The 72089-nt window shown below is 38.3% G+C and overlaps 1 protein-coding gene and 1 long non-coding RNA gene across 2 annotated transcripts in view; both read left to right on the forward strand.

Annotated features, from left to right (window-relative positions):
* The first annotated feature begins 3772 nt into the window (after window positions 1-3772).
* LOC149065005 (uncharacterized) lies at window positions 3773-44811 on the forward strand. The gene is made up of 5 exons (XR_016195749.1): window positions 3773-4016; window positions 18222-18304; window positions 18976-19062; window positions 19175-19258; window positions 36729-44811. It is a non-coding gene; the product is annotated as an uncharacterized LOC149065005 (long non-coding RNA).
* A 10153-nt stretch (window positions 44812-54964) lies between these two features.
* LOC149065006 (uncharacterized) overlaps window positions 54965-72089 on the forward strand; it is a gene marked incomplete at its 3' end in the record, with an annotated part of 46601 nt that continues 29476 nt past the window's right edge. Inside the window, exons 1-7 of the mRNA XM_089254645.1 lie at window positions 54965-55151; window positions 69033-69115; window positions 69259-69345; window positions 69854-69937; window positions 70080-70196; window positions 71893-71938; window positions 72070-72089. The exon at window positions 72070-72089 is cut by the window's right edge and continues 51 nt beyond it. Of these exons, the coding sequence (XP_089110771.1) occupies window positions 55076-55151; window positions 69033-69115; window positions 69259-69345; window positions 69854-69937; window positions 70080-70196; window positions 71893-71938; window positions 72070-72089 (513 nt within the window). The remainder of the gene's footprint in view (window positions 55152-69032; window positions 69116-69258; window positions 69346-69853; window positions 69938-70079; window positions 70197-71892; window positions 71939-72069) is intronic.

The following is a 72089-nucleotide window of genomic DNA, read 5'->3' on the forward strand; positions in this document are numbered from 1 at the left end:
GATTTGCCGCCTTTTCTTCCAACATGCACTGCAGAATCTTTGCCATCGCTTCCTCGGGCGCATTCTCGCTAAGGAACGCTTTTTCTAGGCTAGTAAAAAATAGCTCCAGCCTTTGGACTCTGAGGGGACTTTTACTGTCAACATCTTCACTACTCTCAGGAACTCATCTTGGGCCTTAATACGCCCATTTCTCCGTCTCGTTCGGATTGCTCTGATTAGCTGAGTCGATACGCAACTTCTCCATTGCTAACCGCTCCTTGCTTTCCAACCTAATCCGACGTTCCATCTGCTCAATCCCCCCTCTGGATTTTTCCCTCTCTATTCTTTCAGTTTTTATCTAAAGACCACTACACACGCTCAGTTATGCCTAACTACACAGGTTAACCCTACAATGCAGGATTTTTTATTTTGAGCTGATAATTTTCTCCATAATTAATTAAGCCTATGGAAAGCTCGAAAAAATATTCTAAAAAAATTATTTCGAATTGTACTCCTTATACAGGGTCTCAAAGAGGACGTACAGATGGCGTAAAGTCGCATATGAAATAAATGTATTGAAGAGTATTATTACTTTCCAAATATATACAGTCGTATCCCGTTTTAACGAATACCGTTATAGCGAAAATCTCGTTTTAACGAACACTTTTCTAATCCCCCAAATAAGTTTGCATAGGAACAATGCTATGTAATCTGGAATTCCTTTATAACGAAGTGATTCTTCCGGTCTCTTGGCGTTCGTTATAACGGGATTCGACTGTATATATACATAACTACCTTCTTTGTGATTCAAACTATAGAAAGAAAAAGAAAATTGGGTTGCAAACTTCAACGTAAAAAAAAAGAAAGAAATGAAAATAAGTCATTTCGACCCTACAGTGCATAATTTTCTTTTCTTTACATTTCTTTTTTTCAATTGTAGAGTTTCACTGCCATTCATGAATAGCTTTCGAAAGCAAATATGAATAATGAATGTTTCAAACACATGAAGTTGCCAATTGGCAACGGAAAAAGAAACATGTTTAAAGTAGCTGTTGCCAGTTGGCAACAGTATGCACTGTAGGGTTAAACGGCGCTGGTTCGGTGCATCCACACCATTCAGTTATACCTGTGCAGATGAAGTTTCTGGAACCGGTTCTAGGTGATCTGTGGGGATATTTTCATTGTTCGATCGCTTTCTTCGCGGTCTTTCGATCAGTTGGGATTTTCTCATACGAATGCTTTAAAGTTCAAAATTTTCTAACATGATTTCCAAACATGATGCTTTGGGTGTAGTTGGATTGGTTACGGCAGTATTATTCATTCAAAAAAAAAGAAAAGGAAGGACAACGTGGTGCAAAGATTGGTTAAGGAAAATGCAACAACATCGCACGTTAAATTATTACAGGAATCGAGACCAAGAGATTGGCATAATTTTCTCAGAATGGATGAAGATGCCTACTCAAAGCTGCCTCGATTGCTCTCTTACTCGTCCTTTTTAATGTGTATTGTTGGAGGTGCATTCTCCGGATTCCGACAATAATCCCGATAATGAGTAACTTCTTTAAAATACTAAAATATTTTAAACAAGTTACTTTGAAATCGTTATTTTTAAAGTGACCTTAAAAAAGATATAATAATAATAAATATTAAATAAAATATAGTTATATTTAAAATATAATTAATATAATAAAATGTAATTAAATATAATGAATTTATATTTTAGAAGTTACTTAAATTGTAATAAGTAACTTCTTTTAAAATGGAAAAAGCTTTGTAAATATTCGCATCCGAGATTAACAGCACGTATATTCAAGAACATATAAGGGTTTTCTATAAAAATAATAATAATGTGTCATATCAGATATGTCGTAAGATTGTATGACATATCTTAAACTGGAATAAAAATTGAAAACTGAAAAAAAAAAGCCAATTATCATCGTATAATTTTTGCTTATAACATGCCGAGTTCTCAACCAATTTTTACGCAATTTGCACAAAACATGACGCTATACATGAGCCATAACTGCACAAAAATTTAAAATGTGACAAATCATTATTCAATGAGATACGAGTGTTTTTGATTATTAATTGAGCATGCGCAAATAATATAAATTAAATTTTTCATAATTTGATTGCCAGGTATATATAGTTCACCTTATATAAAAATTCTAACTGAATGCCATGAAAATTCAGAAAGATATACGTAATATTGTGAGCTGTAATTTTGAAACTTGCTGAGAGTAACTATAACACCAAACATGGCCCCCGCTCTGTCCCTTGCGGGATATAAGCGGATTACCTTGCGGCTGGGACATGCTGGAAGAACTCTCCTGACACACATCCAGGCCCGGCGAACATCCCCCGACTCGCAAGCCACCGGGTCCGTCCCGCCGGGACCCCACTCCATCCCAAGCAGCCACACTCCGAGAAGCCTCCGGAAACCTCCGATGGTCAAGAAGGAGCACAGGTGGACCGCCCGCCAGATCTCCGACCCAGCAAAAACATTCCGCCGGCCCTCGACTCCACTAGTCCACGAAAGAACACCCCCGTCCGCCACTCATCGCCCAAAGGAACAACAGAACAGAACCAAACGTCCGTCCCCCTCCGTCAGCCCGCACCCGTCCATGCCACCACCGCAATCCGTCTCCACCAATCCATCCGCAGATGGACCCGTGGGATCTCAGTTGCCAATCACTCGCTTCAGCTCCTTTGCCACCTGAAAGAAAACATACATACATGGCACGCTGAGAGTAACTGAATAATATGGGATTTCTAACAAATTGGTGTTTCGATTAATTTGTTATTTAATTCTTCCGAGAGTAAACCCACAACATTAAACGAGCGAACAGTAAAATTTAAAAAAAGTGATAATTATTATCCTACGTGACTGTTGATGATTAAGTTGGAATTTGCAGCCATTTTAGAGATCTAGGAAAAACTAATTAGGTAACTCAAACTTTTTTTCCAGTGAATTTCGACTAAGAATTAACCAAGTTATATGTATATTTTCCCTGACGAGCTTCAGATGACCATCGATAGATGACACCTTTATTTCCAACGAAACTCGTTAATGGAAGTGAGTTGCGGTACAGCGATACGGCTGGAGTTGATGTGTAGTGAAGTAGTCCAAAGAAATTACGAATTCGAATACTAGGATGAGAGTTACTAGTCACTGTCATATTCAATATTTTCACGTGGAAATCACAAGCGTCAGTCCATTATTCATACTGAGCAGTTGAAAGGATGTGTGTGTGCATTGTGGGATATCTTTCATGATATACTATTTCTGAGATTACACAGACTATTACTAACACTAATCGGCATAGCAGAAATCATTATATTCCCTGTAAAATGTGATCATTTTTCCATGAAGTCACCACCATTGCCGTGAAGCTGGAATTTTGTATGTATTGTTTTTGTTACGTGTCAATTCAAGTCTATTTATAACCAAATCAATATTTATTTAGCCAAGGCAAATGAAGACGCAGTGCAACCCGGGAGATAAAAGCTCGTAACTAACAATGATTGCACCATCCCATTCGATCACACACGCACACACGTATAAAAAGAGAATCGAAGGAAAAGTCAGAAAATCAAATAAAATAAACGAGTAACATCGCACACACAACGAGCCTAACCAAATAACATCGTTAAATCAAGCATTCGAGTGTCTTTCACGTAGTTAAAAAACAGTCTAAGATTTCAAAACAAACACTCGTATGTATGGGTAATGTCAGCTACTTAAACAAATTGCAAAAGAAATGTCGATTTCGGGTTGGCAAGCAATCTTATACGAGATGAGATCGACGGAGGCTCTCGTCCTCACTTGGTAATAAACTTTCCTTCCGCCCACTATGGCGGTCCGGTCGAACGAAACTTGGTAATGAAAATAGAAATTTCAGGAAACTGATTACCTGACTCTTCCATCAAGGCATATATTACTCAAGACCACAAATTTCATGAGCCTTGCATGGAAATTAAGCATACAGTCACAGTTGCAACTTTGAAAATCTAACAAGAAACGACAAACGTATCAGGTAAGCCTCATCTTTCAAGAAATTTTTCCTACTAACGTAAGACCTAATGAATAGTAAAATATAACTTTCTCCTATTCGAAGGTGAAACCCTTAAAAATGTCATATTTTATGTATTCGAATGTAACTCGGAACCATATTCGCGTCTATCTCATGCGCGTAAGCGGAAAAATATGGATACAGCACTAGGAACAAATCTGTTGGAAAATAAGTAAATAATGCAGGGGGGAAATTAACATACATCTGTGCGCCATCTATACGTCATTTTAAGAACTTTACTAAATGTTACTACAGTGAGACCGCGATATACGGAACTCCGATTCAACGAATTTCTGGATTTTTTTCCTGAAATTCTGATGAAAAATCCCCATTTAAAAATTTCGCTTACAACCTTTTGGCCTTGTCCGTCCTAACCTACCCAGCACGTTAGAAAAAGGAAGACCGTGACCGTGAACAAGTGATACAGAGCGAGAGATCAAATAATATTTAAATTTTAGATCTACATCTCCTTCATCATGGGTTTTCACTACTAAAGTGAAAAATTTTAATAAGACCTTATGTTATATTCTTATTAAATTTTACCCATCTAAACCCTCCCACCCTTTCTTTCCCCCCCCCCAGATACATTGGCTTAAAGCAGAACGTTTCTGAGAGCTTTTTGAGCCTCAAGGGCCTAAGTAAATGCTTATGTATATATAAGAGAGTGTGTACAGTAGATACCATTTTTTACCCAAACCCCTACGAGTTCTCTTTTGCTTTTACATGTATAGTATATTGCAGAAAGATACATTATATGTGGGGGAGGGGGAATCATTAACAAGAGTATAGAAAGAAAGGAGGGAAATAAAAACTGCTCCAGTTGATAGGGTTACAATAAAGCTTCGCGATGGTGAAAAGAGAGGAAAGAAATCACAGCGAACTCTGGATCGAATTGATTCAGCTCTTAGAGATAAAAGGCCTCTGCACTGTTTGCCATAAACGTCATTCAGACTACCTAGCAAGTTTGCCACATTTTGAAACACAGCATCCTGTTTCGTTTCTTTTTATTATGGCGTACAATCTTCCTGATTGGCTCATAAATACCGCATAGGGATTGGATGTGGGGCATATAAATCGCCAATTCTGAGCCCGATCATTTCTTTCCCTCACAACGATGATACTCCGACAGACCAGACACGACCCAGGCTCTGTCCCTCCCGGAATATAAGCCTTTTACCCGTGCGGAACAACGATGATACTGGCACGAGAAGGGAATTTTTTTCCCCTGAATAATCAGAGGGGAAATGGACTACTTACTGAGCATGGATTGGTAGGACACATTGGGATTTTCATAACTACGGAATGCGAGATATCTTTCGCCCAGTGCTGCCCTCAAGGCTATAGCAACGGCTTACAAAAGACCTGGTAAAATGAAAAATTTTCGTAACTCCAGACCAGACCAGAATTGAACTTTGAGCCGATTCCCAGCCCGCGAGGGCCAACTGCCGGCATAAAAACTGGCCAAGAAGACCTGTGAAGAAGAAAATGTGTACATGTTTGTAGATAGATATGTGTTTGCATGAATGTGTAGTGTATGTAAAAAGAACTGGTCAAATTGGTTAAAAGTCATGATCTGGCAAAGTTAAAGTTAAAAATCATGAAGCAGACAAATGTCCTCACAGTTCACAGAAGCAGGTCACACAATCTGCAGCTAGCAACATCTATTCGAAGTGGAATGGGTGAAAAACATCACATGGGAGTCGGGACGCAGAAAACCCCAGCAATAACATCAAAAATGCAATACAGGTAATAAAGTTCTGTTTCAACTCAGTGCATCAGAAATTAATGGGGATTTACTATTGATAAATTTTATGTAAGCAAAACAATCCAAAGTTCAAAAAGAATATTCTCGCTCTTTTTTTTTTACACCTTTTTCAAATGTACATCATATGCCGGTCAAGTTCAATATGCAAGTTCAATTGGGAAATATATGTGTATATACAAAATTCAATAATGAGAAGATACAAATGGAATAGATGCAAATAAATGTCAAAAGTGGATAGATACATACTATGCAAGTAATGCGAGTATATACAATTGAATGAGAGCATTTATGTATTAAAATAGTATGTATACAATGAGATTTGTAGAAGAAAACATCTTTACAAACTCTCCCATGTAAGGCGCCCAATTTGTTTGGGCCTCCTATATTTCCTTAAGCAGTCAGCATCATAGTCAACAATTTCCCTCAGATGTTCGAATTGGGAACTAAACATTCGCTCGAATTGATCATTGTTTAATTTCTTAATGTATGTGAATATGTGATGTATGTCCAAGTCTTGTCTGATGTTAATTCCACGAACAAACCAAGGGGCTCCAACAAATCTTCTGAGTATTTTGTTCTGCATAGTCTGTAGTTTTTTGATATTCGTTTTACAAGCATGCGCCCAAGCTGGCGAAGCATAGAGTAGAGTAGGTCTTATTATGGATTTAAAAAGAATAATTTTGTTCTTTAATGAATTTCATTTCTCGATGCGATTGAGCATACCCATAATTCTATTAGATTTGTTTATTACATGATCAATGTGTGAAGAGAAAGATAGATTTTTGTTGAGGATACAGCTCAAGTATTTTATTTGTCTAACAGGGTTTAAAGATTGTGTACCAATTTGAAGTCGTCTGTCCGGTATTTTACGACGTCTAGTGAACCATAAAAATTTGCATTTGTCACTATTCAGTTGGATGGCAGATTGATCACACCAATATTCTATTTCATCCATGGTTTCTTGTAAATTGTTGAAGGCCCGTTTTCGTAACTCGGTAATAAAATTAAGAAACCATAAATTATTACCCTACGTAAATATTGATGATTAAGTTGCGATTTGCAGTCATTTTTTAAATTAAATAAAAATTAATTAAATAATTGGAAATTTTTATCAGTGATTTTGGACTTCAAATTAACCGAGTTCTACTACAATCTTTCTAACTAGCTTGAGACGATTGTCGATAGATGGCGTCTTCATTCCCTATGAAACTCATTAATGGCAGTAAATTGCGGTATAGCTAGGGTGATCATATCCGAAGACTGACAAAGGAGAACGTCTGCGCACCCATTCTTAGTGACGTCATTTATCTCAATTTCCTCAATAGATGGCATCACTATTCCGGCCAATAAAACCGGCCAAAACACAATAATTTTTCGTAACTCTATAAAAAGAACGAATAAAAAAAAGCAGAAACAGAAAACATACTGGGAATTAAAAAAATAATTCCGGAAACCTGAAAAGGAGGACAAAAAGGCGAACTTTTCGAAACGTAGAAGGACGCTTGAAATGACATCAAAAACTAGAAAGGTTGGTAACAATAGGTATAGCGATATGGCCTGAGTTGGTGTGTGGTGAAGTAGTCCATGAAATCGCGAATTGAAATACTAAATGATGGAGGAGAGTGGTGAGAAAGTCACTGTCATATTCAATATTTGCATGTGGAAATCATAAACGTCTGTTCAATATTCCTACTGAGACTTAAAAGGATACGTGCACTGTGGAGGACTTTTCGTGATACATTATTTCTCAGATATTATAAAGATTATTATATTAACGTTTTAATCGGCGCAGAAGAAATCATTAAACTCCCTGTTAAATGTGCTATATTTTTTTAAATGAAAAGCCTTCAAACGAACCTGGAGTTTTGTGTGGATGAAATATTTCGTCCGTGATCGTAAAGGGGTTAAAAGAATGAAAACCCTCGATATACAGTAAAACTTCTCTCCTGAAGACACCGGTAGGACGAAAAAACTTGACCGTAAAAGAGGGGTGACCGTTAACCAGGGGTATGAAATGTATACTTTTGTTATATAAGGGGAAATTATTATTTAGCCATAAATGAGGGTTGACCGCATCTGAGAGGTGCCCGTTAAGAGGGGTTAATTTTTTTCACAAAAGTGTCGAATTTTTTTTCCTTATTTCTCTTCACCCGAAACCACAATCCGAAGGTTATTGCATCACATTAATCACATCATCATCATCAACAACCATTTTCAATCCATTGCTGGATGAAGGTCTCCTCTAAATTTTTCCATATTATTCTGCCTGATGCTTTAGCCATCCAGTTGACTCCACCCACTTTTAGGATCTCGTCGATCCATCTTGTGTGGGGACACCCTCTCGGACGTTTAACACCACGGGGCTACCAACCCAGAATACTTGTGGTCCATCTGTTGTCTTGTCTTCTTGCAATGTGTCCAGCCCATTTACATTTTGAACATTAAATTCTTTTCATGATATCATATACTTTCGTGTGGCTACTCATCCAAGTGATTCGTTTTCTGTCTCTTCTTGGGATGCCTAACATACATCTTCCCATGTAGTCCTTTGTATCGTCTTGATTGTGAGTGTCCATGTTTCAACTCCATAAGTCAGTGCTGGGTGCACACATACTGGTTAAACACTTTTCTTTTCAGGCATGATGGCATGTGGCTCTTCAGAATTACACAGTTTTGGCCAAAAGTTCTCCACCCAATCCTGATCCTTCTGTTTATTGCATTAATGATTCCGTTGTCCACGTTAATTTCTTGTCCCAGGTATATATACATAGCTTTCTACTTCTTCTACGTGTATTATTAGTTGAAATCAATTATCACATCAATATGTGTTATTCATTAGTTCCTTTGGAGGTGGCTGGTAACTCCCGGGGATAAAAGGAATACATCGAACCGCATTTATTTTCTGAAATTTGCACCATCTTAGAAATGGTGTTCGATGACCTTTAAATTGTCATCATAACTATTCTCTTACACCAACCATGGTTTCGATGCACTGCTGCATTTAACTGGCAGAGCGATGATGGAGGGGGTTATGAGCTGTTATAGTCTCATCTACGAAACCCCGATATGCGATTGAAAGTCAAGGGCTCAATTCGAAGATTTGACTTCCCAGAATTTGACCTTCAGCTATTCTTCGGAGACAAACAAAAAATAAGAGGGAAGCAGAAATCTGTCCCTTTTTGAGTAAAGGAGGCAATAAAGCCATTTAGAGAGTGTGCGGGAAGTTTTCATAGGCCAATCGGTGTACACCAATAGCTTTCTTTCTTTCTTTCAATCCGAGCACAACTCAGGTCTATCGATACGGGCAATTTACTACCTAGGCAGTTGGGCCGGAAGTATAAGTGCGTGTACCTAACAGTCTGAGTGCGCATCTAGTGTTGTGTCTGATTTTGCAGTGCTGCCATCTATATTTCAGAAGTGTAGCGTAATGATTGAATATTTGTAGCGTTTGTAGGCCTGCTGCTCTCGGTGGCGAGACTTTTTAACGGGGATATCGGCTCGCATTCGCGTCCCGAAGTTGGGAACCACAGAAAACCAACTTCAGCCGACCACCACCGTGGAATAAAACGTTGCGCTGTGCTGTCCGCATGTTTAGATTTCAGCGAAGAAATAAAGTGACTTTTCATAAGTTGTACCCCAAAGTAAGTAGCTTTTAAAATTTGCCGTTTCGAGTAGAGTTTACGTCCCTGATCAAATAGACCCCGATTTAACGATTTCCTATATTCAACAAATAAAATTGTCGTTTTCTTCCGATTCGTTAGATCAGGGTTCGACTGTACATTATCAAGAGATGGTTGAGCAGGTCACTAGGACCATCATCCAAAAGCGATGGGACCAGTTTAAGAATTAATAGATCAATTGGATACGAGAGATTATTAAAGTGATGCCATCTATTAGAAGCGTGTGGAATCAGTGTCATTCTGTAACAGATTGTTGTTTGGTTTGTCGCTCGATATAGTAAGCTTTAATTAAGTCTCAGTCACAGAAAATATGCAGTAAATCATGTCATCGCCACGCTGTCACTGAAATGGGACTCTTTCTAGAGAGATTTTAATGGCCTTTGGTTAGATTTTAATTAGATTTCCTGATTTTTAGATTAGATTCTTGATTTAGATTTTAATTTATCTTTGGAATTATGGAGACATTTTCCTCTTTATTCACTGTTCAGAGTTTGATGCGGTGAATTTTCAATAGGACGATTCGTGACCTCACGTGGTATTAAATACAAACACTAATACCCTCTGCACCCTTAAAGTGTACAAAACTTTTAGGCCTTCCTATGCCGATCTAAATCCATTTGTGGGAAATGATTTAGCAACTGCTAAATCTTGATCTAACAACTGCTTTACCGCACACCAACTCCGGTCACATATCGTCATACGTAGGATGACCATATTTACTCGAGAAAAATATGGGATGTTGGGCTTCGAAATACGGGGAAATACGGGACATTGCCATTATCGCCAAAAATGATGCCAAAAGTAAGCAAAGTCGCCAACTGAAGCTAAAATAACAGAAAAGTCCCTAATCGTGGAAAATGAAGCGCTAAGGCATATTGCAGTGAATTAAAAAAAATTATATACGTATGACATAAATATGTGTGTGCATGAGATGGATATTCTCATTTGTATACTCGTGGTTATCGTTATGCAATTTCTGAGTTGGGAAGATAATTTTAATCGTTTGTATGAAGAATAAAATGGGGGGGGGGGAAAGTCAAGTTGACTGTATAAAATACGTGAAAAACCGGGGCATTTTTGCAAAAAAGTCAGGCCAGTAAACAGAAGTCCCAGGAAATACGGGACGCATGGCCACCAGGCAATTTCTAACCAGTGGAGGTGGGTAGGAAATGAAGGGCCATCTATCGGTGGTCTCCCCAGGTAGGTAGGTAAACAACTCATGTTCTTGCCCGGATTCGAGCACATGGACAGAACCTTCGTAGTGGAAGACGAGCATCTTACTATTACCACCACTCAGACGCGCATGCTCCCAACAACTAGTAACTGACTGATCATCAACAGCTTCATTCGCTGAACTTTAATAACGAAAAATCAAAACGTAATTAACTATTTAGGCAAATGATCGGAACCTGCTTCTTAAAATGCCCAAATATGAAGCAACCGTTATTGCCACTGATGGTAGTTACACAAAATTGTGCCTTCTTTTCGTTCCAGTTTAACTGTCCAAACAGAATTTCCATCGCACTGGAAGATATAAAACTCCATGGATATTATGGGTAATTGGATGCACTGTACGTGCATTCTCTGCGGTTATGCATTAGAGTTTGCATAGTTACCCTCAAAATGCGTCTTTTTTCCAATTTCTAAGATTATTTGCATTTCGTTACGGAGACGCTCAGTGTAACCCAATTTGCTTTATATGCTCACGTGAGTCCGAGTTGGCGTTTTCTCTTGTATTTCAGCGGCGATATTGAAATAACTCATGCTCATGCCAAGGACACTCATTAAAAAAATATTCATGAGGTGTGTAATTATCTGTGATCTAGCAGATGATGGTTGTTGATTATTATGCAGCGGAGAATTTTTTTGAAGAGCAAGAACTGCCACTACGAAAATAGGAATTCAAAGTTCATTTTAAAAGATGATTGTGTGTGTGTACGACTGATAAACTGATTTGATGTTTAACACTTCGTTATACAAATAATTTCCTAAATGAAGGTAGCTAAACAGCAATAATAGGGCCGGCCGAATTTTTCTATACTGCATGTCATGAAATCAATCATAGATTCTCGAGAGAACTCAACTTTTGTTTCTTTCACTACAGATGGCAGCACATTACAATAATTTCAGTTTACACGGATATACATAACCCATAGATGGCGCCAAAATTCATTTAATGCACCCTGGAACCAGCTTTGCCCTGAACTCACACCAACTTTAGTAGAAGCTTCCATAACCACACTGATTTACAGCACAACAACTCCGGGGTCATGTATCGCCAGGCCCGTCATTTAGGGGGGGGGGGGCGCCCCCGGATTTTGAGAATACACTAAAAATGGTATATATATATATATACACAAATATAAATTAGATATTATGAAAAGGCGAAAAAATTAGAACGAATTGAAAAATATGGATCAGTGAGGAGGGGACGGAGTGCGTGAAATTTGGAAGGCAGATTCATGTGTCTCCAGTGGTGTAGATGGTAGCATGCTTGCCCGGTATGCAAGAGGGCCTGGGTTCGAGTCCCGGCGGAGACGTGATGACTTTTCTTTCCGAGCTCACCTCAGCATAATATCCGGGGAATATCTGTTTCCTTGATATATGCTCATGTTGCTAAAGCAACACCAATCATTTCAATGGCATTCTTCGGGCTCCCAGTTCGGGCGATGGAAGATTTACTAAAAACGGGACATTTTTGTTGGATGTGTGATGTATGGTCTTCATACATATCCAAGTTTTATTGATGAAAGAGGGCAAATCTGGAGATGAAGCCAAAAACTACAGGCCAATAGCCCTTCTCCCGCATTTATCCAAACTTTTTGAAAAATCGATAGCGACAAGAGTTACAAACATAATAGAAAGATTAAATCTTGGGAGAATCGAACAATTTGGTTTCAAGTCAAATCATGGCACTTGCCATCAACTTCTAAGAGTCATTGAACATATACAGAAAGCCAAAATGAAAAAAGAATACACACTAGCAGTCACATTTGATTACAGTAAGGCCTTTGACTGTATCTGGAGAGAAGGCTTATTACATAAAATGATTACAAGGGGCTTTCCTCCAAAAATTAAATTTCTGGAGTCGTATTTCAGAGACAGGACATTTCAAGTTAAAATAGGCGAACATATTTCAAGAATTGGATTTATTACAGCAGGCATAATTACAGCTTGGTCCATAAAATTTTACCATAATGACCATTAATGACCATAAAATTTTTATGGATGATTTTCTCACTATGACAAATGGATTATTAGGTATGTACGCCGATGATGTCATACTACTTATTTCCAATCAAGATCCTACAATCATTCTTAGGGATATGCAGAATGAAATATACAAGATTCAAAATTGGAATATCTTCAATAGAGCAAAGTTAAATCCTGACAAGTGTGAACTTATTTGGCTCACCACAAAGAAAGAACCTATTAATACATCTCTAATGATAATGAACCATAATATCTTACCATCTCGGGAAATAAAATATCTGGGAATAACATTTGACAACAGACTAAATTTCAGAAATCATACAGCGAACAGAATTAAATCTGCAACCATTACATTGAATCAAATCATGAAATTTTGCTATCCGAGATCCAAACTTTTGATATACACGGAAGTTATTAGACCAGCAATTCTCTACGCAGTGCCTGCATGGGCATATGCCTCCAAGGGTAACATGTACCAAATACAAATATTTCAGAATAAGATTCTTAGAAAAATCTCTGGTGCCCTAAAATTCTTCAAGTCATCAGATCTACATAAGAAATTGGGTATCGAGTCAGATTCAAGTTCATCAAGAGGACTTCAAGAAATTTTTACGAGAAACTTGAAAACTCAAATTTGCATCATCTCAGCGAAATAGCAAGATACAATGAATATGAGAGACTGACTCATTTCAGACCAAAGAATATATTGTTGAATCAATATAGAAAAGAGTTCTGAAATCCAATAAAATAGGGAAGTAAGTATTTCAGAATATTTCTTGCATATATTATAAATAGTACTTAAAACATTAGCCACCTTGTAATTGGCCAGTAGAATCTCTTATTTGATATAAAATTTGCATTTTGTTAGAAGTTTTGTAATTAAAATTGAATTATTGCAATTGATGAAGATTGATTTCAGGTAGTACAAGAAATGTACATGTTACTGGTGTACAATATTTTTAGTTAATAGTATGAGATTAATTACTATGGAATGTTGTGTCTTTTATTTTTCATATATAGAGAGCATTTATTCTTTTCTTTAGTGGTAAGAAAGTTAATTACTATATTATCTAAGTATATTTTATTTTCACACATAGAAAACATATGCATTTTTTGATTTGATAATTTATCATAGATTTTGATAATAAGAAAATAAGGACAGATTTTGATTGAAAACATTGTCTAGAGGGAAAAAAAACAACCATGATTGTTTAGGAATGATGCTACAATAATGATTGACCGATCCTGCGTAATGGCTGAAGGGCTCGCTGGAAGGAGATTTTGAAAATCTGAGGGCTGCAATTATCTGGGTGGATTGATAAAATTGAATAAGAATAAGGTCTAATAAGGTCTAATTAAAATTTTTCACGTTAGTAGTGAAAACCCATGATGAAGGAGCTGTAGATCTAAAATTTAAATATTATTTGATCTGACGCTCTGTATCACTTGTTCACGGTCACGGTCAATATTGAAAATTGAAATTTTACGGTATAGATCTATATCTTTGTGCTACTTGGATTTGTGTCACTCTTATTGTCATTCAGATGCTTGCCTCACGCTCTCTGTCACTCTTTTGCTCACTTCCGTGCTTGTACAATCTCTTGTTTACACACGTACTTGTTACACAGTCACTCACTGAACTATAATCTGTTTGCGAATAGGAGAATAATAATAAAATGAAACTTCCGTTTATAAAAAGGGAACGGCAATGTTTGAGTGAGAAAGACGAAAGAGTGAGAAATTCCACAGATTTAATTAAGCATTTTTTGAAGCAGAAACAGGCAGAAATAAATAACTTGAAGTTCGGGAGGGGCAATTGAAATACCTAGCGCCCTTTAAAGAAGGGAAAAAATATTCATTTCTACGTTTCTTTAAATCTAGATTTGTTTCTTTCATCAGTCGCTCAGGAAGTCGCCATATTGATTAACTTACACACGGTTTGTATGTCCATGAAAGAAAGAGGGAGATATCACGTGATCCAAAAAGCCTCATTGAAGAAAACCCCGGGCAGCGCCGGGTATTATAGCTAGTAACATATAATAATATGGAATAAATATTTAAAAAAAAAATAAATATTATGAGGTACGAGTGGCAAACGATAAAGGACTATATTTTTGGCGGTGTTGCACAGTAAAAAAAAGTGAAATGTTCTTCAACCAATCATTTTGGGCATCGCACACGTGCTTTTATTTACATCAGGACCCAAGTTAGAACGAACAGAGATTAATCCAATGGTTCTCAACCGGGGGCTATATGGCCCCCTAGTGGTACTGAGATACTTTGAGGGGGGCCACGGAAGAAAATGGAGAAAGGGCCACGGCAGGTGGTTTGGTGGGCTGCAGAGAGCTGAGAAGAAAAATTAAGGTGTGAAGAAATAAAAAGCTTTTATATTAGTGACTATACACTCATAGAATGCAACAAAACCACCCATAAAACCAGGGCCGTCTTAGGGCATGGACCCCACCCGGGGCTCACCACCTACATTTTACAGCAGGTTCCCAAGGATGGGGTTTTTTCACAGGCCCCCGGCTACATTTTTCACAGACCCCTCCTCTATATTAAATTTATAGTGCGAAAAACGAAAAATAATGAAAAACATATTAGGCCCCGGGCTGCAGCTCTGTCAGTCCCAGTCTTATGAGGGGTCATGCCCGGGGGTCTCATGTCCATAAATGATCCCACCTTATGATATTTTGAATAGTACAATAAATTTTAAAAATAAGTAGGAAATATATAGGCTGTTTATTTCCAGCTAAGTATGGGACCACTTTGCCTAAGGCACCCATGATGTTCAGACGGCTTCGAATAGAACTCGGACTGAGTTATTAACCGTCAAATATTGTTGAAACAGGGACGCCGGAACATATATGCTCATGTTGCTAAAGCAACACCAATCATCATTCAAATACACCTCATTTCCCCCCTTCCAGTTCGGGCGATGGAAGACTTACCAAAAACGGGACATTTTTGTGTGGATGTGTGACGTATGGTCTTCATACATATCCAAGTGAACATTATGTTCATTTCTCGAGCAATACCAAACATTTTTGACTTCCGGGGTCCCTATGTTGAAATTAGCATAAATCGATTAAAATAACATGCAAAAGTGTTTTCTCGTCCGATATTTTTTAATTTCTTTGCGAAATGGCTTGAGGGCGTTGTTCCGTAACGAATGAACAACGGAATCATATCGGCCTCTTTTGTTTTCTTTTTCTTACTGACCATTAGATGCTTGCTCCCTCCGGGTAACCCCCGTATGTTACTCGCCAAGTTACTCATATTATTAACCGTTATCGGGCCTGAGTTTTTTTTTCAGCACTTTGTTCGCACGGCTCCTGGTTTATAGCACTTCCCCGCAACGAGGAATGCCCTGAATATTTGTCTCTTTGGGGCCGTTCAAGTATTACGTCATCATCGATGGGGGGGGGGGGGTTTCCGATTTGCTGACTTTTGATGACAAGGGGTGGGGGAGGGGGTTTGGCTAATGCTTACGTCATCAACCAGCCTTTATGAAAATATGAAATATTTTTAATGGAATCTTACTCGGTGCGTCAAAAACGAGAAAAATCTTTCGATAGTTTATGAGCACTTTAAGTAATATCCCCCCCCCCCCTATTGATAAGTGCCCTACAGAGCCACTTTAGTGATCTCTAAACGTTTCGCGGATCCAAGTGATCTGGAAATGTGTCCGGGCCGCTAAGTGCTCTAGAACTGTGCCGCGCATCACTCAAGTGATCCGTAATTATGTGCCGCGGATCACTTAAATAATCTGAGAATGTGCCGCGGGTAACTTGAGTGATGTAGAACCGCATTGGGGGCCACTTAAGTGCTTTAAAACTACGTCACATGTCACTCAAGGGATCTCTAAATGTGTCACGGATCGCGTAAGTATTCTGGAACTGTGTCCCGGCTCATTTAAATGATCTGAAAAGGTGCCACGGGCCGCTTAAATGTTCTGGATTTGTACCACTGGACACAGCCGATCTGCGAATGTGCCGGTTAGTCCATTTTTACAAAATTAGGTTTGAGGAGGGCCATATTAAACCATGTAATAACGGCCATATAACAATGGCCATATTTTGTCCGCGGGCCAAGGACCTTTATGTGATTTACCATTATACAAATACAAATACAAATACAACGCCACAACAGGCAAAATGCCCAACGAGGTGGCTGATAAAAAGATGCCCATAAAAATATGGTTGTCATTATATGGCTAAGAGGGTGGGTCGCAATGAATTTATTAAAGATATATATAAATTTTGAGTTCAAATAACATTGAAACTAACAGAAATTGATTATAACATACTTATAAAGGTATTGTCTTCCGAAATTTAAAATTAAAAAAAAAATATATTTTTTTTTATTGAAAAAGTAAATTTTTGATTGTGGGGGGGGGGGGGGCACGTGCTTCTTGCACCTCCCCTCGTGTACGTCTCCGATCCCACCAATATGCGTTATTATTAGAGGGGGCAGAGCTGATGACGAAATTTTGCTGACAGGGGAGGGGGTCAAAAATGGCTAAAAATTTGCTTACGGAATACTTGAACGGCCCCTTTGCGGTTCCGATGCTAATTAAGACTGCCATGTTTTTGATAATGAAAGTTTCGAATCATCAAAGAGACCATACTATGCGCAGGACCTCCGTCACGGTTTATTAAAACACTGAATCCAGGCTACAACTAATAAAATACAATTTTTTTCATAAATATTAACTTTAAAGTATTTTAAATTTTGAGAATCACGCAAAAAAAATTTTAATTCTTTAAAATTTTTTTATCATACTTGAATCTACACTGAAGAAATTTATGTTTTTTTAAAAAAACAATATATATGTAATATTTCGTGAAATATTTATGAAATATCGTATTTTTTTGCAAAATACATAGACTTCAAGAGATGGCGCTGCTTCATATAATTAATCATTGCCCTGATTAATTAGTTGAGCAATTCTGGGAGCTTTTTTCATTGTTCGGTCAGATATTTCACAATGCACTTGCAAGCAGTGGCGTCGGAGCCGGGTGGGTGCTCAAGCACCCATAGTAATTTGTGGCATGGATTCCAGCACCCCCAGAATTGATTCAGAAATTAAAATTTCCGATATAAAACTAAAGACGAGCACCCACAGTTTAGAAACACTTCCGACGCCCCTGCTTGCAAGCAGTGTTTTTCCCCCCTTTTAGGTAAACGTTGTGTTTTTGTGTGTGCGGGGTGCCACTCCATGGTGCCAAGAAATTTTCCCGAGATCGTCTTGGTGTTTTAAAAGCCACATACCTAAATTAATAGGGGGTTACAGACACGAGAGTCCATCTTGGAACGGTTTGCGCTCTAGTTATTGACATAAGAGGGAGGGCGGAGGTGAAAGTGATCATAAACCCACAGTTCACTATGCACTCTCGTTCCAGGAGTCTGTATCCTCTTATTACACGACACTGAAATTGAAATAAAATAAGAAAATTGTCAAAAAATAATTCTTGATGTTCCTTTTTTTCGCATTGCTTTGGATTTCAGGCTGAACTTCAAATTTTCGAAATGAATCGTTGCTTGCTAAAAAATGCCGAGGTAATGACTGCGACGATAGTGCCTACTAATAAGTATGCTGTTTTTTTTTTACCCTACTTCATTTCTTATTGGTAAATAATTGGATTAAATTGAATCAATGGCAAACGTTAGGCCGTTTTCAACAATTTCTGAGCGTATCCTGTGGTTGCATGTTAAAGCTACTCTGATGCGCGCGTCTTCTAATTATAAACACATTCTCGTATTAAAATTAACATTTCTTTTTTAAAGTTGCTCAGTTCATAGAACGATGGAAAAGACTGAGATTTTGTCGACTCAATCTTATTCAAAACTGAATTTTAAAATTTAATTTAAATAAATGTAAAAATTTTTCTATAATTCAAGTATTTATAAATCAATTTGAAATCTCTTTTTTGTCATTTTATGTACTAAACATTTTGAATTAATTTCTATTCAATTTAATTGATGTCATGTGACTTTTATCACGCGCACAAGTTGTTTTGTAAGTATTTCAGGTATGTAAAATTTTGTACTGGCATAAGATAGCATGCACAATCATGTGGCAAAAATTTGAAATAAATCAATGGATAAATAATATTTTTAATAAAATATTTCTACGTAAGAAAGTTTTCTTTACTATGTTAAGAGATAGGAGACCCCCTTAAGTTACTCTCTGTGTCTCTTTATTATCGCATTATTGGGCTGCGTATTTATGGCTAACCGTATTTATTTTTTGTTCTTGTAGGAATCAGAATGGTAACACGAATATCAGCGTAGGAACAAAAGTAAGACTTTTACACTGGACGACAACGCATTGTATGAAACCGATTAGGTGCGTATCTGTCTCACCAAAATTCCGTATTACCGAAGCTTTAGTGGAAATATATGTATTTTTTTTCATCCACTACAAGCTAATAACGAAATTCCTCGTCTTCTCAAAGCAGTTCTGCGATAACGGAGACATTTGGCAGAAAGACTCGGATCATTCCCGCAGGAACAGAAACCGAGAAGACTTCCTTGCTATAATGGTGCGTATTCACTTCTTAGACACATCTGGAGGTGTTCATTATTTCTCGTGAGATGATCTATTGGGACGGAGCGAAATTGATAGAAACGGTTTTTTCCACAACTGCCACTAAACTATACACTTTTTAGTTCCCGTAACATAATGAAGAAGAACCAATGATAAAGGCAGATGGCAATAAAGCAACCCCGATTCCTATTTGCTTTTTTTAACGCAATATTACGTCACCCCCCCCCCAATACATTGAAGAAATGCATAATATTCTCTTAAAAGGGGCCGTTCAAGTATTACGTCATCATCGATGGGGGGGGGGGAGGGAGAGGGGTTTCCGATTTGCTGACTTTTGATGACGGGGGGGGAGGGGGGGTTTGGATGATGCTTACGTCATCAACCACCCTTTATGAAAATATGAGTTGGATTCAGAGGGGCAGATCTGATGACGAAATTTTGCTGACAAAGGGGGGGGGGAAATCCAAAAATGGCTAAAAATTTGCTTACGTAATACTTGAACGGCCCCAAAGCCACGCTCACCGAAAGTGGAATTAAGAATGAGAGACACGTGTTCGTAAATTGAAGTGAATTAGAAATCTCGCAAACACGAAGAATACTTGATAAAACTTATACGCAATCTGCATGTCTACAGATTGAAATTTCCACGTTTCATTTGATCATTTTGGTCGCACCACGGTGATTTTCTGCACAAGAGGACTAATTAGACCCCGGGACCTACAATTTATTGCCGATTCCGAACGGCAGAATTTATACTCACGGAGAGGTTGGTGCGCTAACCCCCTCGAAGTGGGGCTCCCTGCGGTAGCGATCTTTTTCCTGTGGTCATGTCGCCGTTTCTGTTGTACCCCTGTGTCAGGATATTCTCTGACAAAGACGATCCGGGTATCGAACTCGTGACACCTCTAAGCAAGTAAAGTGTACTAGGACTGAGTAAAAGAATTAAGAAAAAAAAAAGACATGCGCGGGTTTTATTACACAAGAAAAATATCTTTGTGGTTAATATTTACTAATGGACGTTCCTCAGTCTCCGTTTACTGTGGATTATCATTTTTTGCTGCAGTGCACGAGCATGACATTGGGAAACAAGTCCCGAAAATTTCTCCCATCTAAAGAAGTCTTTCCACAGAAATCGAGCAGGCCTACAACATTAAAAAGATCCCGCATGATATAAAAAAAACTGCGGACTTGTCTGTTTTGGAATGCGGAATGCAGATGGCAGAACTTTTTGGAAATACGTAACAGGTATTCCTCGGATATAAACGTTACGTTAGGTACAGAACACATACAGGGCGCATTCCAATATTTTAAATGCCTCAACGGAGGGGGGGGGGGTGCAGAATCACCAAAGGCGTGTATAGTAAACGGGTAGGCAAATGCCCAACTCCACTCCGCCCTCCTGCGTATTGGGCGAATCAAAGTTTATCGGCGATTGGTCCTCCCACAGCTGAGTTTAGAGATTAGCATGCTCGCGAGAAAGAAAAAATTGAACCCAATCTTTTAACAAATCATATTTTTATACTTCATGATTCTTGTTGGTATATTTAAGTTTTTCATTTCACATTGAAATTTCTGGAAAGTGCTAATGGTTGTGATTTATCATTCTAACTAATGGTGAACGTCATTGGTTCATCGATTATGAACTGCATCATTTTTCATTTCAATTCGTGAAAAAATATATTGATGAAGATGGTTTATTCTTCATTATCGTCATTGTTAATGCACATACCATATTTCAACATATCATTTAGCCTGACTAGCGGGTGTGCGTTGCGCTATACAAATCAACGTGCACAGCAATGATAAGCTTGTCTAAATCTGTGCTGCAGTCATGACGAAACGTCTTGACTAGTCGTGTCTAATCTGTGTGCGCCCAGCTTTTGTTCCACCAACCTGAGAAGGTTTAGATCAATTGTGTCAACTACCGCTGCAGCTATGGAGAGATCGGTACCAAGCTACAATACGCAACCTCATGCCAGGAGCCGGCATCAGTAGTATGGGCAGCGCTTTGACGTAATTTTTCGGCACGCTCACTAGTGTTGGACATTCCATCTGACCTCCAGGTCTTATCACTCCCCCCCCCCCACTCTTCGTGGGGGAATTTTCTTAGTGATGATAATGTTGCTTTTCTTTTACTTCTGTTGATGGTGCTTTCCATTAGTGTACAAATTATGCAGCTTCACTCTGGGGCTCAGATTAGAACCTTTTATAAACAAATATTCACAAGTTATTTATGAAATGATCCAAAAAACGCTCAATTCCCACCGTCTCAGTGCGATGACGTTATTTTTTCCCTCTTTCCCATTTTTTGTAGGAGATTAACTACCAAAAATAGAGACAAATACACACAAAAAACACACGTACACAAGTTTTCAATGTCAATGTTTTTATTGTTTCAGATAACAATATACATATTAGTAGCCGTAGGGTAGCGTCGAAAAATTAGGCAGAAGAACCCTCTTGTCGTAAACTAGACCGTACTTTTTATCCTCCGCTCTGGTTATGACCCGTCTTCTTTTCACCTCTCTTGTTATTGTGTACTCGTCTCGAATGATGACCTTTGTGGTGAAATCCATGGACTGGACTAGAGCTTTCATTGAGTCATAGTTTAACTCTAGCGAGTTTTTGAAGTTTAGGGTGAAACCCCGAATTTTACAGAACGTCTTTCCATCCGACCTCCTATAGGCGTAATTTTTGGCTCCACCTGATCTAATAAAATTAATGAGGCTTCATTTAAATTTTAAAAAAATACATTGTTGAATGAAAAAACAATATTTTTGGTAATAAAAAATAATTATAAACGGCTATTGTATTGTAATACCTGATACAAATTCGGTAATCGTTCGACCATCAAGTTCGTCCGTAAATTGGCCCAAGAAATCGCCCAATGGTGGATCGTTGGTCCCGTTGCTAGTATAGATGATTCTGAAATTTAAAAAAAAAAAAAAAAACATAAAAAAACGATACCTAAAAATTAAAAAAAATATGTGTGTATCATCATATTTTTATATAGAAACTTACGAATCTGTGTCAAAGTATAGAAGGTTATCGCCTAGTTTTTCCATCTCGGAATACAGCTTCAAACGGGCCCACGTTGTCGTGAAGGCAGCCAGGAAAACGTTGGTCCGGTCAGTCTGGGGTATAAAATCCGATTTGTACCGCCATTCTATTGCAGCTATGTTGTTACTGGGGAGATACAAATCCTTGACCTGAAAAAAATAAATAATTTGGTCACAGATATCATTTTAAATATTAGTTTGACAAAATCAAGTATTAAATGAAATAACATTTTATGAATAATAGAGCAGTATGTAATAGTAGCATGCATAATAATTACCTCAATAGAAGGATCGTTCATCATCTTGTAGAAATCGAAGGATTTTGTCACGTATGATAGCTGAGTCTTGTTCTCCCGCATGCCCCAGCGACCCCAGAAACTGGAAAAAAAAAATAATAATAATTATATGATCTTAAAAAATGCATAGTTTTCAAAAAATTTTCAATCGTTAAAAATGATAATTACCTATTTTGACATAGTTTCGCCACCTGACGTCGACCTGGATTGATTTGAATGTTTCCAGGCTCCAACTGTATGCCTTCAACCTGTTCATACTGCTTCCTGTACGAGTCTTTCTCCTCTTTTGTTACGCAGTTTGACGGCCATCCTGAGGACTCTTGTTTGAGCTTGAGGAAGGCGTTGATGTACGGAGCAAAAAGACCCTCCTGAGATTCGTCGAAATGATAGATCTAGAAAAAACAATCCTAATCAGAAAACAAAAATAATCGTAGAAAGCATTAAAAAATAATTATGGGTTAGAAAAAATACCTCGTATATCTTTTTCACCACATAGCCCTTTTCGATAGCCTTCTTGAGCTCCTCAGTCACCCAGGTGCATGTAATACATCTTTCGTCGTCGCTGTGTTGGCATTGTCTCGAGCGTGTTTCAACACATGAACCGCACAGGGGAAAAGTCAATTTTCCGCCGGATCTATAAAGAAAATGAAATATATGATGATAAAAAACAATAATAACAAAAAAATTGTTAGATTGGGAATACGTGAAGATCACGTTATAAAAAAAATTATAATAATACCTGAATGGGAGAACGGACAGATGTTGTCCGTTCCCCCATTCAGGGGCATTCAGGCAAAACCCTTGGTGGTTGAACTTTGCATTTAATGATGTCAAAATATGATCCCAGCTCTCCAAAGTTCTCGGTAATTATCCGGGGATGTCCGACAGGATATCTGCAATGAAATAAAAAACTCGTAAAAAAGAGAAAAAGTAATGGCAGCCATATTTATTAAGTTATAAATTTTAAAGCACTCACATGCATTATTTATTGACCCACGGGTACAAAGACGTGAAGTCAATATATTTTGCAGTGTCTCGATAGAAGAGTTTGGTGGCATTGGTTCGTCCACCATAGAACGCATCCCTGGGTGCCAGCCTGTCGACAAAGTGAAAATCCACCAAGAAATTTTTCAGATCCCCCGTTTGTTTTCTTCAGAGCATTGAAATCATGCTCCCACATGACTTCAAGATTGAAGCCGCCTTGACGGAACTTTTGTTCTTGCTCTAGTGTCTTCTTGTGGAGTTCCCACATATACGTATGAGTACAGGGGTTCACCATATCTTTCTCGAAGCACTGTGGACACCCGTGCCAATAACATCCTGAAAAGAACAAAGCATATCATATATAAATAAAATGAAACATGTAGTAAAGCAAACAAAGTAATAAAATTAATTAATATTACTTACCATGAAACAAAAACACGGTGTTTGTTTCCTCATAAAACCCTTCTACGCTGAGACCAAGCACTCTTTTTTCTCCCGTCTCGTTTCTGGAATGTTGAATGTTGTTTTTCAGTCCTATGTAGGACAACCATTCAATGCTAAGACGACTGCTATTGGTATTGTTGACGTAACCATTAATGGGCACCATACCAATAGTGCCTTCATCGATGTATTTTGACCTGTAGGTCGCCATACAGGCCGAGGCAATGGTGAGGTACTGGAATGGGTCGACGCCGGTTAATTCCAAGAACTCCTTACGAAACTGCAAGCAGCATCGACGAAGAATATCAACGTCTGACCTAAAAATTAAGAACATACATTATAGTGAAGAAATAATAAAACAATGAATGTTAAAATAATAAATAAAATAAAATAAAATAAATCAATGTAATTATGGAGGAGAAAACAACTTACTTGCAGTATTCATACATTTTGTGTTTAAACACGAATTTTCCGCTCTTTCTTTGCTCATACCAGCTGTCGAATTTCGCTTTCGCTTCGACGGCGAAAGCTTCCGGATTGAAGAAATTCTTGGAAGGAAGGGGTCCATTGTAGTCCTGGTTTTCCGGTCGGTTGAAAAGGTGGGGAAAGTACCCTTTCTTTAGTTCTTCCAAACCGAAAGTTTTCGGCAGTTTGGACAAAGCCATAGGGAGAAAATTGAGGCTGTCGATAACTCGGATGTTGAGAGTGTCCACCCTCAATGCCATTATTTTGGATCCACACGGGACAACAGAAGGTTTGACTCCTTGCTCTAGGAGATATCTGTAAAGAAAAAATAACACATGTGTTATAAAATTTATCACAAAATGTATGTATTATAGAAATAAAACAGTAACATGCTATTTATGTAAACATTTTCAAAATATTGAAAAAAAAACTTACTTGAGCAGGAATTGACCATCGAACCCCTTCATGTTGTGTGCGATGGCGGTAAAACCTTTATGTTCTTTGCGAAAGAGCCAGGCGCAAAATTCGTTGATGTTGTCATATCCGCTAAAGACAGCCTCTTGGCCATCCGCATATTGTGCCACGGCAAAGTTGATCACGTGCTCGCCTGAAGATTGATCCGTCTCGAAATCGAAGAAGACGAGCTTGTCGGAGGGGGCTTTCACCTTCTTCTTCTTGAGGGGGCAGAGGTGTCGTTCGTCATGATGGAAATTCTTGCAGTTGCTGCAATACTTCTCGCCACAAACGTGTTCGCCTCGAGACCTCCTTTTCTACAAGAAATTTCTTGCATGTCGGACATTCGTAGAATTGCTGGCAGTATGTGGTGTTTTTGAATCCAAGACTCTTGTGTCTTGCAAAGCAGTCAGCGGATCTACATCTCCTGTGGCAGGCTTTGCAGGTTTGAGATGTCCCAACCGTACATGTATCGTCAAAGCACGTGTTACATCGGATTGCGCATTTGTGTTTCTGGACATGGTCGTAGGCCTTGTCGCAGTCCACACAGTAGAAATTGGAACCGTGAAATCCTTTAGGCGACGTGATGAGGTGATAGTGCCCATCACTGAGTAACAAAAATATTTTTCTGTCTTTCCTGGCTGTCTTGAATACCACCTTCATTAAAAAACATAAATACGAAATTGTACAAAAAAAAAATTCATGGATATATAACATACATATATATAATGTTCATTGAATAGTATTTTTTAGTAATAAAAATTACCCGATAAAATTATTCTTACGACTTGACGAATATCTGGACATCTAGAATTTCGGCAAACTTGGCGATGGCATTAAAACCACAAGGACCTATGGGAACTTCGGCTTTTTGATATAGATCAATGGACATTTCTTTCGGTATGTTTATTCTTGAGTCTCTTATGCTCGAAAGTTTAGGATGTTTCTAAAGGTAGGCGTTACCCACGACTATGGGCCTGGCACAACACAGTCCATCTTGTGGTACGCTTATAACGGACTTCTTTGTCAACCGGTCGGTCGATATATTGACAATCTTACGTCTGCCACCACCTCGTGGTGATCTGACAGTGTTGACGTCAAATCTGAGAGATGGGTCATTTAGAGGGATGGGGTTCTTGCTCTGCAACACTTTCAATTATCACTGCCAACAGTGATTCTATCGTGAGCGAGGCCACAGGAATAAGCGATGTGGAGATAGGTCGATCCAAGCTGTCAGATGTCATAACGATGCTGGAAATAAAGAAAATAATCAATTATTCAAACCAAAAATGACTGATCATATGTCTAGCTAACTATACGTGTAATTTTACAACTAGTAAATATTTACCGAATTCTGTCATCAGGATGCAACCCGTTAGTTGTTTCATCTATCAGTTGCCGCAACAATGCTCGCAAAAATGCCATAGCCGCTATTAATCTGGTTGACGGATCTATCAGAACCTCCATTCGTATCCGAGCTGTATATGTGATTTGTTCCGCATTAAAACGGATGTTTTTCTTGGGGGATTTTTCTTGCAACACGTATGATTTCGTGTCCTGCAAAAGAAAGGAGATGTGGTATCATAACAGATAAAAATAAATCATAATACACACAAAAAAATTATATATATATATATAATCATTCCAAAAACTTACTCTGGATGTACCTTCGCCAGGGTCATAGTCTCTTCCAAGACCTATCTGATCCACGGCTTCCTATTAGAGAAATAGAGCTAATGTTAGAATATATACACATGAGGAAAAAAACTCTGAAGAGAAAGATGGAAAATCATAATGTAAGTAGACATATATATTCATGAATTCTAAATATATTGACGGAACAACCTTTATTTCAGTGTTGATTTTATGGCAGAATAAGATCTCAAATAATTCCAAACTACATTGCCACACACTTAAGACAAAACTGTTTGTTCAGAATTATCGAACTTTCTCAAATAAAGGAAAAATATCTAACGAAAAATCAAAATAGAACTATACAACTACTTTACTTCAACAGAAGTAAAAGAAAAGCAACATTATCATCACTAAGAAAATTCCCCCACGAAGAGTGGGGGGGGGGGGGAGTGATAAGACCTGGAGGTCAGATGGAATGTCCAACACTAGTGAGCGTGCCGAAAAATTACGTCAAAGCGCTGCCCATACTACTGATGCCGGCTCCTGGCATGAGGTTGCGTATTGTAGCTTGGTACCGATCTCTCCATAGCTGCAGCGGTAGTTGACACAATTGATCTAAACCTTCTCAGGTTGGTGGAACAAAAGCTGGGCGCACACAGATTAGACACGACTAGTCAAGACGTTTCGTCATGACTGCAGCACAGATTTAGACAAGCTTATCATTGCTGTGCACGTTGATTTGTATAGCGCAACGCACACCCGCTAGTCAGGCTAAATGATATGTTGAAATATGGTATGTGCATTAACAATGACGATAATGAAGAATAAACCATCTTCATCAATATATTTTTTCACGAATTGAAATGAAAAATGATGCAGTTCATAATCGATGAACCAATGACGTTCACCATTAGTTAGAATGATAAATCACAACCATTAGCACTTTCCAGAAATTTCAATGTGAAATGAAAAACTTAAATATACCAACAAGAATCATGAAGTATAAAAATATGATTTGTTAAAAGATTGGGTTCAATTTTTTCTTTCTCGCGAGCATGCTAATCTCTAAACTCAGCTGTGGGAGGACCAATCGCCGATAAACTTTGATTCGCCCAATACGATCCCATTCAGTGAGACCCCATCATTAGATAAACGGTTCCAAGCTGCCAACCTTGCCAGTGGTTTGCCTCATTAACATATAAAAACGCCTCAAGTAGCTTTTCACACAGCTTATCGCTATCGAATTTAGGCGTGATCGAACCTAATCGAGGATCGTAGGAGCATGTTACTTTCGGACGATATGAAACTAAAGATCCATTATGTCCTCAGGGTGTTGAAGCATGTTGCTCCAATCCAAGGTCACTAGAAAAATCCTTCCGCGAAATAAATCCCGAACGCTCGATCCCTGACCGTATAAACCACCGATCGATCACTGAATCGTGCTCAAACACATGCCGAAATTCTAAGTCTTTGAAAAGGACGGAGCGAAGCCAACTCGAATATCAAACCTGGCATTTGGAACAAGTTGACTTTCCTCATACGAATCTCTTCAGAAAGGCGCCGCTGCTGTATAACTAACTGACCTGTGTCCGCGTACCCGTATCTCAGTACCGCAGATGCCAGCCATAGATATAGAGCGACGGCGCTCTTTCACCGACTCGAACGAAGTGTTTCGGCACTTGATTTCGAATTGATCAGAATATCGCGACTTTTGCAAAGAAACGAATCAATTGCAAGAGGTAGACATCTTTGTGTGTCAACATGTGCTACGATCAGTTCAGAATCACCGGAATAGATTCTTCGGCGGGAAGTTTTCCAGTGACCTCCCCGCATGGATTGGCAATTATCCTTTGGAACAGATCCCTTTTATAAGAATGGTCAATGGATTTGCAACAATGAAATATGGGGTTGAACAGAGAAATTTTCAACAGAGATATCAAGCAACGCAGACACATTCTCCAACAGATTATTTCAACAATGAACCTCACATACATCGCCAAGATGGACTGTTTCAACAAGTTGCAAGAAAATGGCCGTAGCATATTTCTATATGCCAAGAAGGGAATGGCAATGGAGAAAGTATTATTTCATACATCATTTAAAGTCTTTCAAGGGTTTTGAAGCTTAGACTAAGAAAAATATGATTATTAATTTATTATTAATCTAAGGATGGGAACCGCAATTTATAAGTATGAGCACACATCCATACTATCTCATGTTTGAGCATTAATTAGGTTATAATAATATTTAAAAAACAATTAAACATTTTTGAGAGAAAAATATTATGCAATTTTTTCTATAAATTGCATGTTCTAATTCAAATAAAACGAACTGAAGTTTTGACAAATATTTTTTAACAGAATCGTATTATTGTGAAACGAAAAAGAAAAAAAAATCGGGTTATATAATTTCGGAATATTTTAATTTAAATAAAATTTAACATTTCAGGTGAAACTGACTTTTTCTGCCATCTATAGGCTACCCGAAATACTACGTATTCATTATTTTTATACACAAATTGCCACGTTTTCAAGACAAATAAATTCAATTGGTCGAATGGTCGACGCGTTTCGCTCTTCAATGGAGAGCCGAAACGCGTCAACCGTTCGACCAATTGAATTTATTTGTCTTGAAAACGTGGCAATTTGTGTATAAATTAAAACCAAGCAAAGTTTCTCATTTTTGTGATAATATTCATTATTATTTCATTGTACATAATGCTAGTTTTCAAGGTGATGCATTTGCTAGGGGGGGGGAGTGATAAGACCTGGAGGTCAGATGGAATGTCCATCACTAGTGAGCGTGCCGAAAAATTACGCCAAAGCACTGCCCATACTACTGGCATCTTTCCTCTTTGTGGAGCCAATGTCTTAAAACGCCTGCCATCATATTTTGATCGGAATCCCACAGACCCAGATGGAAGTGCTGTTTTTGACTCTTTCATAAAATATATTGAAATGACCAGGAAACAATCAGTAGGACAAAATACATGCGTAACAAGAAGAAAGAAGGAGCTTGATGTTGAGCCAGGTAAAAGTAATTTCAACAGCAGATATTGCAAAACTTGCCACTTACTTCTCAAGTTGCAATTTCCTCAAATAAAAAACGAAAATTCCTCGCAAGGCGAAGCCTTGAAACAGTTCTAGCGAAGGAGATGAAGATTAGAAGTCAATTCCTTGCCTTCACATACTTCATTGAACTTGTCGAACACTGATGGGCTTTTGAGGACCCAAGAAACCATGAGATGGTGAGGAATGGTTGTATTCCTCACCATCATACCTGCAAATGATGAATTCGTATAATTGTAAATTCTGAAGGAATACTGACCTGGTCAATTTGTGACAGTGGAGTGTAACAGAACTCAGGTGAAGCATGACAAAATGTGACAACCCACAGAAGTGGCCAGAAAATGAAGGTTGTCTTTTTCACCCTAAAAAGGATATTAAACAATCAATGCGAAAGCAAAGCAACAAAGCACCTCAAGGGAACTCTTCTGTAGGCCTGAGCTTAAGGACAAATAAGGGTTAAGCAAACAAAAAACAGGCAAAAAAACGTAAATCTTGGTAATGTAAACAGAAAATGGTTCATACTTTTGCTTTTTTTTTGTTTCAATGATTAATGACTGTTCATTTTAATTTTGTTTCTATTTCAATTGTATTTCTTTTTGCAAGAACAAGTGATTTAATTAAAATAAATAAGTACGTCATTTGTGTCTGTCTTCTGAAAATCTGTCTCTCTTAATAAGCACTATTGAACACTGCATGATATAGTTGTAATACGGTCTTTCAACTATGGTTTGTGAGCGATTTATAACACAAAATATTTGATGGACTACAGTTGGGATTTCATAACACACAACCATGGTCCTAAATTTAATTTTTTTAAAAACCATATTTGAGCTGCATAAGGAATAAAAAAAGTGTTTAATATTAATGTTTGATCTTTCTATTGGCAATATCAGCAAAAAGTGAATCAAAAGATAATAATAATGCCTTGAATATTGAAGATGAGATAAAAGCTCGTTGATCGTTTTTGTCGCACAATGGTTATTTCTTGCACACGAATGCTAATTAGACCGGGACCTACAATTTATTGCAGAGTCCGAACACACACGGCAGCCTGTTTTTTTATACTCATCGAGAGGTTGGTGCGCGCGCCCCTCTATGTAAGCCTTCCCCTACGGTAGCAATCTTTTTAGTGGTCATGTCGCCGTTTCTGTTGTACCCGTGACAGGAAAGCTTTTGAGAAGGACGAACCGGGAATCGAAATCGAATTGTAATATTATCGCGCCAGCATTCATGACGAAATAAAAGCGATATCGTTAATGAATCCTTGTGTTTGGCGATAAGTTGCCAAACGTAACGGCCGTAGATCCGAATCGGCAATGTTCGGCTCTTCGGCTACTACGTCACGAGATGTGGTTCGGAGTTATAATTTCCCTCGATCTTTAATGACGTAATTGTGATCTTCGCCAATGAGCGTATCCCATGGTAAAACCTGAGTATATTATGAAATTGTGTGTGTGCAACCGGGAATCGAACTCGCGACACCTCTGAACATACTTTGGTACTTTAGGACATCTCATCGACCTGGGCTACCGTGCCCTAGGTGTTATGGCACCCGTGGGTATCTGGTCGCTGGTAAACCTTCAACGGCCATCAGATATGCAGGATTCTCGACCATTGAGCTGTGGGATGAATCATACATGACCACGAGATACAGGGTGTGCGGAAATTCGTGACACGTTTTGAAAATTAATAAAAATTAAACCAAACGGCATAAAAATGGAGGTTTGCCCAAAAAACGTGACGTCAAGATTTTTTTCATAGATAAAAATAGTTCAAAGTTTCACTCACAGACGGATCTGGCCAGAGAAACTATACAAATTAATAAAATTCGAAACAAAATTCATGTTGTAAACGTTTTGCGTAGCATAAATAATTACAAAAAGAAAGATGTTTATGTGGTCATGATTCAGATTTTTGAAAGTCAATAAATTTTGCCCTTTGTAACCAAAAATCTCTTTTGCAGCGCGATAGGAATATGGGCGAACCCTCAACATTAGAGAACACTGAGTAGGCCTACTACTTCTTTCTTTCTTTCAAACCGAGCACAACTCAGGCCTATTGCCATCTATGGGCGATTTACTACCTAGTGAGTTGTGTCGGAAGTGTAACTGTGTGTGTGCCTAACAGTCTTTGAGTGCGTATGTAGTGGTATTTGTTTTTTCAGTGCTGTCATCTATATTACAGAAGGCAAGTGAGTGATATGTTATGATTGAATCACAATTTGTACTGTTTGTACGTCTGTTGCTCTCTGTGGCGAGACTTTTTAAAGGGGAGATCGGCTCGCATTCGCGCCATTGAAGTTGGAAACCACAGAAAACCAACTTCAGCCGACCACCACTGTGAGGTTCGAACCCAGGACCTGGCGACGAGGGTCCGTAACTATGACCACTACAGCGGCTGAGTACTGACTGCTTCTACAACAACGCACTTGCAACTCGAAAATATCCTTCTGCGGAACTTCTACCGAATTGAATGTGCCGTGTGTGCGCACTGTATCTAACATGGAATTTGCTTCTGGGAGATGCTTTTTCATGTGTTTAACCCTTTCAGCGGCAATTCCGAGATATCTTGTCAAACTTCATCTGCTTTATTTCAGACACCCAGAAATATCTCGTCTTCTAAAAAAGCGTTGAAGTTGTTTTTACTGTAAAACATGTGTTTTGCACATTTCATCCCCACCCCAATCAATCAACTGCCAGTGGGCGGAGTCAGCTCTTGTTCGAGGTTAGATAAGAGAAGAAGCGAGAAAAAAAAAGGGAAAGAAATATACGCTTTATTATAAATAATACAAATAAGATTTTTTTCCAAAAAAGTATTTATCTTTCTAGAAGGTTACACACGTCATGGCAGGTGTTTTTGTATCACAGTGAGGGAAATAAAAGCGGTGGGGGGAGTCAATTTTCTTGTTGCGGGGTGGGAGGGAAGAGAGCAGTTAACAGATCGCAATCGGAAAAAAATAATTCTTCTTGGAAATAGGACGATCAATTGGGAGGATATCGCGATTTCAAATGAGGCAGTTAAAATGGGGAATCAGGAAAATTTTAAAAACCGGTTAAAGAGTTAAAAAAAAGCTGCCATCTGACTTCCGAATGTAATAGAACTCGGTGGCCTGATATAAATTTTACGTTCGTTTTTACATGTTGTAAACCTGCTTGGTATATGCTTCACGCAAATTCCAGGGAAAACCCAACTTCAGACGAACATACCAATGTGTTGTCTGTGGGAGGTTCAAAGCTGGATATTTTCGCGATGCGTGTTCCATGAGGATTGTCCACGCGACTGCGGTTCATTGAGAAACTGAAGACAAGAATCGCGGAAGTGCTCTCGAAACCCTTCCACAATCATGTTAGTAACAGATACGTGGGTTGAAATTAATTGAGTATCGTTTAGAAGTAGCCCGAGCTACAAGAAATATGGGAGGTTTATGTAAAGCAAAAAATAGAAATAAATAAATAATGATAATAAAATAAATCATAATAAACATTAATTATGACCTGTTTTGTCGAATTTTATGTTCTGTAGATTTTTTGTGATACAGCGTCATCTCTGAGTAAAATTTGAACTAATTTTGTTTCAATCTATTATGAGACGAAATTTGCAATATGTGATCGGTTTTTTTTTCCTTATTGTACCTTTTTTTAATCAAATACTTAATTTTTAAAATAGTTTTCTGAATGTATCATTGATTTTTGCCTACTCTGTATGACTATCGAAATTTTCTAAAGTCACTAATTTATATGTAATAAAAGTGTTAATTTGTGTAATTTTGTTACACTAATTTGTAATTGCCATCATCTGGATGGCAAAATTGCTAACAGGTGAGAAGGGATCTTTGTCACAATTTACTCGGCTACGACGATACTGCTAGAGGCAGAGGTGTAATTACAGGATCGGGGGGGGGGGGGGGGCAAGACAGTTATACGAGGATGACGTGATTCTCCGCTACCTATACGAGGGTTTTCAACAACTTTTAACAACTGGGTGTTGCGAAGATGAATTTTTGGGAAGAGAAAATTCTCACAACTGCCTTTCCGCAACAGCCAGTTAAAAACGCATGTTCACGATATCTACAGACAAAATGTTCGAAAGCCCGTATTCTGTTCCGTGATTGGTTAATTTAGTGGAGGGTGGTCAGGCCTGGCCATTTATCGTTGGCGACAAAATAATAACGTTAGCAAATATCCTAACATAAATACCACGGGAAAAAATACTTGAAGCGGAATAGAGCAACTATTGAAAAGAAAAGCCCCCCCCCCCTCCTTTTCATTAGATTTTTTGTGACATGAATATCAATTTCAAGAAATAATCTTTTTTTTTTTCCATTTCATTGCTCTTTTTTTTGTATGCCTTACATGGGTGGAACAGTGCCATCTTAACACAAACTCACCCGAGCCTGGCGGGATTGTCTTCAAATGTTCTTTAGTATACATGTAAATTCATAGGCAGACCATTTTTAGTCAGGTATGACTTCAGAAAAATCTTGGCCAGACATCCACCCGCATCTCAGGTAGCTGTTTAAGATTTGAAGTTCTCTTACATAGCCAGAAACTTTTTCTGCGGGGAGAGAGAAATCTACCCTTTTCAATGACCTTTCTTTGACTGCACCCAGCATAATGTTAATTCTTGAAGTGGTTTCCAATTGGGCTGTTGAACATCACTCTTGGGTACTAGCAAGCAATAGGCGAGATGAGTTTTAAATCATTAATCTATAGGGAAATTCAAAGGCATCTCGTTACAGCCTTCGCTCCTCTGGACCATTTCATCACCCCCTCAGAAGTTATTGGTTGACAAGGAGGAAAAAATTTAAAGTTTGGGAAACTGGGCTGATCACTTCTCCATGGTGTCAGAAGTGTTTCAATCATGTGGATGATTGTCTTGAGCTTCACATAGGAAATTTTTTATTTCTGAATCGATTCTGGAATTATTTATTCTAATAATTCAGGATTCTCATCAATTTTGGAATTATCTCTATCATTAATTCTGAATTTTCAATTAGTTTTGGAATAATTTCTTCACTAAATTTCAGATTTCTTTCATTCATTCCTAGAATTATTTCTTTCATTCATTCCTAGAATTATTTCTTTCATTCATTCCTAGAATTATTTCTTTCATTCATTCCTAGAATTATTTCTTTCATTTATTTTAGAACTATTTCCTTCATTTATTCTAGAATTATTTATTTTATAAATTGCGAAATTACAGTAGTCATTTCTTCTTGCATAAATTCTGAAATTACTTTTTTCATTGATTTCGAAATTACTTTCTTCAATGCATTCTCTAAAAAGGCAAAAATATGTGGATATGCAAACGATGGAACAGATACGCCACGCTAGGAAAATACAAACACCTAGCATAATTAAGTTTTTTTACGTTTCGGCCGACCGGAAATGGTCCTATTCGGTTCACGCGGATTTATTAGTGCAGATTATATAATGAAAAAAAATTCCCTTCCCCCCCAAGTTGACGGGTGGGGGTTATTTAATGTCTGCTTTGCCCAAAGCCATGGTCCTCACATCATGGAGCAGGGCTCCGTAGGCTGGGATCTTTCACGGGCCCCTATACGATGAATTTATAACGTGAAAAATACTGAGAAGCGTCCCGGGCCATCTCGTCCATATTCCTGGGCCCCCAGGGCTGGAGATATGTTAGCCCCACCCTCGTTGGGGCCATGCCCAGGGCCCTTGCAAAAGGTGGTTCCTGAGGTGTATACCCCGAGCAGGGCCGCAACTAGATACTTTGTCATCCGGGGCAGGCCGGCATTTTGGCGCCCCTTGATGTAGAAGAAACAGTTAAAAGGTGAATTCGGCACCCCCTTCTAGTTCAGCGCCCGGGGCACCAGACCCACCTGCCCCCCCTCTAGTTGCGGCCATAGCCCCACATCCTCGAGCAGGGTTCCTAGACTGGAATGTTTTACGGGCCCCCCAGGTCAGACTTTCCACGGGTCCTTCTATAGTTAATATATAGCTTGGTTTTCTGTGGTTCCCAACTTCAAGACGCAAATGTGAGCCGATCTGTCCGTTGAAAAGTCTCGGCACAACGATCGCCCCCCCCCCATCCGTATCTTCACCTATGCCCAGCATTCACCAGTGTGTTAGAATTTTCTTAGAGGAATATTATAACAAGGTCATGGCCCCCACATCCTGTAGCGGGATCCCTAGGCTGGGATATTTTGCGGGCCCCTCGGTCAGACTTTTAACGGGCCCCTTCTGTAGCTAATTTATAGCGTGAAAAAGCAAAAAAAATTATGATAATCGTAACGGGCCCCATGGCTAGAGCCCTGTCAGCCCCCCCCCTACGTGGGGGCCATGAACAAGGTACATTGTACGGCTTAGTAGTTCTATATGCAGTCCTGAGAATCTAGACGCGAAAAAAAAGAAGATCCAACCAGATTTATCTCTTGATGCAATTGTGGCTTCCATTTTTGTGAATTTCATGGAAGATGAAATGCATTTCATTGGAAGCAGGAAGGGAAATTGTTTGTGAGAAGCTAAGAATCTCGGAATATGTTGGGAAGAACAAACGCACAGCGGTATACAGACAAGCAAGCGATGGATGATCCGTGTGGTTTTTGTTATCGGAGACGTTGTGTGTTGCGCGTTCGAAACAATTGTAATACTTTAGTTCTTTCAGCATTTACACCACCACATACCCTTAACAGGATGTTTGTTGAGAATGGCCCTGATGGCGTAGCATATCTATCTCAATCACTGTCGCGAGTGATGTTTCACAGCGTTCCATCTCTCCATAAAAATCGCGATATCCCCCTACCGAATTGAAAACTCGTAATACACACGAAGATAAACTGAGCTACACTCGAATACTAAACTTCTATATTAATAATTTTTGCTATAAAATAACAAATAACCCCACTTGCATTTTCAATTGTGTTGCTGTGTATTTTAGTAATATATGACATCCATACTTGTTATGGGCATCTTTTTCTCAGCCACCTCGTTGGGAATTTTGCCTGTTGTGGCCTTGTATTTGTATAAGAGATGGATATATTCGGAAATTGCATTCAAAATTTGTTATAAAGTGTGAATGAAATTTGATTTTTTTTTCAGGCAAACAATACCTTACTTTTACACTCTAAGAAAAATGAATACCAGGAAAACAGAGACGTTTGAAAGAGGATTTGACAAAAAGTAATCGAGAAACTGTCAAAATAAATAACTAACATTTTCTCAGTACGGAAGATTTGAAAAGAAAAAGCAAAACAGAAAGGAAAGCAGCGTGGACGCATATACACTTGCATTGGAAATTTAAGAAACTTCTGGTAAAAAATATCCCCGAAACCTGATCAAAATAAATTGGACGAAACAAGTCGAATGAAAAACTGGAACACCGGCTACTCTATGAAAACTTCAAACCAACGAAAAACTAATTCCTGAAAATGCACAGCTTATAGAAAAGAAATGCCAAAAAATCAAACGAACAAGAAACTAAATACGACAGTCGAGGCAATCAAGGTACGGACAACGGTGCTTGTCGGATTCTATCTCATCTGACACAGAAGCACCAAGTATAACAATGTTTGCTCAACACAGTTAAGGGTAAATAACACCAGATGGGGATGGGCCACATTGGGCATTGTCATTCCACAAATTTCAATTCCCACTCTGCATCTCCAAGACAGGAATCTGGCAGTGTTAGTCTGGCAATTGAAATCGACTTTAGCAATGGCATCAAGAAACCACATGTGGAATCACTTCGATTAAATACCATACTGGAATATATCGGGCACACACACACTACTTCAGCGACAACAGACCTCACGGTATGGATAATGAAAGGGTCCATGACTCTGAGAGCAATTTGTTGGCATGTGTTACTATTAGCAGAGCAATCTGGAGTAACGATGAACACAAAGATTTCGATGTCATGGAGGCACAAGAAACTCGGGAGAGAAAACTTACTAGATTCGTCCTTATGGCCACATGACGTGTCATTTTGGCCTGATTTAAGATTCCAAGAGATTTATTGCATAACTGCAGAAAAATCGACAATAGATCGTCGAGGGTACAGCCTGCATCCATGTGGCCACTGCACCTACGACACCAAGGGCGGCTTAAGCGAGGGTACAAGGGTTGTGGTATCGCTGGTGGTAGAGCCTAAGGTTTAGTGTAGATACATCTGGAGATGTGATGATACTAGAACCAAGAATAGACTCTGTCACACGGGGCAACTGTGCAGTTTGGTTCACGAACACAGTAATTTTCCGGGAGTGGTCAAGTAAAGGCAAAGAAAGAAGCTGGATTCTCACTTGTCCAGGGCCTTGAGTACCAGAAACCCCGTACTTCTCTAATTTCCGCCTTGGAAACTTTGGAGTAGGTATTCTGGCCAAGGGCGTCGGAAGTGTTTCGAACACGTGGGCTACTCGTCTTCAGCTTTATACAGGAACTTTCCAATTCTGAATCAATTTTGGGAGCTCAGACCTATTATCGACACAAATTACCGTGGGTGCTCGAGCACCCATAGTGTTGTATTATCACTTTATTTAAATCAAGAAAAACATTACATACACAAACACACAGAGCATATACATTATTTTGTCAGTTCCCCTTCCCATCCGGACGGCTTTGACTACCTAATTCTTTGGCTGGTGGTGATGATGATTATTACACATCTCCCCCCCCCCTCTTTTTTTATAGGTTGAGCCTATTAGGGGGGCGAACCATCCTCCCACTTCTAGTCACATAAGGTACCTTGACAGCTGAGTTTTCACTCGAATTCGATGGAGTTGCTGCAGGACAGTGTTCTAATGAAGGAAAGTCCAATTCTTCTTTCTCTGGGTGGAAATTTGGTGATGGGATTAGATGTCTCCTATTTCTTCTATAGATGCTATTTCCCGACTTAATCAGATAAGATCTTGGGAATGAAGTCTTTTTTAGTACTACACCAGTAGCTCTTCTGTCAGTTATCTCCATACTTCTTCTCCTTCCTGTAATTTCTTTAGATCTCTCACACCATGTCTTTGGTTGTAGTTTTGGCACTGTCTTTCAACTCTTCTTTCTTCCTTGACCTCGATGGTTTTTCTATCCATTGTTTGTGGTTGCAACTGACCTTTAGCTATTGGCAAAGTTGTTTTAATTCTTCTACCCATCAGCAACTCTGCTGGACTGAATCTGTTTTCTAGGGGAGTTGCTCGATATGCCATCAAAGCAATGTATGGATCTTCAGACTTCTTAATCAGCATTTTAACTGTTTTAACTGCTGACTCAACCAATCCATTACTTTGAGGAAACTTTGGGCTACTAGAAATGTGTGTGAATCCATACCTTTTAGAAAATGTTTGAAATTCCAATGTTCGCACTGGATCAAATTGAGGCCCATTGTTTGATCGAACAATATCTGGAATGCCATGTCGAGCGAATATGGACTTGCAATGGTTTATGATTTCAGCAGCTGTCAGTCTATCAAGTTTTGCAATTTCAGGAAAACGAGAATAGTAGTCAGCTAAAAGTAGATACCACGAATTCTTGTACTTGAACAAGTCCATGCCAATCATCTACCATGGTCTCTCAGGAAATGGTGTTGGAATGAGAGGTTGGTGCCTGTTCTTAGATTCTTGGATACAAGCCGTGCAATTTTTTACCTTTTCTTCTATTTCTTTACTTATTCTAGGCCAATAAACAGAACATCTGGATCTAGCTCTGAATTTTTTAATTCCAAGACGACCTTCGTGAATCTGATGTGATCGAGGAATGATGATTCTACAGCCTCTCATCACTATCCTATCCTGAATGGAGATTTCATAACGATGTTGCCAGAAAGGTAGACAAAAGGAATCGACATCTTCCTTTGCAGGCCATCCCGTCATTGTATATGATGAAAGTTTCTGACAAACTTCGTCTGCAAGTTGTGCTTCTTGTAGTTCTTCCAGTCTTTTCGATGAAGCTGGTAGAGTCTCTTTAACCATTTGAACATATGCATCTATTTCGTCTTCCAATTCATTTGTCTTGTTTGGATACACTTGAGGGCTCCTGGATAAAGCGTCTGCTGCATACAGTTCCTTTCCTGGAATGTGAACTATGTCATAAGAGTATCGCATCATCCTTAATTTGATCCTTTGTAGCCTTGGTGACAAGTCGTCCAAATGTTTTCTGGAGAAGATAGGAATCAGGTTTATGATCACTCTCTATCTTGAAATGAGTTCCTGTTAGGTAATCCTTAAATTTCTCACAACCCCATGCAATAGCTAAGGCTTCCTTTTCGATTTGGGCGTATCGAGTCTCAGCTGTGGTTAAAGTTCTGGAACCATAGGCAATAACACCAATCTGACCATCATCTTGCTTTTGGCGTAAGGTGGCTCCCAAGCCATATGAAGATGCATCGACAGTAACTATGGATTCCTAGTTGGGATTGAATATTTTCAAAACAGGATCAGATGACGGTATCTCCTTCCATTTGAGAAAAGCATTTTGCTGAGGTATATCCCAGATAAAATCTATTTTGTTACTGAGAAGCATAGTTAGAGGAGAAAACACTTCTGCATAATTTGGAACAAAACGAGCCAAGTAATTTGCCATGCCCAACATCTGTTTCAGTTCCTTCTTATTTGTTGGTGACTTATATTCCTTGATAGCAATGATTTTCTCATCATCTGGATGAATTCCTTGGCTATCAATGATGTGACCAAGAAATTTAATTTTGCTCGTTGAGAAGATACATTTTTCTTTGTTCAAAGTCAAATGAACATCCTTCAGTTTCTGGCAAACTTCTCTCAATCTCACATCATGCTCTTCTTGAGTAGACCCCCACACTAGTATGTCATCCATGTGACAAACTGTTCCACTTGTGTTTTCCAGAATTTGTATCATTCTTCTTTGGAAATGTTCTGGAGCGGTAGAGATTCCAAAGGGTAGTCTAAGAAATCTGAATCTTCCAAACGGAGTAATAAATGTTGTGAGATAAGATGATTTTTCATTCAATGGGATTTGCCAGAATCCTGAATTTGCATCCAGTTTTGAGAACACTTTAGCACCAGATAAGAGATTCAGTGCGTATTTCACTTTGGGTAAGGGATGTAATTCCCGTAGAACATTTTTATTCAGCTCGATCAGATCCACACAAATTCTCACCTTTCCATCACTTTTGGGCACTATGACAACAGGAGAGCACCACTCTGTTGGCTCGGTGACTGGAGTTACGACTTTTTGTTCGACTATCCTTTTTATCTCGATTTCTGTCTTCTTCAAAAGAGGTATGGGTACTCGTCTTGGCGATGTTACTGCACATGGAATGGCATCAGGCTTGAGTTGTATGGAATAGCATTCCTTCATGAGTCCAAGTCCTTCGAACAGTTCAGGAAACTCTTTTTTCGGATCTATTTCAGTAATCCATTGAACAGCACTGATATTGGGTCCTAAACCAAAGGATATCAAAGCTGGTTTCCCAAGAAGACAGTTTTTCAAGCCATCGATGACATAGATTTCTTCTGTGCATTTCTTGTTCACATAGCTCAGAGGTGCTTCGAACATGCCCAGCACTTTTAACGGAGTGTTATCTGGACCACAGAGAGTTCTATCAGCTGGTTTCAAATTCAATTTCTGAAACATGTTGTGATACAAAGTTGTAGGTATTACTGTATGATCTGCTCCGCTATTTAGTCGAAATTTCAATTTTTTATTCATAATATTGACAAAAACTGTCCAATCCTGGTTTGTTTTGTCTTGAATATGACCCAAGAACGAAATTTTTGAATGCTGGTTTGGTTTCTTTGCTAAACAAACGTTTCCGAATTGTCCCAGTTCCGAACATTTAAAACATTTGGCATCTCTAACTGGACATAATCTTCTCTCATGTTTCTGCTTGCCACACCATTTGCATGTCTCCGAATGTTGGGAATCTGAAAAGTTCTTCCTCTTTGGTTTATTTTTCACACCAGACTTTTGATATTGAAAGTGATCAGATTTTCTTGAAGACATTGCATGTATAGGAACATTGGTTTCCGTTTCATTGAGTTTATGTTGTTGCTGCTTGATTGATTCACTAAGCCTAACTTGTTCTACCGCTTTTGTTAGTGTAAGTTCGGCATCCAGTTGCAGCCTTTCACTTAGAGGTTTATCTCGAATACCAACAACAATACGATCACGTATGAGTTGATCATGCAATTCTCCATAATCACAATGTTCAGCAAGGCTGTATAAAGCAGTAATGAAGTTGTTTACTGATTCTCCTTCTTGCTGCACACGTTTGTTGAACTGTGCTCGTTCAAAAATTGTATTCTTTTTAACAATGAAATGATCACTAAACTTCTTCACAACAAATTCATAGTTTCCCCTTTCTGTGTCAGCCAACTCGAAAGAAGTGTAAATGTCTTCGGCTTGTTCACCCATAATATAAATCAGCGAGTTTACCTGCTCTTCTCCCGTCTTGGTGGAGAGCCGAGAAGCTATACGGAATCTCTGGAAGCGAGTTATCCATCTTGACCATTTTGCAGGTGTTGAAAATGTAAAATTGTCCGGCTGGTTCATCTGTATTGCTGGAATGGCAAAAGGAAAGTGCTCTGGATCAGTCATGTTTACTTTTCAGATTGAAAGTTCCTTGCAAGTACTGATTTTCATCTACTTGATGTGTATCAGAACATTTTTTTTCCCTGCTGCTACTTTGTTGTCATGGCCTTTTACCGCTGCCACCATATTGCATTATCACTTTATTTAAATCAAGAAAAACATTACATACACAAACACACAGAGCATATACATTGTTTTGTCAGTTCCCCTTCCCATCCGGACGGCTTTGACTACCTAATTCTTTGGCTGGTGGCGATGATGATTATTACACACATAGCACCCCCCCCCCTCCCGGCTTTAACGCCACTGATTTTGGCGTTAACAAGGTTCAACTGTATTAAAAAAATAAATTTAGATTAATTTTAAAAAATTCAATCCAAAAAAGGGATATGATAGCTCAAATAGCGGAATGCGAGGCTGTCGCGGTGGAGAGAGAGAAGGGGGGTCGATGATGTGTTGACACAAATATATTTTGAAATCCCTCCACGAACATAATAAAATATTTATTCGAACAATTATTACGACGAAGACAAAAAAAAAGGGTAATGATACATCGAGAACATATAAGCGAGCTGCCGCTGGCCGTGTCAGCCACAAGGCTCCACATGAAAAACTCTCTATAGTCCGTTTCAGGTTAACTTTGCAGTGAAGGGGAAGCTACGAGGGAACCGCATCACTCGTTGCTATGGGAACGAAAGCCTCTTAACCAATGTATCGATGCGCGGCCTCGGTAAGGTATGGCCGATTCTCGCCAATCTCACTGAGAAAACATTTTTTACGTGTAACGTAATTGCACAGTTAAATTAGTAATAATTATAGAATTAAAAGAAAACCATTGCCGATACTTTCAGAAATTAAAGTGAGGTTTTTGAAATCATTTGTTTTGTTTTTTGATTAGAAAATGTTTTAAAATTTAGAAAAAAATAATTATCTTCTATCAGCGTGTCACTTACTCTTCATTGATGTGTCGTAAGTAACATTAAAAATTTCAAAAAAAGTCATATATTTTTCTGCAATATTTTCCTTCCCTCAGCTGAAATTTATTTACAAAAAAAAAATCAAAACAATATTATGAAAGCAACGTGTAATTTTAAAATACTGTATATTAACCATGGCTCTCAAAAACTTGGGGATTTTTAATTTTTTCTTCAATTTATATGGAAAAAATTAATGTTAAATAAATTAAGAAGAAGCAGGTTAACTCTGTTTTCACATGTAAATGCAGGAATAGCACCAAATAATAATAATAATACGGAAAAGTTTAGAATTTTTCTACTCACTTTTCTTGCCGAAATTTCCGTCACTCGACCTCCCCCCTTCCCCGAACGGTATACGTCGATGCCACTTGTTTTCCCGACAGCTTTAGTCTTTTGTTACGGTTGATGTGCTGCTCATGGTTATTACGGATTATTCTTATGGAGTTTTGTTTACAACGAATATTCAAAAACCTAAAATATAGTATTCAGGAATGGAAGAGCAGAGAACTTTAGCGTGGCTATCTCTGGTGAAAATTAAGACACAACTGTCACATAACAGATGGAAGCCCAAACCACTGTGGACCCCCACCCCCAACTCATTTATTGTATCTGAAGAGACGCTATAGGCAAGGGGCATGAGGAGAAACAGGTGGGTGGAAGATGGCGTCCGTTCGTGTGAGTGGAAGTCGCGACTCTGTCAACACTCTCCGTGATCGGAAACTAAAACTATATCCCATAAATATGGCAAAAAATAAATAATTAAAAAAAGGAGGATCTATAACCAAAACTTCTGCACCCATAGAGGGCCTCTCACAAGTCACAATAGTATCGGCACTCTCGTGGAAGAGAAAAACTTCTTGTAATCTATGAGTGAATATCTGAACTCACTGAAGCCTATTTTTAGGAGAAAATAAAACTGATTGAATATTCGTTTTTATGTAAGCCTACAACTGCATGTAAAACTGAATGAAAAATTGTGTCGTTATGGAAAATTCAACCAAATAACGAAAAAAAAAATGTATATATACAGTATATAATTGTGTAACGAAAAAAAACGACAGTGATATTGGCGGGGAAAATTTCTAGGATATCGCGCCAGAGTGTCGTTGCCGTTGCTATGGATTTTTGATAATGGTAACCAATATTTTTTATAATTTAAAAATTTTAAACAAGTAAACATCGGTTCAAAACGATTTTTTTTCAGTATTTTTTTCAAAATCATAGAAAAAATTGAAATATTATGTATAAAGGTTCATCTTAAACCTCCGATATATGAGAACTATATTTTGCGGCGAAGGAATACACTCTCTACCTTTCTCTTCACTGCAAAGTTAACCTGAAACAGACTATAGCTCTATTATACAGGTCATTCGGCTCTCTGGGCCGAAACATGCTTTTTAGGAATAATACATCGGATCCCACAAGGCGGCAGGTGAGCCAGAGCCCACTCCTGTGCGAGATAGTTCCAATATTGTCATTTTCCCCCTTCAATAACGAAATGAAACAAAAATTTCAAGTAGACGGACAGTTTGACGATGGGATGCAAATCGCGCGCATTACAGCAGGCGAACAACAACAATGGCTATAAATCGCAACTTTTAATCCTGAAACCGACAAATATCAATTTTATTTGCAACTAGCTGATACCCGGCGACGTTGCCCGCCCCGTAAAAAATTTATATATGTATAGCTTATTAATTACTTCTTAATCAAAAAAATTTCTGCATCAAGTAAGAAAAAACTACTTTTATATTTAAATATTTAAATTAAAATCTTCAGGCAATTGCTTGTGGATACACAATATGTTTTCTTTTTCCATCTGGTGTGTAAATGTACAAATTTTTGCTATTACCAACACGCGAACAGGGGACGAAAGGTGTGAAAAACAGGGCTCAAGTAAGTTGATACCTGACACTGCTAACAACTGGCCTTGCACTTTGTTGATTGTCATGGCAAAAGCTAAACGAATCGGGAACTTCTAATCGCTTGAAAGTGAATGGCATTTCTTCGGTGATGATTGAGATACATGGAATGAAGACTTCTTTTTCTTTGTAACATCCAGTTAGAATCGGTGCTTCAATGATGCAATTGCGCAATTTCTTCACGCAGAGTCTGTTGCCATAGCAGAGTATCGGTGTCTCCAAATTTCTTAAAAGCATTACAGGTGCTCCGACTTTGAGGGTCAAATTGTGTGGTGGCACACCCGGAATATCCAAAAAGAGTTCAGACATTCTGCAGGATACAGAATTGTCTGCGCTGTGTCTGTGACAGTGTCAACCGATTTGTAAGATGTGGAGTCTCCCGGAATAATTTTTAGGATTTTTCCGTTGATCTTGTTCACACTCATTTTTCGGTGCCAGAATCGCACTCTCACAAAGCCACTCATGGTTTCGGTGATTTTGTTGAATGTTTGGGAAGACTTTGTCTGCAAGTTCTTGAACTGAGTTTATATACATAATAACTGGCAAAATCCATTTGGGAACGTTATCAGTCCAGTGCTTGGGTCTACGGGAATTCTTCCATTGCCAAGTTTGATCAACTGATGTGAAAATGATGGCAGTGCTGAGTCATTTTGCAGTTGAACTCGCATGTTGGTGGATAATGATAATTTTTTAGCTTCGTGCCAGAGTGTTGATGTCTTAACAAACTCGAGGCGACCACCGATAGACAGAACCTTCACTTCCAACCCATCTCACTAATGGCAGTAAATTGCAATGTAGCGATATGGCCAGAGTTGGTGTTTGGTGAAGTAGAGTGCTGATGATTTGAGGCAAGCATTGAGTTCATCAGCTGGCGTTGAACATTTTTATTCCCTGTTTTATCGCCGTAGTTGTTGTTCTCTGTTGTTAGTGACGCGATATGTCCAGCTTCTGCAGGGAATATTATTCAAACTCCTTTTAAGCACTTTTTAAATTGAAACTATACCTCGACGATGGGTGGTTGATGAGATAAAGGCCACATTAGTACTTACAGGACACCCTGTATACATGCAAGCAAAAATATCTGGCGCTTCCCGGGTTTTTTTTAATTACTGGGAGTATTGGAAAAGAGCCAAACCATTATAAAGGAATAAACTGTAATGATGGCAGCGTTAAAGATGTGACAAACCATTGTAAAGGCATATATTCATGTCTGAAACGCATTGTTGGAAACCACGGTAACCAAAGTAAACGTTCCGAAAGTGATTGTTGAGGCCCCAAAACCATTGTTGCCCGACAGTTTTTTGCCCATTTCGGGCATTTGCCCAGCTCTGACGAACTTTTAAAGTAGCCTACGGTTCAATCCCGCAAATGTTTGGTATATATGCAAAATCTGGCGACGATCGGTCTAAAACTGTAGATTTGTATAAAGAGCATACATACATACATACATACATACATACATACATACATACTTTCACATTTATATATAAGATACCTGTTCTGTCATTAGTCAAACATTCATTGATTTGAATAAAAAAGTTTTTTTGAAGGGAAAAGTTTTATTTCTATTTATTTTCGGTTGGTATATTAATTAGCAATTCCTAGTAATAAACTTACTAGATATAATGTATATAAAATTACTTAGATAAATAACTAATTCAGCTAGATATATCACCAAGAAACAGATCATTTTAGGCTATTCCGGATTCATTTGACCTTCTGCCGGCCGAATTAATACAAACACAAATACAAAGCCACAACAGGAAAAATGCCCAACGAGGTGGCTGAGAAAAAGAGGCCCATAAAAATATGGATGTCGTATATTTCAAAAATACAGCAACCCAATTAAACAAAAATTATAAACAATATATACACGTGATAAAATATTATACAAGGCTCATAAAGAATACTTATGGTTGCCTTATTTTAAGTATGGATAGAGCTTCTCGATTTACCCTAACATGTTTATCGTATTTCTTTTTAAACGTGCCAATTGTGTTACAATTTACTACTCCCAGGGGTAAGTTATTCCATTTATTGACAACCCTATTAGAGAAAAATTCCCTGCGACACCATAGCCTTGGATTGTCTCTAACCAAACGATACTGATGTCCCCTTGTAAAAGCAGTCGATTGGCGGTGTACTAATAATTCATGGTCCATCCTATCCATCCCATTGAAAATTTTGAACCCTTCGATCATATCTCCCCGACACCTGCGTTCATCCAACGTAAACATATTCAAGAAATGAAGTCTCTCTTCATAACTCAAGCCCCGTGTGCCAATAAGGACACGCGTAGCTCTTCTCTGCACCCCTTCAACCACGTCCATGTCCCTCTGTAGGTATGGTCTCCAAAACCTTACAGCCTACTCCAGTCCAGGACGAACTAAGCCTCGAAAAAGCGGAAGAATGATTTTAGGAGAACGCGAAGAGACCTTTTTGGAAATACAACCGAGCATTCTATTTGATTTTTTGACCACGGCTGAACAATGTCCAGAAAACCTAAGCCTAAGATTTGGATTGATATTTTTCTATTATTTCCACTTCTGATTCCATAGTTCAGAAATATCAACCAAAAAATTCGTGAAAATTTTGTTTTTCTAATAAGTTTTTTGTCGTTAGAAATTCCGTAGAAGGAATGTGTGCGGTGGTGCATGTGCGGTTAAGTAGTAGTATGTTTACTGGACTTGCCATGTCTATGGAAACAACATTAAACTTGAAAAATAAAAGGTTATTCTTTAAAAATTAGCGATTTAAAAAAAATTGTATCGACATAAATGCTGAAATTAATGTGGAAGTGAATATTTTAAAAATTGCATTCAATTGCAATTTAAATGCAAAAATTTCGTGTCAATTGGTCATACTGATATTTTGGCACATAAAATTTACACCGGTATGTAGCATAAAAGCAAATTTTTTTGTATCAGTACACATTATGTTTGTTTTCGTGCTGTATATCGTTTGAAACGAACACAACTAACTTTATTTGAAAAATAATAACAGTTAGTTTAGGTTTTATTTGATAGGTGGCAGCAGGTGTTTTTGTGATGGATATGTTTTTCCGATACTTTTGTGTAGAATTTAAATACGCGGCGTGAATATTTTCTATACCTTTAGAGTGAATAGAAGAATTTTCATCCCTTTCTGACATTTTATATACTCTATAAATAGAGCCGTATAATGTATAATTTTTGTTTTGGAGAAATATATTTTTTACGTTTTCATGCACAAAGTAAGGCTTTTCGAATACCATCGAGATATACTACAATAAAACCGCTCTTAACGGTCACCTCTCAAGAGCGGTCACCACTGTTTTACGGCCAAATAACGGCGAATAGCCTATTTAATTAATGGATTTTGAACCCACTTCAACGATCACCCTCAGATACGGTCACAAGCGCGATTTTCATCATCCGTTCCATTGCAATAAAACCCCTTTACGGACACCAATAATTACAATTTCGGTTCGAAATATGCTCACCAGATGGCAGCACAATATTTGATGAATTTTTTTACATTTTTGGCTTCCTTTTGAATGAAATTTGTTCTTGCAGTTCGTTAATGTTTTGCAATCCCGATGTCCGTTTAGAATAATGTGTTGCTGGTTGTTGTCGTATACTTTTTCACATTGTTCAATATGGCCATTCCACTATAATCGTCGCTCTCTACCACTGAGACAAAGAATTGATGTCTCGAATACAGTGAAAACGTAAAATTGGGGAGTTGATACTCTTGTAAATGAATTCAATGTATTCATCAAATAAATTTTCCTGAAAACTTAGTCTCGCAGCTTCAAATACATTTTAAAGGAGTTGAAATATTCAGCAAAACCAACCAAGGGGCCGATCAAGTATTACGTCAGCAAATTTTTACATATTTTTGACTCCCTCCCCACTTGTCAGCAAAATTGCGTTAACCCTGATCCCTACCTCCTAACGCATATTGGTGTGATCAGAGACGTACGCTTTCGAAAGAAAATATCTTTATATGTAGGCTGACCATATTTCCTCGAGAGAAATATGGGAAATTGAGATTCCAAATACGGAAAAATACGGGACATTGCCAATTATCACCAAAAATGGCGCCAAAACCGAACAAAGTTGCCAAATATTGTTGAAATTACGGAAAAATCCCAATGCCGGGAAATGATGCATTACGGCAAATTGCAGTGGATTAAAATGAATTCCACGAAAAAAAAACGTTCACGAAGACAAATGTGGGAGATTAATATTCTTATTTATAGTTGTAATTATCGTAATATAATTTATGAGTTGAAAAATAGTTTCAATCTTTGACTTCAATAAAGAATAAAAATTCAAGTGGGCTTCGTGTAAAATACGGGAAAAACCGGGACATTTTTGCCAAAAAGTCGGGACGGCCAAAAAAACAGAAAATACCGGAACTGTCCCGGGAAATACTGGACGTATGGTCACCCTATTTATATGTTATTATAATCAAGTTCTGTTTACTTCAATGCTATTTGAAAGGTAAGAACTGCTGATGTAAAACTTCAATGACCTCCAAAACATAGATTGATCTGTTTCTCCAAAGATGTAAATTCAGTGCGTAAACTTTGCACAGTATTTATTTTGTAATGTTAATTGCTTATCTGTGAGATAATTATGTATTTTCGTGACTTTAAACGCATCTCCTATTGTCAGAAATTCATTATTATTTATATGGAGAACAATTTTCGTTGTTGTAATTCTATACGAACAGAACCCCCTGTTCAATATGAACAGAAACCCCCCTCTGATATGGTCACCCCTGTTTTACGGACAATTTTTTATCCCGCGTATGTCCGAAAAAGGGAGGATTTACTGCAGTTCGCTTGAAGCGAGGTTTTCTGTTCTTCTCCGAACAGCAAGGTTCACAGTATATGGAAGCCCATGGCCGCACCGGGCTGCTACAAATTAGGACCGCGAAAATATATCAACATACGTAGAGACTACATAATTGCATCATGACCACCAAAATAACTATTTCTGTGAAATTTCACGCATACATGTAGGAAGAAACACTTGCATCATCGCCAGTGAAAACAGTAAAAGAATGACAATGTTAATTACTTTTTATATATGCCCACGTCGGGTATGTGTTCGAGAAAAATACATTCAAGGTCAAAATATTTACATGCCCAGGACATGTCCGACAATACATTTGTCCAGCCCGTATTGGAAGTCTTTGTTTTTTTTTTTACAAAGACGGATGTAAATTAATACTGTTAGCAAATTCCAAATTGTAACATTACATCAACATAGCAATTTAATTAATATAGTGGATTTTTTAATTAGCTAAAAGGGCTAATTAAAGGTGAAATATGCAGTTTATGTGGAATATCCCGCCGAGCCGCCGATATTTGGCAAGATTTGATCCCGCTTGGCGAGAAACACACTTCCGCTGGCAGTCACCGCGGAATGAACACGCAATAATAACCGTCCTGAAAATATGTTAAGTTAATGAATTTCATAGTAATAAATATTTTATTTTACCTGGCATAACCATGATTTTTCTCAACTCCTCCATCACTCACTAACAGGATACTTATCACCGCCTTTTTCACGATGGTCGCCATCTTTATTTTCAGAGTTACTCGAATTTTTGTTATTTCTCTTTCTAAATAATAGTGGTTTAAACCAAAACATTTAAAGGATCCGACTGCGTTGGAAACACAATTTTAGAATATATACAGGGTGCATAGCAAACGGGGGTATGACATTTTACAGGTGGACCATTGATTAAGTATACTTACAATTAGAAAAAGTTCCAAATAACATGTGGTACTCAGATATGTCACTCATGTTTCAAGGGGTTTTGTGTAATTATTAAAATAAAAAAAAAAATAACTTTCTATACAGTCCTCGTGCGTCCCAAAACCCAATGAGAAAGTTGTTGCCCTATCTCTTCTGATGCAAAAAAAAAAATATATATATATTAACTGAGATATTCGATTTCGAAAAACGGAAGAAATTTGGGAAAAAGAAACAGCGTTAAATGCGTGTGAAACAGTTTTTTTGCATTCAACGCTGTTTTTCGAATTCGAATACCTCAGTGGACTTGAAACTTTTTCTAATTGGAAATATGCGTCCAGGATTAAGGCTAAGCGCAAATTGAGTCGCGTGCAGCGTTCGCGGGTGGGCGGGATCTGAGCGCGATGACGTCAACACGCCCCACGCGTAGCGAGGGAATGCGCATATTGGAACGCGTTCCCAGTGCACGAGCGTTTTCGAAGGGAAACGATCTCGGGGGGGGCCTAGAACCTTCTTATTTAGGGAGGGTCCCGGAGCCTGGATATTATATATTAGTCATTAAAGTTGACATTAATGAAGACATAACATTAATTAGAGAATAATTAAAAACTATTGAAAATTCAGATGTTTCCGATGAATTTTATTCCTTAAAAAAAAAACTAAAGGCACATAAATTAATGAAAACTTTACATAAATTAATCGGAATTGAAAATGGATAAAAATTAAGGCAATTTATATAGCAGGGATAAAAATTTTAATGAAAATTCAAGGTTTATATACGAAAATTAATGAAAATATATAGAATTCAAGAAAATTCAAAATTTAGAATGAATCACACAATAAACTTAATTAAGGATTATTATGTAATTAACAGCAATTGGAATGAATGGTTTCGAAATTAATTCCATAATGAATGAAAATTTCGAACTTGTGAAAAGTTAAAACAAATGAAACGATTATTCACAATTTAAAATTAATAAATAATTCCATAATGCTGGAAATTCATATTTAATGGGAAACTAGATCAATTGAACACCAGAATTAGTGAAATAAATGATTAAATTTGAGATTTAATGAAAAGTTGTTCCTCTATCGGTCGATAAAATATAATTAATGAATATTCGGAATTAACGCCGAATTCAGAAATTTAATGGAAAAATATTTCGTAGGCTATTAAAAAAACAAAAGTGGATTTTTTTCTCTAAAAATTAATGAAAATTCAGAATTAATGACAGTTTATAAAATTCTGAATCAAAATTAGTGAAAATTCTGTGTATCAATGAAAATCCCGAAATTAATGAATCCCAAAATGAATTCCGAAAAATAACTCTATAATGAATGAAAATTTAGAGCTAATGAAAAGTCTCAAAACCCTGGAAAGAACAATAATATTTAATAGAAACTCAGAAAGAAATAAAATAATTCAGGAATTAATTAAAGAAATAATTGATAATATATGTAAATAACGCATAGGCGGAGATTGACTTGGAAGTCTGGGGGGGGGCAAGGTCATTATTGCTGGGGGGGGGGCACGATGATGATGATGTCAATTCATCTATACATATATACATTAGATCAAGCAACTCCACGTGTGAGTCTGGGGGGGGGGGGCGGCAATAACCCCCCGTATCTCCGCCCATGAAATAACGTTGATATTAAACAACATTTTGCATAAGAGAGTGCGAACTCTATCAAAATCACGGTTTAATTTTCAAAAAAAACCCCTACCGAATACGAAGAATCGTGCGCGCGGGACACGAAAATCTGCGGCTCAACAGCAGCGCCAACGAGTGCACGCGTGCACGCGCTTAGCGTAGTTGTCACCTCGTGTCTCGATTTGCGCTGTCCTGATTTCCGTTGGCCGCTGCCCTGCTTCGTGTCGCGAACGCTGCACGCGGCTCAATTTGCGCTTTGCCTAACGGTTCGCCAGTGAAACGCCTACGCCCTATTTGCTACCCATCCTGTTCTGTATATACAGGGATAGTTCTGGGGGCGGGAGAATTCGGTCGTGGGGAGTGATGTGGGTTTTTGGGTGGTCGGGTGGCGGCTGTAGGGGCTGAGGGTGTTTAGTTTGGGTTGGGGGCGCAAACGTTCTGGTGTGTGGTGCCGGGCGGAGATGCAGGGCTATTGTTGGGTTGGGAATGTGAGGGAGGCAGGGTGACGAGAGAGTTGGTGAGGGGCGCCCTGGGGCGGGTTGGATTTTCTTGGGGTGGCTTCGCTTGGCTGAAACACCAGTAAGTTTTCCCGGAGCGTCCGCGGTCTTATGACCACTGTGCTTAAATTGCAATAGCGATAGAGCCTGGACGTGCTCGGTTCATTCTGTATTCTGTCTGTATATACAGGGTGGGGGAAAAAGTCCGTAGAAACTTTAAAAATGAATAAAAATCGGAAAAATAACCGAAATAGAAAACGGTTTGCAGGGTTAGCATCGCTAGGTTACGGGAAGTTTTTTAAGATAGGAAGAAAAACTCAAAAAACAGCCGATAGGTGGCGCCTGTATGAGCGACTTCGGTGGAAATATGCAAATGAGACGGTTATAAGAACTTGCGCTCCTAATCCACAGTCAGTTCAGCGTGGTAAACCGTGTATGTGAACCTGCTGCACTCTGCCATTGTTGGATTTGTGACTCGCCTGCAATGTGTTATCCCCTGTGGTGGTGGTCATCGACATGGTTTTTAAACAATAGTCACATAGTTTTGATAAGACATCGACCCGGATTGGTTAAATTCAGGTTTTTAACCGATCTATGTTCATCTCTTATCCAAAAATTGTGACTACACTATAAGCCGTGTCTGTGAATACGGCGCATACTGATGTAATAAACGATTTTGAGTCATTCTGTTCGTTATTTGCGCATCTTTTAACTTGTGTAGGTCAGCGCCATCTATCAGCTGTTTTTATTATTTTTTCTGCCTAAAAAAAATTCCCGTGTCCTAGCGATACTAACCCTGCAAACTGTTTTTTATTTCAGTAATTTTTCCGGTTTTCATTCATTTTCAGTTTCTACAAACTTTTTGCCCACCCTGTGTACTTATTTGATATAAAAGCCCCATTATTTGTGATTCCAAAACAGGCTTCGTTTGAACATTGACGCTATAAAAACAAGAGTCAAGTCCTCTTTATATAGGGTTTCGTTTCTACATACAAACAAGTAATCCGTGAATGAAAACTTAAAACGTATTTTACGAAGAATGATATTTTCTGACATTTTACTTGAGTTTAAAACACGATTTCTAAAAATCTATTCATTGTAATCATTACGAAATTCTAATGATATTTTTTTCATAAATTGTTAAGGTTATGAACCAAAATCTAAGGTCTATCAGGTATGTTTGTTTAATTACTTCGTATCCAGTGTTTTATATACGGTATGTAGAATGAAATTTCAAAATATTTACATGTACATTAACAAATTTGAGTGTAACTTATGAGCATATTATACAATCCTTTAAATTGTGGTTGATAACCTGCATAGTCAACACCTAAGTGTACCATAAAAATTAGAAAATACTCCATTGGTAGAATTTTTGAGAATTGTTTTTCGAACATTACATGAATTTTGCTTAAAATTTGACATAAAAAATGTCTTTTTCATAGAAAATGAGATTTTAGGTAGTCGGAAATTTACTACAGTTTTCGCCATTTTGGGACACTAAAATGTTAATACGGTTCACTCCAGTACCATTTTATAGAAAAGTTCTCTCGAACTTTCCTTAAATTACGATATCTAGATAAATCTCTAAATGCTACGGAGTAAATTCATTCGGGAACAGTATGAGTAGCACGATATACAAATTTTACTCAATTTTAAACCTACCACACATAAAATTTCCCTCTTTTCACTGTTAATTTTCATTCACGTTTCACATTGCGCAGTAGGATTTCCATTCCTCGAGTAGACACTATTGGTGGAACATCCCGTATATAAGATTACCTGGCACGACCAGGCACAACGTAAATTAAACGATCTGTTTTTTTCTATTAGTCGAAACAACATCGTTAGCAAGAATAAAGTCCGTTCGTTTTACGTAAACGAAATCCACGGATTCAAAAATAAATATAGAATTGTCACGACAGCTACATAAACAGCAGTAAAAGAAATATCGGGACATGAAGTAAAAAACCTTCTCTTCTTCAGAGCCTGCGGCTCAACATGGAGGTGCTGATCGGATCCAAAAACGCGTCCAAATATGCACCATAAGAATTAATACTATTTACAAATATTTTGTTTCCACGAAAAGTGTCACATGCGTGGAATGGAAATACATTCAATTGTGATATTGACGTTGTTGCTGGTAGTTGTGACTGTGAAAGGTTCAGAAGGTAAGTCTTCTCGTAATAACAATTAATTCGTATTTCTTAAAACTTGGCGTTAACGTGAATGTTTGAATCTGTGTTAATAGGCCTATGTTATCGAAGAAATTTTTTTCCTCTCTTCAGAAATTGTAAAAGTGATTTGGAAATTTATTAAATGCCAAAATGTGAAAATCTCAGATGTTTGGAAACCGAATCGGAAATTGATAAGATAAAATCACAGCCTTTTTGCAACAAATGATTGCTGAATGGCAACCCATTCTGTAATGTCACGTTAGTTTACGAATTTTAATGACAATCTTTCTTTGATGAAAGGATGAAAAAGGCAACTTTAATTGCTTTCTTGACATTGTAGCAACAACCACTACTGAACAACACACAACCAACAACCACTCCCTGAAACTATCATGGGGGAATAGAAAGTAATAAGAACAAAACAACTGCCCAACACAAGGAGACTAGGAAAATAAATGGAATTGATCAAAAAGATGTAAATAAAATTGCCCATATGGGTTTTCAAAATGCCAAAATAAAACGACCCAAAATTAAGAAACTAAAGAAGAAACTAAATTAAGAAACACACTAACAACCCAAACTTAAAACTAAAAACACTTTATGGAAGAAAAATACATTCCTCATAAAAATATGGTTGTTAGTTCCTCCACAATCGAGACCACAACAGAGGATAAACTGTTCTATGCGTTCATAACACTGTTAGAAAAAAAAACAACTGTGCAACACACAACAATTTGAAATTGCCCCTATGCAAGAGAAACTGATGTCCCCGAGTCGAAGTATTTAATCGACGGTGTAACAATATTTCATAATCCATCATATCAATCTTACATTGAAAATCTTGAATATTTCAACCGTATCTTTCAAAAAAACTACGCTTTTATAAAAAATCGAGTCTTTCTCCTTAGAAAATGACTTTATTGTCATATTTGAGACTTTTTATGGTAGTCAAACTCGAACAAAATAAATAACATGATAAGATGAGTCTCCCAGCTCCTCATGAAACCTTCCTAAACATGCAGCCTGCGAGAAAAAAGTAAATATAAAAACAAATTTTGACAATAAAATGAAAAACATACAAGACATAATGGAAAAAACACTGTACACATGTACAGTGTTTTTTCCACACACATGTACACATGTACAGTGTTGGAATGGAACCTCTCTTATACTGTAACATATCTTATCATGATGATTATCTTATCATGATGATTATCTTATCATGATGATTATCTTATCATGATGATTATCTCATCATGATATCTGTATAGCACTTAATCAGCCATAAAAAAAGTGATCTTAAACATACAAAGGCTTTACTTATCATTCATCGTGTTTTTACACAACCTCCTTCGTTTTTACCACAAAGATTAACTCATTCCAAAACCAAATTACCGAAATTACCAAAAACACTTCGCTGCACTCCATCAACCAAGTTTATATATTTTTGAAGGTATGGTCTCCAAAACCGTACAGCATACTACAGGCCAGTGGTGCGCAAACTGAAGCGCAACCCCCTCCCCCTTTTGACTAAACAATTTATTCGCTACTCCTACACAGGCTGACCATACGTCCTGGTTTTTAGGGACATTCTGATTTTTTTCCCAGTAAAAATATGCTGTCCCGAAAGCACTTTTCGAAACGCTTGTTTCGATTTTGATCAGGCGATATTGACTTTCAAAGAGATACTCAATTTTCTTACATCATATAAATATTTACTTTGTTTTTTGATGTAATTAGTGTCCCTTATGCAAGATAGGAATGTAACGAGGTGTATGATCCTTGATTTTCGTATACAGGGTGATTAAGAAAGAATCATCAGATTTCAAAATGATTCTACACTTGAAATCGACCATTAACAAAAATTGTTCAAGTGTTTTTAATTTTTAAGAAATATACAATTTCGAGCTCGGGTGGCTTTCTCTAAGTTACCCTGTAGAAGTACTAACTTGATATCGTCCGCCGCGTGCCACAAGCACGAATGTACAATTTTTTTTAAATAATTTGTTTGAATACCTTGTTTTGCTATCTAAGTTGTGCCTGAAACGCGAATGCGTGTCCCCATTGAAACACACGATACAAAACATTTTAGGAAAATAACTTGCATAAAGTAACATGGGTAGAGTAAACATTCAAACGTCATTTCCTACGTTAATTTTTTTGCAAGGACATTGCACATTCGTGATCCTGGCATGACGGAGCCGATATATTGGTAATTGTACAAGTAGAATTTGATAAAATTACAATGTATGATACATTTTAATTAGGCTCAGCTGAATAAAGGTGCTCTTTAGTTTTGACATATTTTTAAATAAAAATGAATTTCTTATTTGGAATTTTTTTTATTCTGGAGAATCTCTCGCAACCCCCCCCCCCCCCCCAGTTCATTGACAAACGGTTTGCGCACCACTGCTCTAGGCCACTACCAACTAACGAACTAAGCCAAAAACTAAATAGGAAAAAGATTTCAGAAGAACGCTCAGATCTTTTTCAAGAATGAAACAGCATTCTACAACAAAACCTCGCTAAAACGATACTCGATAAATCCCTCTACGACGATATTTTCTAAATTTTTGTTTGGAAATGCCAAAACCCTAATGTTAAACTGCTGCCTCTCGATATAACAATAACCCCTCTCTAACTTTTTTTTCTTGGTCCGCAGAGTATCGTTATATCGAGGTTTCACTGTTTTTGATTGACGCGATGAAACGTGAGTTATTAGAGACGAAGTGAGAACCCGTACACTTGTCGATGCTGTACGACATAATCGACTCATCTACCCATGCTGCGATCGTGTTGAAGTTTGCGTGGAACAACGTTGTAGCGCTAGAATTCCAGATTGCATCCATTAGTTTCACGTCGTCTGCGAATTCCTTAACAAACCCTGATCGAGTTTATTGATAAAAAGGGGAAAAAAGAATGGGATCAAGGAAACTTCCTTGCGGAACTTCATTTGTGACATTTTCCCTGCAGTCAGAATATTCCCTATTCACAATGATCCATTGTTGCCTGTGGTTTAACGCTGAATCTATCCCATTCAATAAATCGCCTCCAATCTCGATATCGTGCAAAAACTTTAAAAGGTAGATAATGTTGGACATGATCAAATGCCTTCTGAAAATCCAGAAAGACAACGTTCACGTTTTTAACTTTCGCTAAAGCCTTAATTACATCATCGTAAATGCATAGGAAGGTTGTTACACACGGCCGTCTCTTCCTAAACCAATACTGGTTATTCAACAGCACATTGGTCTTCCATCCACTTCAACAGTCGCTTCTTAATAATAATTTCCAGATTTTCGTGAGGGAGCACGTCTAATTCAATTGGAGATACGTAGTTTTTTTCTCTACTACCTTCTTTTTGAGAATGGGAACAACTTTAGAGCAAGTTCCATTCCCGTCAGACGATAACCTTGGCAACATTATTCTGTAAAACTGTGTGTCAGGCAAAAACAGTTCATTAGCGTATTTCTTAAGGAACCTGTGATAAATGTCATCAGGTCCTGTGCTTTAAAACATATATCTTCTTTAGTAGTAATAGAAGTTCATCACCACCGTTCTTGTTAAAAAAAACAAGGACAATAAATGTACAATCACCACTTCTCACTGGTCGTAGATGAAGTATGCAGGTATACAGAATCGTTTAAGCATAAGAATCTTCTGCCTTGCGTACTCTTGATACTTGCCTAGCAAGGCCTAGAAGAGATAGTCTTCATGCAAAAGCAAACGGTTTCAACCAATTTGTTGATTATTTTGCTTACGAAATACAATGTACGTAGAACCATTTCATAGGTTTTTAGATGCAAATTTATTTCAACAGTTGCAGGTTTGAAACTTCCATTTCCCCACTCTAAGTATTCCCACTTATGATCAATTGCTTTTGAAATCTTTGAGAGCTCTTTTCCGAAAGAACTCTGGTGGCAAGGATTTCCCGGAGTCAGAGAGGAAAAAATATTCTTCTTAACATCATCATCTCCAGATATAACCAGCCTTCCGAAAATCTTGTATTAACAAGTAGAGAGGACATCTTCGTCGGCATATATGTCGCAATCTGGTGGCCCCTGATGTCATTTACGAGCTGCTAGTTGATTGTTGCCGCCGTCCACTGCGCGGAGTCTTTCGGCGCATACAGCTCTAAGGAGAAAATATGACTCCCTGTTTCCATAGCTTAGGGGTAGAGCATTCGTCTGGCAGTTGAAAGACCGGGGATCGGGTCCCTGTGGAGGTAAAGATGAATTTTCTTCCTAAAATCATCACCTCCAGATATTACAAGTTTTCCGAAAATCTTGAACTCAGGATAAGTCTTCAAAATTTCATTCCTCGTTCAAAATGTCAATGCGTTGCAGCCATAGTAGCAGAAAATGCTACTCGCTCGTATCACAGTTTTGTATTATCTTTTCGTTTCATTGTTTTTTTATCGAATTATCCCTATTTTTCTGATCTTTCTATAGTTCATGGGGGGGGGGAACAGTGAAATTACTAGAATGTACAAGCACATTATCAATTATAGCTCAATCCGAGGTCATTTACGGCAGCGCACACACATTCTTCAGTTTTTAGATCACCAATCCTTACATGCAGTTTAGACATGAAACAACATGATGTAATCGAAAATACTCGTTAAGTAAATTTACTCTAGCATAATTGGATAAAACTTCTGAAACAAGAAACAACTGCCAAAATAGAAAAAAAAAAAAAAAAAAAGCACGCAATATTGCCAAAACCCGAAAAAATCTCGAATTTGTATATTCATGGTGATTGCTCAATTACGAACTCGTACGGAAACTGTTCCGACCAACAGTTGTTTGTGAATCGTTAGAAAAATGGTATGTACGTATGGCATGTGCAAGAGAGCTCTCTCTCTAGTATTCATAGAAAGTTAGGTATATTCTTTCCTCTCGTAATATCATCTCTGATCATTTGCTATTCAAACAAATCAGCGGAACGGTATGACGTACAATTCTCTCGCATAACGAGTCAATAACTACAGGCCTTAGCTTTTTGTGTTTGTTTTGTGAAGACATAATTCATAAAAATTAAAAGAATGCTAATTTAAAAAAATTGTGGCTGATGGAATTGCGATTTATTCACATCACAGAAGAAAATAGCAACTCGGATATAAAGTGGAACTTCGGTTAACGAGCTTAATTCGTTCCACCAACGTGCTCGTTATACGAATAGCTCGTTATTCGAAGCAAACTTTCCCATAGGGAATAATGGGAACACGGATAATTCGTTCCACAATTCACATGACTAATAAAAACGGCATTCAATCAATATGTAAACGCAATAATATATAATGTTTGCAAATTAACTTACTATAAACGACGATAGAGGGGGAGGACTGCAGTTTAGGACGATTTATATATATATAGAGACTCAATTTTGTTTGCAAACTTAAGAGAAGAACCTTATGAAATATCCCGCTTGCTTTTGCCTAATTTTTTTCGATTTCTGGCGAATGGGAAATTGCAGTGTTCGTTAGACAGATTCATTGATCGCACACTGTGCTACAGCTTTATTTGGGTGGTTTTTCCTACAGTGTTTTGCACAGAGATTCCCACATTCTGCACATCTTTCTAGTTTTATTTTATTTGTAAGGGACCTCTCTCTTCCTCAGATGAGATACCGTCCGTGAACTCTTGCTGGTGCGTGCAAAAAAAAAAGATCCATTACTTCATCTACCGTCAACTCCTAGACACTTTTCACCATTAGTTCTCGAATGCCATCCTCATGCACCTCCAGACCATGGTCTTCCTCCGAGTACACAATCTCTTCGACAAGTAGTAGCTGATTTTCATGAACCAGACCATAGTTTCCCAACCTTTTTTGTTCCATCGCCCCTTCTTCAGAAATTTTTTTCTCCCATCGCTCCCAACGCAATCTAACCCATAGGATCTTATGTTATACTCGAAGCTTCAACCGCCCCCCTGGAACTTTCCATCGCCCCCAAGGGGGCGTTAACGCCCACGTTGGGAATCACTGAGCTAGACCCTCAAAGTCACAAATACAAATACAAGGCCACAACAGGCAAAATGCCCTACGAGGTGGCCGAGGAAAAAGATGCCCACGTTCAATAATGCAATCAGCCCACAGTTTTCTCCACAAGCAGAATTTGAAAAATAACTTCAAGCGCACATACGTATGCCTACAATGCTACATCTAGTTTCGTATCGTAAAAGTATTCGCACTCGGCACGTGTGTTAATTTTTCGAGTGAGGTACGCCGGAGACTTTGGGGGAGAATGTAACCCACAATTCCGTAGCACGTGTGTGGGCGAAAGCAAAAAAAACCCATCATCTCAGTTTCGTTAACGTGAAAATAAATAAAGCTCGAAATTTCTGCTCGTAATGCGAATCATCGCTCGTTAACCGAGTCAAAATTTGTTCACAATTTCTGCTCGTTAACCGAGGTTTCACTGTATTTGATAAATAGTTTTATACCGTATCTGGCTACTTTAGAATTAAATTTCTGATTGAAGTTTGTTATCGTTTTTGGCAACCGATGTCCGTTTGGAATCTGAAATCACGTGTTGCTTGTGCTCGTATATTTTACATTATTCCACGCTGTTGAATATGGCAATCTCTAGTGTAATCGTCGCCCTCTATCACTAAGAGCAAAAACTGATGTCTGGAATGGAGTGTGAAAAACGTAAAATTGAGTCCACGCTCTTGCAAATGAGTTCAGTGCATTGATGTACTGATGCCTTGTAAACACAAATGACGGAAAGTCATTGGATTTAGTCTCGCAGTTGAAATACATTTGGAAGTAGTTACAATACTCAGCAAAACCCACCGGAAATCGATTGATCAGTTTTTCCAAAAGATGTCAATTCAGTATGTGAAGTTTGTATAATATTTGTTTTGTAATTTTAATTCGTATCTATGCGAATATGTATTCAGGTATATGTAATTATGTATTTTCATGACGCATCTCATAGTGTCAGAATTTCATTCATATTCAAATGAAGAACTATTTCAGTTATTGTTAATACTGTATAATCCAATTTAAACAGGAACCCCCTCTAATACAGTCACCCCTATTTCACGGACCATTTTTTTTGTCCCACGAGTGTCCGCAAAACAGGGGTTTTACTGTATTTACTAAGGTCATGAATCATGAAAACACATCGTTTTCACAATATATAAATTATATTATGGTAATTGTGACAATAAAATCTCATCTCACATATTTTTCAGATACAAGTTTTTTTCACAATATCTCAGCAATTTTAATAACAATTGGTGATTGCGCCAACTTCTTGCAACGTTTTTGATGACAATTGGCGATGTCCCGTATTTTACCCTACGTATTTTTCTCAATAAAATATGGTAATCTGAGCATTTTTAGTGCCTAAATTTCCGGGCTCTACTTATAAAAATAATGCTTTCTTTCGTTTCTAAAGTACAACTGCCACATTTATACAGGGTGATTCAAATTGTTCACCAATAGGAATATCTTTGCAATCGTTGACTTTGCATGTACATACTTTCAATTATAAAAACTTTTCAAATGACATGAGCTTTTTTGAAATGCGATAATCTTTTTTGAAGGGTCATATGGGTAAAAAAATATAGAGAAATTATCTTTAAATACAATTCCCTGTGTGCTAAAAGTTACAATTAGTGAAATGCAACAGTAAAAACGTTAATAAAGCAGTTTTGAAAAGTCATTTACCAAAAAAAATCCGTATTTTTAAACGCAATATTCATCGATATATTGAAGCTGAAAAATTATAATGTTTTGGCAACTTATCATTTTTTTTTAGCGACTCCACACACATGAAATGCCCTCAACCCCATTGGACATTTTAATCATATTATTTCATTACGTATTTGAAACATAAAAGCTTTTCATTGCTTAATATACTTGAGATACTTTTCATCTCTCTGCAGGAGGATCGTATAAGACCTCCTCCTGCTTGTTTTGATCACTTAAAATATAACAAAAAAAAGAATGCCATTGCGTTGTGCAAATAGTTTTTTCATCTTGAATTTGTTTGAGTAGTCGATGTTGATTCCCTCCCCCTCAACATGAGTCGAATTTGACAAGGCCTTATTTTCCGCTTTTATGTATCACGTCCTTCAACCATGCACATGCGCATCAGTTTCCGAATAGCGGATAACTGCAACCGTGGATCTCGAATCCTTTTAGCTAAAGTGGTATTACCGATTATTAGATTGCATTTAATTTCTGTAAGGAAATATAATTAAAATATAATTAACATAGTCTCGAAAATCCGAACCCGCGTTAGACTCCCTCGAATGGACGTAGGGCATTTTAACTTTCGGAGGGGGGGGGGGGTCATAGAGAAAGAGGAACATGTTTGACCGTTTGCTTCGTAACATTGTGTTCCCTAATTGCTCACATGAAAGGGGCCGTTCAAGTATTACATAAGCAAATTTTTAACCATTTTTTGAAACCCCTTGTCAGCAAAAGCCGGCAAAACTCTGACCCCCCCTCTCATCCCTGTCAGCAAAATTTCGTCATCAGATCTGCCCCCCTCTGAATCCTAACGCATATTGGTAGGATCAGAGACGTACACGGAAGACAATACCTTTATATGTTATTATCATCAATTTCTGTGAATTTCAATGTTATTTGAAGGCTACGAACTCAAAATTTATCTTTAATAAATTCATTGCGACCCATTCTCTAAGCCATATAATGATAAATCGCATAAAGTCCCTTGGCCCGCGGACCAAATATGGTCGTGAGGGTTATCTGATGCAGCTAATTTTGTAAAAATGAACTAAGCGGCACATTTACAGATCGCGATTGAAGTGTCTCGTGATACAATTCCAGAACATTTGAGCTGTCCGTGGCACATTTTTAGATTTTGACGATTGGTGAGGTGTATACGAAGCGACGAACATGAAACATTCCTTTATTTTGCATTAATATGCGAAACACACAACCCTTCGTGATGAAGGTTAAAATCGAACTCTCGAGAATGTCTTCGTCTCTCGATACAACTTAAATCTCACGTGTCTCGTGAATAAAATATTACTGTACATCCTTGTTAACAGCTTGCCTGTTACATACTCCCCCTCTGGTTTCGCGGACGTCCCGGCAAGGAACCAGCAATAGGCGTTATGGGAAGTTGTTCAGTGTTCTTGTTAGTTCCAACTTTGAGTGGTCGTCCCTTCTTTCGTGATGACACTATGGATACAGCATCCGGTTTCGCACATGGTGTGAGAGCAGAAGTACGATATACGCTGACAGAGACACCCGATTTGGCCGGATCAGCGACTATGTACCTCGTAGGCGATCTCTGGGCTAGCACAGGGTACGGTCCATCTCGTTGTGGCGTGAACTTTGTCGACCAGTTCTTCCTTCGAGAACTCGGTTTGGAACCGTTGTCAACATAACCTTTGCGTTCATCCCGTTTTTGTTCCACTTTCTGCTTCACAGAAACTCTCGTAAGGCTTTGCATGGGAGTCAACCTGTTTTCACGACTTCTTTGGGCATGGCTGCGACTTTCTGATCGACGCGCGTTAGGGGTTTGATCCGAATATTTAATGCCGCTCCCCCTGCATTTATCGTTCCCTTCTCTAGCACTGCTTATACTTGTTTGGGTCCTTGACTCATGGAAGCTATTGCTAGACGTTATTGTTTGGCTTGGCATTTTACAACGATGCAGTATCTGATAATATCCTGGTGATCCTGGACTGCGTCGCCTGGGACCGGAAAGTTCGACTCGTTCGTTCCTGCGGAAACGTAAGTCTAGTACTTGCCTGCCTGTCGGAGTAACTCGTGGTTGCCTTTGCACCGATTGGTGATGAAAGCTTCTTGCGGATCGGTGGATTTCGCTATGGACAGCAGGACGTGGATAGCCAGAAACATGACGTGGATAGTCACGGACGTGACCTGTTTGGTTCCTGAGACGTCTAGACCGATCCCACCGCTGAGGTTTCGATGCCATATCACCATGGTGAACTTCGCCTTCGGGAGTGTCTCCTCCCCCTGGACTGAAAAAATTTTCATTCTTTTTCCACGACCTGTTCAGCACTTGTTTCCGTTGCTGTCCTTCAACTTGTCGTAGTTGGCAAGAATTCAAGTTAACATGCTCTACTACATGTTGAACAGTTTTAATCGTAGACTCGTTCACAAAGTGGAATCGCTTCCGAGTATTTTCCCCGAAGAACCATTGCCTTCGCTTGAGATCCAACACGATACCAGCTTTCTCTAGAAAGTCGATTCCCAAAAGAGTTCTGTTACCGACGATTCCAGGAAGAACTATAAATTTCGTCCTTAGTCGCTTCCATTGGATGTTGACCAATACCGTTGTGGTCCACACATTCACCGTTGATTGCTGTCCGTTTGCAAGACGCATCTCGATAGTTTCCTGATGGAATTTGGCGTTTTGCTCTTTCAAAATACGATGCAGAGTATCACTTGCGATACAATGCGTAGCACCGCTGTCGGCACAAGCAGTTCCCACTTTGCCATTTACATGAATTTTTAACAATGCTACGGGTTTTGTTACAGAAGAGCATAGATTCAGTTCCAACTGACCAAACTGAGCGGTTGTCGCTGTCATTTCGGGATTACAGGTCGGACACTGCGCTCTAATTACCCCCGGATATCCACATCCATAGCAGCTTAGAGGTCGCTGTTCATCCAGGCTGATCATGGGAAGTGTCTGTTCATCTGCACGAATCACTGGTTTTGATGAGGTCCATGGATATTTCATCGGTGTTTGCTTTCGACGACCCTCGACATCGTACTGCTGGTTGAATTTCTTTGTGGATGTACTCCTGGCATCTTCATACGCGTCGAGTTTCTCAGCTAGTTCCGATGGGGAGATCAACATGGCCCATACATCGATGAAATGTTCTTTCACTTGTGGAGGGCACTTCTTCTTCATCTGATCAGCTATGACTAGATTAATCAAGTCCTCGAATGTTGTGACGTTAACTTCTGTTAACCACCCTTCAAGATACGTTTTCAACTCAAAATAAAAATCACGCCATGAACTCTCCGAGTTCTTCCGATGCTCTACAAAAAGCTGTCGAAATCTGTCCGCATGTAGCTTAAATCGCTTTAACAGCAGTTCCTTGAGATACCGATAGTCCTTGAACTTATCGTCAGGCTCCCTGGCACAGATCCTAGCCACCTCCTTCGGTAAACTATTGATGAGATACGTAATCCACAATTCTTCCGGAATCTGGTGTAATCCCATGTGTCGTTCGAACAGGACCAGGAACAGTGAAATGTCATCTGATGATTCAAAACGCGGAACCGACACTTGAAAGTCCCGATTTGTCACAGCCGGTCGAACGGAAGCTTGGCACTTCTCCGCTTCTATCCTCAGTCTCTCGAGTTCGAACTGCATTTCTGCTCGCCGGTTCCTCTCTTCGGCATCTTCCCGTCGAATTCTTTCTTCTGCTTCTTCTTGTCGAATTCTCTCTTCTACGAGGGTCTGTAGCACTCCTTTTGCGAAGACCTCATCGTATTCTTTACTGGACGTAATCAGCTTCTTCAGCTCCATCACTTTCATCTCGGGTTCGGTAGGTTCGCCCATCTCTTCGGCAAGGCGACGGAGTTCGTCTTTCCGATATTTCGCCAAGTATGCCATTTTCACTCACTTGGTACCTAATTAGGATGTCCGCTTAGCTAAAAACACTCACGCGTCTATTTTAAACGTTGGGCGCCAATGTGACGATTGGTGAGGTGTATACGAAGCGACGAACATGAAACATTCCTTTATTTTGCATTAACATGCGAAACACACAACCCTTCGTGATGAAGGTTAAAATCGAACTCTCGAGAATGTCTTCGTCTCTCGATACAACTTAAATCTCACGTGTCTCGTGAATAAAATATTACTGTACATCCTTGTTAACAGCTTGCCTGTTACAAGATCACTTAAATGATCCTTACATAGTTCCAGAACACTCAAGCGATCCGTGACACATTTAGAGATCCCTTGAGTGACTGAACGTAATTTTAGAGCACTTAAGTGCGGTTATACATCACTCGAGTTACCCGCGGCACATTCTCAGATTATTTAAGTGATCCACGGCGTATAATTACGGATCACTTGAGTGATGCGTGGCACAGTTCCAGAGCACTTAAGCGGCCAGATCATTTGGACATATTTCCAGATCATTTGGATCCGAGAAACATTTAGAGATCACTAAAGTGGCTCTATGGGGCACTTATCAATAGGGGGGGGGGATATTCTTAAAGTGCCCATAAACTATCGAAAGGTTTTTCTCGTTTTTGGCGCACCGAGTAAGATTCCATTAAAAATATTTCATATTTTCATAAAGGCTGGTTGATGACGTAAGCATTATCTAAACTCCCTCTACCCCCTTGTCATCAAAGGTCAGCAAAACGGAACCCCCCCCCCCCCCCCATCGATGATGACGTAATACTTGAACGGCCCCTAAATCATTGGAAAGACAGTTGAAAGCTATCAGTATCTCAGCGTCGTTCACCGTCGATCCCTAGGCACCACAGCCCAATTTTTTTAGGAGCTGAGCATGGTATTTTGCTCAAGAAAAACTGTCCTGAACAATGTTTTCTTTCACTTTTTCCCTGATGTTAAAAGACGTAGCGTAATGAAATCAGAAAATTTTGCGTCATTCTTAGCGCACAAACATTTCTTCTTCCAATTTATAAACTTACTCCAATTTAACAACCACATCACGATCACCACTTTACGATCACGGATACAAATATTGCGCCCAAATGCCAGTGGAATAAATTCATACAAGATCCTTCTGTTCTTTTTCCTCTCTCTCCCCGTCATCGCAAAGCTTTGTTGCAACCCTATAATTTTTTTTTTTCCTCTTGATTTTTTGTGTGGCCTCTGATAGTGATTATTTTTCACATACACATTTGATACATCAAAAGTGTGATACATTTTTCACACTTTTGATTTATCTTTCTTATAAGAGTGAAAGAAAGAACAAATAGGGTGAGGGTGAAGAAAGAGAGAAATCTACTTTGTACCTACATTCTTATCAACTTATCTATTATACTGATTTACTCTGGCATTTGTTGTTTTCTTCCTCTTCTCTTCTACTTTTTTCCCTTTTCCTAACTTACGGTTAGAATAAGGTTACCATATTTATCACCGATTCGTCAAATACAGAGCATCCGAATTTCTTGTGAATCGCTTGTAAGCGGAGGGATTAAGAACACTTCGGGCGCCAATATCGATTTTCTAGTCACCATGGTGACCTGGCGTCTGGGATTTCTCCACCTCTGTCGAATAGCGTCTATGTCTTCTAGGGGCCGTTCAAGTATTACGTAAGCAAATTTTTTAGCGATTTTTGACCCCCTTTCCCCCTTGTCAGCAAAATTTCGTCATCAGCTTTGCCCCTCTGAATCCTAACTCATATTTTCATAAAGGGTGGTTGATGACGTAAGCATTATCCAAACCCCCCCCCCCTCCCCCTTTATCATCAAAAGTCAGCAAATCGGAAACCCCCTTCCCCCCGACTCCCATCGATGATGACGTAATACTTGAACGGCCCCTTATTCAAGAAAATAAAAACACAGTAAGTATGTTAGTGCTGCTTTTTTTACGTGCGTGTCCTCGGTCCCATTCACCTCAGATTATTGAGACTCTACTGTAACAGACACTATTTGGGATTTTGTGTTTCTTCATGTGGGTGAAAATAATATGATATGGCATTATATATATGATTTCGTGCTTACATTGCACATGCGTGGTTCCGTATTTGTTTTAGTCAGATTCAGTGTTGTTGTTTTTTTTAAATGAGAAAATTAGTGTTTTTTTTATGGATTATAGTAAATCCATAAAAATGAATATTTTATGAACATTAATGGATACGAGTAAATAATAAGTGAGAATTCTGTGTGAACATTGAATACATATTACTTTTATTTCAAAAACAGGTTCCAAATCGAAACCTCACAATGGGAAACTATACCAGAAACTGTGTCAAGCGAAAAAATGCGATAGCAGCTATTACAGAGAGGTAATTCGGAAAATTCAACTAGACCGTAATAATTCACGTTTCTTAATATTGGCAAAAAAATAGATATGGGTACTAATCACAATTTTGCAAAAAAGTTGAAAAATTTTGAGTTTTTTTCTCAATTTCCTTTTCGTAACTTTCAGGTGTCACCTTGTAAATATGAATGCCACTGTAATGGAGAATCCAAGACATTCACGTTGGAAGACAACACGCTGTACGAAACCCATAAGGTACTCTTGCATCTTTTGTAAAATTTTGGAAATTTTTTTCCATTGGAATGCATGTAAATATTTTATGTTAAGGAGGGGGGAGCGGTCTCCTAACTTTTAACATGGGTGAAAAATTATGCTAGTTTGATTACTAACTTATGACAGTTAAGCTCTAGTAAAAATGTCATTATAAATACTGTTTAACAATTGATTTATTTCAAATTCGATTCACATATTTTTGATTGCATACGCTGTAGCGAGAATCTCGTTTTAACAAACACTTTTCTAATCCCCCAGATAAGTTTACGTACGAACAATGCAAAAACCTGGAATTCCTTTATAACGAAGTGATTTCTCCGATCTCTTGGAGTTCGTTATGATTGGATTCGACTGTATTTATAATGATATTCATACTGGAGCATGGTTTTTCACAATATACAGGAGACCCCCCCCCCTTCCCTTAAACACCACTTCATAGTATAGTATTTGTGGATTTCTCATAATTTATCTATATTGTCAATACCTACAGTTCTGCGTGAATGGGAAAATATGGGAAGAAGATCCAGAATTTCCTTGCAATATTATCCATGGGAGAGGATACACAGGAATAGTGGTAAGTATAAGGTCTTGAAATGTTAATCAAATTGTTTGAAATATTACCTTGAAATGCAGAATATTTGCTTGCATATTACAATATGTGTACTTGGAGATCGTAATTAAAAATATTAAAATATAATTTCTTTTGGTATATGTAGAATCCTGATAATAATTGTGAAGTAAGATGTTTCAACCGCACGAACAGGAAAAAATTTCAGGATACCTCATATCCAGATGGAAAAGCTTGTTTCAATCCTAAAACCAAGCAAAATGGAGTAAGCTATTTTTCATGATGTTTCACTGTAATTTTTGAGAAAATAAATTATAATATTCAGGATTATTCTACAAGGAAACTAATGGATGTAATTGAATGATATGGGATGGAAGTGAAATAAATTTATATCTATTCGCGGAGTATATCGATCTCCTTAACAATCAGGGACGAGATATCTCGTCCAAATGCAAATAGAAGAAATTCATTCCAAGCCTTCTTTGGTTTTCCCTTTACTTCTTTTTTTTTTACATTGCGAGACCTCATTGTAACCCTGTGCACGAAGTTGTTATTTCCCCGGGCATATAATGCATCTTTCTATTTTATATATATATACAGTAGAACCTCACGATAACGGACAGCCACGGGACCAAACATTTTTTCGCTAGTGGGTAGTGTCCGTAAATGGGGAGAGACAATACTGTAAACTTTACACTTTGTGACCTGTAGGAATTAATAGGGATTACCTTATCTTCTTTCCTCCTTCTTGCTCCTATTCTTAATGAGAGAACAAGGAAACCAGTTTCACGGCCGATACTTCAAGTATAGATCACCTAAATTTGTTGCCGAACGCCTGTAGTAAAGGGGTTAATTATTGAGAGGGTCAGAAGCAAAGGGGAATGCAAGTGATCAAATTCTAGTTTCGAGAAAATCAACTTCAAAGTTGATCTACTACATAGAAGTTCTATGTAGTAGTCAAGCAAAAGCCGGGTATTCTTAGGAGTAGGTTTTTTGCACCGCGTGAACCGAATGGGACCACTTCGCGTCGGCAGAAACGTGTTACATAATCACGTTACACGTTTGTGTTTTCCCAGCTTGGCACATCAGCTCAGAGGGCATATATAGTATGTATATGGCCCTGACATCAACTATTCTGTCATCTGTATGCTCCGGTATGAAGGGAAAGAAAACACGGCTAAAATGAAGAGAAGGTCGACGAAACACGCGGCGCATGACGCGTTTGACTGCTCCAGAAGCAGTCGGCAAATCACGCCCGACGTAGAGTGCTGGCGTGAGGCTTGTTGCGCTTTGTAGGAAAACAGTCGTACCGCTTTTCTTAGCGGTGAGTGGACGGCGTGTTCACGTTGCACGCGGCAAAGGAAACCTGCTCCCAGGACAATCCAGCTTAATAGCTGCTAGAAAGCGGCCCTAGTACATAGAACGGGTCTGATCGTCTGACCAGTAGGCAGACGTTCCTAAATGAGTACTGATAATACCTAGTTTATAGGTACATTGTGAGACACTTAAAATTCTGTTTAATACAATGTTCTTATATTGTTCCGGATAATTTCTCACAAGTCCTCTTGAAATGATCAGAGGATGAATCAATCTTCAGGACGTCACAGAGAAAACAGCTATTTACAATTTTTCTCAGATAAGAATCTCGCATTTAGGATAAAGCAACAACAACTCTGACTGCTCTCTCGATTCCTCGCATCGTTTTTGAAGAGGCATCGAATTTTTCCAGAAATTCTACCGCAGTACCAGTCTGGCGGCGCCACCGTACGGAGGTCAACGAAGATCTTCTCGATCTTTCCACACGATTCGAGTGTTATCTTTACACTTCCGGTTTGGCAACAGGAGATTACTGTCCCGTGGGGTTCTCCAAAAATTGCACTACCGTTATTTTTCGTAACAATAATGTTTACTTCTTAAAATAACTAAACACATGTTCACTAACGTTTTATATTTCCTTTCAGATGTGTCATGAAAAGAAATGTGAAGTATCAAGCATCAAAGGGGCCAGTAAGAATCCTCAATTATTTATTGATTTTATATTGCTTACACATTGAAAGATGTGATGTCACTCTTCTTTATTCATGTAAAGTGTAGAAGACTGGATACGATGCAGTGCATTTATTCGTTTCTTTTTGCAGAAATGTTATCAAAGGAACAA

This window comes from Pholcus phalangioides, unplaced genomic scaffold (genome assembly GCF_987345545.1).
Source record: "Pholcus phalangioides strain wild (caught in Gottingen) unplaced genomic scaffold, Ppha-v1.0 ptg000042l_1, whole genome shotgun sequence".
Taxonomy (NCBI): domain Eukaryota; kingdom Metazoa; phylum Arthropoda; class Arachnida; order Araneae; family Pholcidae; genus Pholcus; species Pholcus phalangioides.